This window comes from Kogia breviceps, chromosome 5 (genome assembly GCF_026419965.1).
Source record: "Kogia breviceps isolate mKogBre1 chromosome 5, mKogBre1 haplotype 1, whole genome shotgun sequence".
Classification (NCBI taxonomy): Eukaryota; Metazoa; Chordata; class Mammalia; order Artiodactyla; family Physeteridae; genus Kogia; species Kogia breviceps.
In genome coordinates, this window is record NC_081314.1 from 13,755,219 (window position 1) to 13,827,307 (window position 72,089).

At 42.5% G+C, this 72,089-nt stretch overlaps 1 protein-coding gene across 1 annotated transcript; it reads right to left on the minus strand.

The window, feature by feature from the left end:
- Positions 1-8,070: 8,070 nt before the first annotated feature.
- Positions 8,071-33,391, minus strand: TRIM42 (tripartite motif containing 42). The gene is made up of 5 exons (XM_059064243.1): positions 33,051-33,391; positions 27,579-28,276; positions 22,510-23,333; positions 19,227-19,451; positions 8,071-8,157 (listed from the first exon to the last, which is right to left on the minus strand). Exons 1-5 carry the CDS (start codon positions 33,389-33,391, stop codon positions 8,071-8,073), a joined length of 2,175 nt encoding a protein of 724 aa, XP_058920226.1.
- Between the last annotated feature and the right edge of the window lie 38,698 nt (positions 33,392-72,089).

Consider the following 72,089-nt stretch of genomic DNA (forward strand, 5'->3'; position numbering starts at 1 on the left):
GAGAGAGAGAGAGATTATGAGGAGAGAGAGAGAGATTATGAGGAGAGAGAGAGAGATTATGAGGAGAGAGAGAGATTATGAGGAGAGAGAGAGAGATTATGAGGAGAGAGAGAGAGATTATGAGGAGAGAGAGAGAGATTATGAGGAGAGAGAGAGAGATTATGAGGAGAGAGAGAGAGATTATGAGGAGAGAGAGAGATTATGAGGAGAGAGAGAGATTATGAGGAGAGAGAGAGAGATTATGAGGAGAGAGAGAGAGATTATGAGGAGAGAGAGAGATTATGAGGAGAGAGAGAGAGATTATGAGGAGAGAGAGATTATGAGGAGAGAGAGAGAGATTATGAGGAGAGAGAGAGAGATTATGAGGAGAGAGAGAGAGATTATGAGGAGAGAGATTATGAGGAGAGAGAGAGATTATGAGGAGAGAGAGATTATGAGGAGAGAGAGAGAGATTATGAGGAGAAAGAGAGAGATTATGAGGAGAGAGAGAGAGAGATTATGAGGAGAGAGAGATTATGAGGAGAGAGAGAGATTATGAGGAGAGAGAGAGATTATGAGGAGAGAGAGAGAGAGATTATGAGGAGAGAGAGAGAGATTATGAGGAGAGTGAGAGAGAGATTATGAGGAGAGAGATATTATGAGCAGAGAGAGATTATGAGGAGAGAGAGATTATGAGGAGATAGAGAGATTATGAGGAGGGAGATTATGAGGAGAGAGATTATGAGGAGAGAGAGAGAGATTATGAGGAGAGAGAGAGAGATTATGAGGAGAGAGAGAGAGATTATGAGGAGAGAGAGAGAGATTATGAGGAGAGAGAGAGAGATTATGAGGAGAGAGAGAGAGATTATGAGGAGAGAGAGAGATTATGAGGAGAGAGAGAGATTATGAGGAGAGAGAGAGAGATTATGAGGAGAGAGAGAGATTATGAGGAGAGAGAGAGAGATTATGAGGAGAGAGAGATTATGAGGAGAGAGAGAGAGATTATGAGGAGAGAGAGAGAGATTATGAGGAGAGAGAGAGAGATTATGAGGAGAGAGATTATGAGGAGAGAGAGAGATTATGAGGAGAGAGAGATTATGAGGAGAGAGAGAGAGATTATGAGGAGAAAGAGAGAGATTATGAGGAGAGAGAGAGAGAGATTATGAGGAGAGAGAGATTATGAGGAGAGAGAGAGATTATGAGGAGAGAGAGAGATTATGAGGAGAGAGAGAGAGATTATGAGGAGAGAGAGAGAGATTATGAGGAGAGTGAGAGAGAGATTATGAGGAGAGAGATATTATGAGCAGAGAGAGATTATGAGGAGAGAGAGATTATGAGGAGATAGAGAGATTATGAGGAGGGAGATTATGAGGACAGAGATTATGAGGAGAGAGAGATTATGAGGAGAGATTATGAGAAGAGAGATTATGAGGAGAGAGAGTTTATGTGGAGAGAGAGAGATTATGAGGAGTGATAGAGAGATTATGAAGAAGGAGAGAGAGATTATGAGGAGAGAGAGATTATGAGGAGAGAGAGAGATTATTAGGAGAGAGAGATATTAGGACAGAGAGAGATTATGAGGAGAGATTTTGAGGAGAGAGAGAGATTATGAGGAGAGAGAGACATTATGAGGAGGGAGAGATTATGAGGAGAGAGAGAGAGATTATGAGGAGAGAGATATTATGAGTTGAGGGAGAGATTATGAGGAGGGAGAGATTATGAGAATAGAGATAGAGAGAGGAGGGTTTGTTTTTGTAGGTACTTTTTTTCTCTTGTGTTTCCCACTTAGAGACGTTCCTTTACCATATGTTGTAGAGCTGGTTTGGTGGTGCTGAATTCTTTTAGCTTTTGCTTGTCTGTAAAGCTTTTGATTTCTCCATGGAATCTGAATGAGATCCTTGCTGGGTAGAGTAATCTTGGTTGTAGGTTCTTCCCTTTCATCACTTTATTTATATCATGCCACTCCCTTCTGGCTTGTAGAGCTTCTGCTGAGAAATCTGCTGTTAACCTTATGGGACTTCCCTTGTATGTTTTTTGTCATTTTTCCCTTTTTGATTTCAATAATTTTTCTTTGTCTTTAATTCTTGCCAGTTTGATTACCATGTGTCTCGGGGTGTTTCTCCTTGGGTTTTTCCTGTAGGGGACTCTCAGTGCTTCTTGGACTTGGGTGGCTACTTCCTTTCCCATGCTAGGGAAGTTTTTGACTATAATCTCTTCAAATATTTTCTCGGGTCCTTTCTCTCTCTCTTTTCTTTCATATTTTGCCACCAGGTGACTCCTAAACTGCTTGGTCCAAATGGAAGGTAGTGTGGGAATGTCAAATGGGGATCACGTGCATGATGCCCTGCTTTTCCAGCTTGTAGGGGATGCTCGTATCATGTGTTCTGTGGCCCCCTTCCAGGAAACGGTTGTATCACTCCAACCTCTATCTTCACATCCCCTGCCTCTCCATTTATATTATTTTTAAAGATTTCACATATAAGTGATATCATGATATTTGTGTTTCTCTGTCTGACTTACTTCACTTAGTACAGTATGATAATCTTTAGGTCCACCCATGATGATGCAAATGGAATTATTTCGTTCTTTTTTATGGCTGAATAATATTCCATTCCATTAATATTCGATTACATATGCACATATATAGTACATTGTGTGTGTGTGTGTGTGTGTGTGTGTGTGTATAAAATTTCACTCACCTTGGAATGGATGACATGGTTCAGATGCAGTGAATGTGGAGCACTTGTGTGCGTGTGTGCATGCATGTGTGTGCCCATATGTGTGTGCATGCGTGTGAGTGTGTGTATATTAGTGTATGTGTGTGTGTGTGCGTGTGACACAGCTGAGTGTGTGGGTCTGGGTGCTGCTGAGAGTTTGTACCAGGAAGACATGGCAGTGGGCAGAAACAGGGGTACTTGTGGGTAGCAGTACTCCTGCCATTTGGGGGTTCATATTATCTCTCTGTTCCCTGCATATACCCCTGTATTTATCTTGGAGCAGAGCAACTGTTGAAATGATATCGATAATTTCAACGATATCAACATTTCTCCACATACCCTGTTTTTCATTATCTCTCAAAGCAAAAAGAGAACTATATAGCACAGGGTAAACTCAAAGTTTAACAACTCAAATCAATGAGCATTTTCTGAGGACCGGTGGTGCCCAGCTCCCTGTTCATTCCTGTCTCCCTGCCCTTTTGCAAACCATCCTTGTGGTTCCCTTCCCTCTGGCCTGTGTCTTGTCCAATTCCTGCCCATTCCTCAAAGGCTAACTCTGGTCCTACTGCAGCCAGGAACCATCTTCCAACAACTCAGGCCACCATCTAGTGGGTCCCAAATGTTTGTTGGTCTGGGAGACCGCTGCTCCTCCCAGTCACCCAGAGGCTTTTAGAAAACACCAATGCCCAGGGCCCTGTGCTATATAATCTGATCAGTTTCTCTGGGCTGGGCCTGGGCATCTGTATTTTTAGAAAGCTCCATAGGTGATTCCAATGCTCACTTGGGGTGGGGGTAGCTCCAGAGGTCGAGCAATATGCCCAGTTGCTTTCCAGTTGGCCTTGTGGTTAGGAAGCAACCTGAAGATGAGAACTAGATTTATGTCTCTCTGGTCTCTCCTGAAGAGCCTAGCTGAGCTGGGGACAGTTGATGTCATGAGCATTCTAGCAAATCACAGAGTCACATTCACTGGTGACTCGAGTTTGTGTCCCTAGCTCAGGCCTATCCTTTGGGTCCTAGTCTTACAAAACTGTGCCACTTATTAAGTTGGTGTCTCCCAGTCCCTACCCCGCCTTTCTGGACTTGGTCTCTGATGCTGAGGCTGGGGCTCTGCAGATAGCATTTTTTTTTTTTTTTTTTGCCAGCTGACTCCATGTGGTTCTGCTACTAGGGGACACCAGAGGAAGACTGGATGCCTTGAAGGGGGTGAAGGAAAGAGCTCCTTTCTGTCTTGCACCCTCTTCTGGGTGGCATCACTGTCCTTCCCAGGCTGTGGCAGTTTAGCTGTTACTGTCAGTTTCCAGCTCTTTCCCCCACATGTCTAGAACTGACCTCCTGGAACTCCCTCAGAGACACCAGCACCAGTCTGTCACTGACCCTCACTCAGAGATCTGGGCCCCAGCTCAGCAGGGCTCCTCCTCTGAGCCTCTGGTTATGATAACCCCAGCCTCTTCCCTTCATTTCCCCAGTCCTAGGGGTGACAGTGGCCACCTCTGTGTTATCCCAGTGTCCCTTTTCTGTCCTGAGTCCTCCAACATCTGTTGAACCAATTCCCATATTCAGTTCTCTCTGTTAAAAGGACTGGTGTGGTTTCTGTTTTCCAGATTGAATCAGGCTGATACAATAACCAGCTGCTGCCATTTGATTCTGCTCACTAGTCCCTCAAGTATCACCATTCATCCAAGGCAGAACTCTAATGTTTCCAAAACTGAAACTTTTCCATTCTTTCCTGTTTGGATCCATCACCCACCCAGTGCTTAATCCAGAATCTTCAACACCATCCTTGATTACTCTCTCCTGCTCACTCATACACACCCCACTGGTCCAAAAGTGCTCTTGATTCCACCTCAAGTCTTCCCCCCAGCCCAAGTAACCACACTTGTGCTAACAGTCCTCCTGCCTTTTCTCTTGGCTCCCTGCAACTCACTGCCCATACACAACCGAAAGTAACACTACTGAAATATAAATAGGGTTGTGACATTGCCTGGCTTACAGCTTCCTGAGACGCATGACCTCTGTGATGGCCCACAAGTTCTGCCAAGGCCATTTACCCGTCCTTCTTTCCTCCTCTTTTCTTGCAATCCAGCCTCTGGGGCTGTGTTCCTGTTCTTTTTCCTGCCACAAGACCTTGGCACCTGCTGCAGCTCTATCAAGAATGCTCTTCTCCTCTGCTTATCACATGACTTGTTCCTCTCCATTCTTAAGGAGACAGGTTTAAACTCACCTCTTGGGAGCCCTTCACTGACAGCCTCTGTCTTAGTCCATTTGGGTGGCTGTAACAAAGTATCATAGACTGGGTGTCTTATAACAATAGAAATTTATTTCTCACAGTTTTAGGGGCTGGAAGTCCAAGATAGGGTAATAATCAGCATAATCAGGTTCTGGCGAGGACCCTCTTCTGGGGTGTGGATGGCTATCTTCTCGTTGTGGTGGAAAGAGAGTGAGCTAGCTCTCTGGCTTCATCTTATAAAGGCACTAATCGCATTCTTGAGGGCCCCACTCTCATTACCTAATTACCTCCCAAGATAATTAGGAAACACCATCACATTGGAGTTAGGGTTTCCACACATGAATTTTGGAGGACACAACATTCAGGCCATTGCACCCTCTTTAGAATTGATACCTCCCAGTTCCATGCTCCTTTCCTCCCTAGCACTTTTCATCATTTCTAGTCATCTATATACTTATATCTTTATCTGTCTTCCTCATCAGACTATAAAATACGTGGGGCAGGGACCATGCCTGTTAAATTTCCCACTGTGTTCCTTGCACCCAAGTCACATTACGGATGTGTTAAATGAATGAATGAATCTAAAGTGAATATAAAAAGAAAAAGAAAAAGAAAAAAAGTAAGAAGAGGAGAGGTGCCAGAAAACTACCATTTCTTAGCTATCAACTGTACTAATATACTATAAGCTCTTTTCAAGTAGACACTGCCACTAATTATCTGTTCCTATAGCCATACACTGTTCTCTAAAGAAAGACTGATAGGGATGCTGAAATACATAGATATACAGAGAGATTATGGCTGGACACAGTGGCATATATAGATGAATCTCTTTGTTACATTTGGCACATAAATATATATATATATACACACATACAAACATATATGTACTACTGTGCACATGCAGAATTACAAATCACTATATTGTATGCCTGTAACTTATATAATATTGTACATTAATTATACTTCAATTAAAAAACTTTCCTCTTTAGCAGTATTTTCCACTTTGTAACATGCTTTCGTGTATATTACTCATTTGAATTTGACAACAATCTAAGAAGCAGGGAAAGAAACATTATTCTTATTTAATTAAAGATCAGCTCTAAAATACCTAATCAAACCACATCATCATATAGATAAAGAAACTGACATCCAGGGTGAGAGAGGGACTCGCTCAAGGCCACGCTACCGGTTAGTAAAGTGCGGACATTACACCAGATTCTTCCCTCCCTTTTTACACCACAGGAAGGGTCCTGGGAGGGTGCACTCTATGTTAGTCATAACCTCAGGGAACAAATGATGTGCAAAGGTTTCTGCATCATTAAGAAATTTCATCTTGTGTTTGGAAGAACAGCTCAGCTACCGCTTAAATGGGCCTCTTAGAATCCCACTAACTTCTTGGTTGCTGAATGCAAGTTTACACGTTCTTGAAAGAGGCAAGATCAGGGTGCTGGTGCTTGTCTGATTCTGGCCATCCTACTTGGGTCTGTGAGTAGGTATGATCATTGTAGTGCAAAATTCGTATCATTCTTTTTTTTTTTTTTAGTTTAATTTCATTTTAGTTTATCAGTAGTAAAATCCCTGCTAGCATGTCATTTAATTTGCTTCCCGTGCTAATGATGATTTTGAAGGCTTTTACAGAAATGATTATATGGTAATACCAAACTGATGGTAGATTCAAGTCATCATTTATAGTAATAGGATCATAACGACGCTCCCTTGGGTATTCCTTCTTGTAATGCTGTTGTGGGGCGGGGCAGGAATCTGCTTGGCTTCATCTCACATTATTAGAAGATCATCACTAGGGATCTTTCACAGGGAAAGGGGCTTTTCTGGCTCTGACGCTGAGCCTCTGGGCAAAATAATGGGTTGCAAAGCCACGGTTCTCCGGGTGAAGCCAGATGGGATTAGAGGAGGCGGAGACCACTGACCACCGGTCCCTTTCCACGCCCACTTCCACCTCTGTGTGTAGACCCTCATGGTGCAAACTGACGTGTCGGGGGTGGGTTCACAGGAGGGTGACTCTGTGTGCCTGCCTTCCAGCAGTAGTTCCTCTGTCCCTGCTATTAATGTGCAATGTGAGTTTCACTGAGCCAGCCGCTGGGACAGAACGAATGAGATGCCACCTCTGTCCTAAAGACTGGGGACCAATGAGAGCCCCTGAGCATCACGGGCTGGAAGGGATGTCTCTGTGGGCGATGGGGTGGGGGCGGAGGGCTAGGGGTTTAGTGAGAACCCAGGAGAGGAAGGAGGGATCATCCCCACTTAGACCACCTGGAGAACCAGCAAAGGCTTCACAGAAGTGGTTGAGCTGGGTCTTGAAAGACTGGTGGTATTTTCTAGGCAGCAGTGGGGTGGGGTTCAGGAGTAGGTCGTTCCAGGCAGATGGGTCCTTGTCAAGCTTGGGTGCTTCACATTGTCTGAAGGGCCTGGCCAAGTTCAGTGAGGTTGGAGCTGACAGACGACTCTGCCATTCTTTCCTGCCTTGCTTCAAAGAACCATAGGGGGGGTGCCTCCCACCAGGCAATCTACAGCTCTTCCTTTGCTGGGGATCAGAAGGAGTGAGGAGAAGAGAGAGTACTTTCATTCTTATGGCTCTGGGGCAGACCTCAGACCATGGGGTTAAAGTTATGGGAAGGCAAGTTCAGGCTCAATAACTAGGAAGCACATTCTAACAATGTCGGCCGTTTCATATGAAAATAGACTGCATAGTGAGGGGATGAGCTCCCCATCAATCAGTGACTTGCCCAGACACTGAGAGCTAGTTAGACCAGGGTCAACATGCATACCCAGGGAGCCTGACTTCAAAGAGAGTGCCTTTTTAATTTTTTTAAACCAACGCTGCCTCATACAAAACATCGCAGAATTCTGAGCCCAGGATTAGGTCTGAGCACATGGAAACGCAGCCACTTGCTGACTTTTGTATCTTAGTTTCTATTTAATGAGCAAACAGCAAGCCATGACATCAGGCATTTCCTTTTATGGGCTCTTAGTAGACTTCTGCTGAAATGGCTCAGACGTCCCGGGAACATGGTCTACAACCTCATTGAAGAATGTGGTGAAGAAAAATACATATACATATGTATGTGTGTCTATATATGTCTATTTTGTGGTATGTCTCTGAGGTTGCTGTCTGCTCTGCGGGGCCACTCAGAAGCGTTTCTGGAGGGCAGTCTGGATATTCTTCAGCAGGCCCCACTTAGCTCGGTTCTTCCCACGCCCATCTGGTGTTACCACCTGCAATCAGAAGCAGAGAGCCATGGCAACAGCCACGAGGGAAACAGCAGCTCCCAGGAGCCCGGCCCCAGCTGCGGGCCAGGCGCTACACACATCACAGCATTAGCTCCTCATGTCGACAACCAGAGGCCGGTGCCATTGACCCCATTTTGCAAATGAAAAAACTAAGGCTTGGGCTTCCCTGGTGGCGCAGTGGTTGAGAGTCCACCTGCCGATGCAGGGGACGCGGGTTCGTGTCCCGGTCCGGGAAGATCCCACGTGCCGCGGAGCGGCTGGGCCCGTGAGCCATGGCCGCTGAGCCTGCACATCCGGAGCCTGTGCTCTGCAACGGGAGAGGCCACAGCGGTGAGAGGCCCGCGTACCGCAAAAAAAAAAAAAAAAAACAACACTAAGGCTCAGAAGAACTAGGTAGCTTTCCTGAAGTCCCGCAGCTAATATGTGCTGGGGTTAGGATTGCACAGACAAGGTCCCACTTCTTTAAGGCAGTTCAAGGACTGACTGCTGATTACTGTGTTGTGATTGTGACCTCAGGGGGGCTTCACCAGAGATTAGCCCCCCGGGATCCTCCCCCAGTCCCTGGAAATTGCTTCTGTCACAGCTCTTATCATTTGTAAATTTCAGTGAGGGTGTTTAATTAATTTTCTTACCAGACTGTGAGCACCTTAAACGGGGTGTGGAGGAAATGACAGTCTTTCATCTCCAATCCCAACAGTGGTTATGGTACAGAGAAGTTTCTTAGAAAAGTGAATGAAAGGTGAATAGAACCATAATTTGTACATCTGCCAACTGTTTCTCTTTGAAGCATCATACCATCTCTGATCACAGTGAATAGTGTGATCCCTAGAAAAGGCAGCTTACAATGGGTAGCAGAACCCTCCTAGAAGTCTCACCAACTCAGCTTAGATGTGGAGCTCCGCCGTGCCTTACCTTGAAGGTGGTGGACTTCTCCACAACCCTGGTCTGGCAGCACTCCTATTCCTTCCTAATACACATTTACTGAGAGGGCATTTAGGGAGTGAGGTCAAGATCCAGGTATGAGAGACAGCCCACAGGATCAATCAGGATTCATGGGGCAGATGGGGCTAGGGGTGCAGTTTGGATGAGGAAGAGCAATGTTTGTACAAAGTATATACAAAGGCTTTTATGTTTGTATTCAAAGGGAAAGGGCAAAAAATAGACACTATTATTATTATGCTCTCTAGTTTTACAAAATTTACTTTTAGTTTTAGAGAAAACAGGGCTTCATGCAAGATAAAGATTATGTTATACCTATGATGTTAGATTATTCATTGCTGGATAAAAACGGAGATAACACATAGAGATAATCCTGATAAGGGTGATATAAATGTGTAAGATACACACACAGAGCTATCAGGGGGCAATGAGGAAGGAATAACAGTGTCATGGTGGGTTGGGAATTGACTCATAAAATAGGGAATTTAAGTTCTGCCTTAAAGTACAGCCAGTATCTCCAGAGATAAAGACTTGAGTGTGACATGTGAATGGGGCAGTGGGGAATGAGGTGTGCCTGTGAATCAGAGGATCAGATGAAACAGGACAGAAGAAACAGAGAACAGAACTTGAGATACTAAAGAAATTAAAATGTAGTTGACATTCCCTCCCCTGCCTAAAAGGCTCAGATGGTTTTCCAAATGAATTCTACCAAACTTTTAAGAAAGAGTTGTTCTAGAAAATAGAAAAAGAGCAATAGTTTCCTATTCATTTTTCAAGCTAGTAAAATATTGACTCCAGAACCAGACAAAAGAAATATAAGCAAAATATTATAGGTCTGGTTCACGAATGATGAGAGATGCAGTACTCCAAAACAAAATGTGAGCTAACTAAAACCAAGTATATTAAAAAAATAATGCATCATGATCACATAGGGTTTATAGTCCATGAATGCAAGTAGAGTTTAACATCAGAAAAATCAATGTAATGCATTTCATTAATGCCTAAAGGAGAAAAATCATATGATAATCTCAGATAATACAAAAAATTCACAAAGTTGCATAAGCTCTCAGAAATTTAGAAGTAGAAAGAATTTTCCTTGACTTAATAAAGATTATATGTAAAAAATTACCACTGAATTGTACATTCAAAAGAGTGAATTTCTTAGTATGTGAATTCTATTTTAATAAAGCTTTTATAAAAAATAAAAAGTCAGAACACTGTTAAAAAAACTAAATCAAAAATCATCATAGCTCAATGGAGAAACATTAAGATCAGGAATAAGACAAGGATATTAATTCTCACAGCCACCATTTTCTGTAGGACCAATAGCCCTGGCCAAAGCTATAAGGAAAGAAAAAGAAATAGAGGTTCAAGAATTGTAAGGAAAGAGATAAAACTATCATTATTTATAGACGATAGGATCATATGCCTGGAAAAACAAGCAGAATCAACAGAGAGAATCTCAGAATAATGAGATATTATTGATATTGCTCAAATCAAGATTATCCTATAAACACAGTAGTTTTTATTCTAAATCAGCAGTACATTAGAAAGTATAATCAGATATAAAAATAACATTAATAATATCAAATAAATCTGTAAAATATCTGGTTTAACTAGGAATATATAGTACCTTTATGGGAAGAATTTTAAAGCCCTAGTAGAGCATATAGAAGATGATTTGAATAAAAATCAAACATATTACAAAAACATTGTCTCCATATTAGAGACCCAATGCCTTCTCAATCAAATTCTATCTGGATTTTTTAAAGGAATTCAATTTACTTGAAAAATTTTACAAAATTCATATGAAGGAATCCACTTCTATAATTAGCCATGTAAACCTTGAAAAAGAAGGAAGGGTAACAGGCAGGTTTACCTTAGCAGTTCATTTAGACGTAGCATAAAGCTGAGGTTAAACAACAATAAAACTAGTGTGGTATTAATATAAGAACAGTCAAATTGACCAATGGAATACAATAGAGAGCTCAGAGACACAACCCTAAATATATGGCAATTTAATACAAGATTAAAGTGGCACCTTTATTGTGTTCTAATGGAGATGACATGCTAGGTAGATGGTATTGGGAAAACTGGCCCACTAGATGGCCAAAAATGTACATCTCTACCTAGTACTACATGCAAAGGTGAACTATGGATGGATTAAAGTCCTAAATTTGAAAGGTGAAACTAGAATTAATAAAAGAATATGTGGAAGATTACTTTTGTGATCTAAGCCATTTTAAGGATTTATTTTTCTTATTTATTTTTTAACATCTTTATTGCAGTATAATTGCTTTACAATGGTGTGTTAGTTTCCGCTGCATAACAAAGTGAATCAGTTATACATATACATATATCCCCATATCTCTTCTCTCTTGTGTCTCCCTCCCTCCCACCCTCCCTATTCCACCCCTCTAGGTGGTCACAAAGCACCGAGCTGATCTCCCTGTGCTATGTGGCTGTTTCCCACTAGCTATCTATTTTACATTTGGTAGTGTATATATGTCCATGCCACTCTCTCACTTTGTCCCAGCTTACCCTTCCCCCTCCCTATATCCTCAAGTTCATTCTCTAGTAGGTCTACATCTTTATTCCTGTCTTGCCCCTAGGTTCTTCATGACGATTTAATTTTTTTTAAAATTTTTAGATTCCAAATATATGTGTTAGCATATGGTATTTGTTTTTCTCTTTCTGACTTACTTCACTCTGTATGACAGACTCTAGGTCCATCCACCTCACTACAAATAACTCAATTTCCTTTCTTTTTATGGCTGAGTAATATTGCATTGTATATATGTGCCACACCTTCTTTATCTAATCATCTGTCTATGGTCACTTAGGTTGCTTCCATGTCCTGGCTATTGTAAATAGAGCTGCAATGAACATTGTGGTACATGACTCTTTGAATTATGGTTTTCTCAGGGTATATGCCCAGTAGTGGGATTGCTGGGTCATATGGTAGTTCTATTTGTAGTTTTTTAAGGAACCTCCGTATTGTTCCCCATAGTGGCTGTACCAATTAACATTCCCACCAACAGTGCAAGAGGGTTCCCTTTTCTCCACACCCTCTCCAGCATTTACTGTTTGTAGATTTTTTGATGATGGCCATTCTGACTAACTACAACTACTCATTGTAGTTTTGATTTGCATTTCTCTAATAATTAGTGATGTTGAGCATCCTTTCATGTGCTTCTAGGCCATCTGTATGTCTTCATTGGAGAAATGTCTATTTAGGTCTTCTGCCATTTTTGGATTTGTTTTTTTTTGATATTGAGCTGCATGACTGCTTGTATATTTTGGAGATTATCCTTTGTCAGTTGCTTCATTTGCAAATATTCTCTCCCATTCTGAGGGCTGTCTTTCATCATGTTTATGGTTTCCTTTGCCATGCAAAAGCTGTTAAGGTTCATTAGGTCCCATTTGTTTATTTTTGTTTTTATTTCCATTTCTGTAGGAGGTGGGTCAAAAAGGATCTTGCTGTGATTTATGTCATGGAGTGTTCTGTCTATGTTTTCCTCTGTGAGTTTAATAGTGTCTGGCCTTACAGTTAGGTCTTTAATCCATTTTGAGTTTATTTTTGTGTATGGTGTTAGGGAGTGTTCTAATTTCATTCTTTTACATGTAGCTGTCCAGTTTTCCCAGCACCACTTATTGAAGAGGCTGTCTTTTCTCCACTGTATATTCTTGACTCATTTAACAAAGATAAGGTGACCATATGTGCGTGGGTTTATCTCTGGGCTTTCTACCCGATTCCATTGATCTATATTTCTGTTTTTGTGCCAGTACAATACTGTCTTGATTACTGTAGCTTTGTAGTATAGTCTGAAGTCAGGGAGCCTGATTCCTCTAGCTGCGTTTTTCTTCCTCAAGGTTGCTTTGGCTATTTGTGATCTTTTGTGTTTCCATACAAATTGTGAGATTTTTTGTTTTAGTTCTGTGAAAAATGCTGGTGTAGTTTGATAGGTATTGAACTGAATCTGTAGATTGCTTTGGGTAGTGGAGTCATTTTCACAATGTTGATTCTTCCAAGCCAAGAACATGGTTTATCTCTCAAACTATTTGTACCATCTTTAATTTCTTTCATCAGTGTCTTATAATTTTCTGCATACAGGTTTTTTGTCTCCTTAGGTAGGTTTATTCCTAGATATTTTATTCTTTTTGTTGCAATGGTAAATGGGAGTGTTTTCTTAATTTCATTTTCAGATTTTTCATCATTAGTGTATAGGAATGCTAGAGATTTCTGTGCATTAACTTTGTATCCTGAAACTTTACCAAATTCATTGATTAGCTCTAGTAGTTTTCTGGTAGCATATTTAGGATTCTCTATGTACAGTATCATGTCATCTGCAAACAGTGACAGCTTTACTTCTTTTCTGATTTGGATTCCTTGTATTTCTTTTTCTTCTCTGATTGTGGTGGCTAAAACTTCCAAAACTATGTTGAATAATAGTGGTGAGAGTGGACAACCTTGTCTTGTTCCTGATCTTAGAGGAAATAATTTCAGTTTTTCACCATTGAGAACGATGTTGGCTGTGGTTTTGTCATCTACGGTTTTTATTATGTAGAGGTAAGTTCCCTCTTTGCCTACTTTCTGGAGGGTTTTTATCATAAATGGGTTTTGAATTTTGTTGAAAGCTTTCTCTGTATCTATTGATATGATCATATGGTTTTTCTCCTTCAATTTGTTAATATGGTGTATCACATTGATTAATTTGCATATACTGAAGAATCCTTGCATTCCTGGGATAAACTCCACTTGATCAGGGTGTATGATCCTTTTAATGTGCTGTTGGATTCTGTTTGCTAGTATTTTGTTGAGGATTTTTGCATCTATGTTCATCAGTGATATTGGCCTGTAATTTCCTTTCTTTGTGACATCTTTGTCTGGTTTTGGTATCAGGGTGATGGTGGCTTCGTAGAATGAATTTGGGAGTGTTCCTTCCTCTGCTATGTTTTGGAAGAGTTTGAGAAGGATAGGTGTTAGTTCTTCTCTAAATGTTTGATAGAATTCGCTGTGAAGCCATCTGGTCCTGGGCTTTTGTTCGTTGGAAGATTTTTAATCACAGTTTCCATTTCAGTGCTTGTGGTTGGTGTGTTCATATTTTCTATTTCTTCCTGGTTCAGTCTCAGAAGGTTGTGCATTTCTAAGAATTTGTCCATTTCTTCCAGGTTGTCCATTTTATTGGCGTACAGTTGCTTATAGTAATCTCTCATGATCCTTTGTATTTCTGCAGTGTCTGTTGTTACTTCTCCTTTTTCATTTCTAATTCTATTGATTTGAGTCTTCTCCCTTTTTTTCTTGATGAGTCTTGCTAATGGTTTATCAATTTTGTTTATCTTCTCAAAGAACCAGCTTTTAGTTTTATTGATCTTTGCTATCATTTCCTTCTTTTCTTTTTTATTTATTTCTGATCTGATCTTTATGATTTCTTTCCTTCTGCTACCTTTGGGGTTTTTTTGTTCTTCTTTCTCTAATTGCTTTAGGTACAAGGTTAGGTTGTTTATTCGAGCTGTTTCTTATTTCTTTTGTTTGTTTGTTTGTTTGTTTTTTTGCGGTACGCGGACCTCTCACTGTTGTGGCCTCTCCCGTTGCAGAGCACAGGCTCCGGACGCGCAGGCTCAGTGGCCATGGCTCATGGGCCCAGCCGCTCGGCGGCATGTGGGATCTTCCCGGACCGCAGCACGAACCTGTGTCCCCTGCATCGGCAGGCGGACTCTCAACCACTGCACCACCAAGGAAGCCCCATCCCTATTCTTTTTTCTGTTTTTTCTTTTGCCCTTCCCAGGTACGTGGGGGAGTTTCTTGCCTTTTGTGAGGTCTGAGGTCTTCTGCCAGCATTCCGTTAGGTGTTCTGTAGGAGTTGTTCCACATGTAGATGTATTTCTGATGTATTTGTGGGAAGGTGATCTCCATGTCTTACTCTTCCACTATCTTCAGAAATTCTCCATTTTAAGGATTTTTAAAACAAAACTTCAGAAGGTCAAACCATGAAAAAAATAATCGATGACTTTGATCACATCAAAATTGAAGATTTTTGCTGTTTCATGACATACACAATGAACAAAGTTGTAGCCCTGGAGCTCCAGCCTGAGTGCGGCCTGAGCAGGTAGGAAGCAGTACTGCAGATGCTCAGTTCATCTGGCAGGACCACTTCTTGAGCAGACGTGAGGCACTGTTGGGGGGTGGGACCCAGTATAGACTGAGACGGAATTTGAGAGGATGGGTGGGGGAAGGGTGGGTGCCTTTCCTGAAGAGCTATAGGGAAAGACCCAGAACAGTACCAGTTTGTGACTATTCTGGGCCCTGAATATTTACTTCGAAGTCTGATGTAACCTGGGACATGTGGTTTACATCAGATTGTGGTAGGCATAATAATGGCCCCCAAGTCCATGTCCTAATCCCAGGAACCGGGGAACATTTTATGTTACATGGCAAAGGGGCATTAAGGTTGCTAGTCAGCTGGCTTGAAGATAGGGAGATTATCCTGAATCATTAGGTGGATCCAATATGATCCCAAGAGTCCTTCAAAGTCGAAGAGGAGGCAGAATCGGACCAGAGAGATGATGGTGTGAGAAGGACTCAGCCTAACATTATTGGCTTTGGATACGGAAGAAGAGGCCATGAGCCAAGGCATGTGGGTAGCTGCATGAAGCCGGAAAAGGCAAGGAAATGAACTTTCCTCTAGAGCCACCAGAAAGCACACAGCCCTGCTCACACCTTAGATTTCTGATCTCTGGAATTGTAAGTTAATAGGTAAAATTGTATTGTGTATGCTACTAATTTGCTACAGCAGCAACGGGAAACCAGTGCGCATGTGGAACGTTAGATATTTCATAGGAAGACTTCCTGGAAGTTAGCAGAGATTTGCAGTCAGAGGGAGAGATCAGGGTGAGGAGGCTGTTTTCAAAAATGGGGGCCGTGGTCATCAGGTACACTGAGGTTTAGATGAAAAGCAGGAGGAGGAACTGAGGTCACAGGGTATGTGATTTGCCTAAAAACACATCTCCATTCCTTCAAAAAATATCAACAAGGCGCTGGGGCGTTAGAAGCTCTCAGCTGGGGACTGGGAGCCCAGAGAGGTGAGTAAGGCCAGCACGATGCCTGTCCTCGCTGAGCCTGCCGCCTAGCAGACTGGAGGCTTGGACCCTTGTACACCTGCCCAAGTCCAAAGATCTTCCCAAGGAACGATCTTGCCTGGCAAGAAAAATAAAAGTGCCGCTCTCACGGCTGCGGCTCTGACAACATTCTCCCAGAGTGTGGTGCCAGGTCCCTAAGGCTGAGCCCACTCTGACTAGACTTTGCTGCATCTAATTATCTGATTCTGGTACAGGGGAGGAAGAGCTCCTGCCTTGGATGAGGCCTAGGTTCCCACTCAACTCCCTCGAGTTACACGAGGCCAGACTCTTCCTCTCTGAGCCTCAGTTTCCTCATCTGTAAAATGGAGGCAATAACTCCCTGCCTTCCGAGCGGTTGGGATAATCAGTGATAATGAATATACAGTGTCTGACACAGAGTCAGCCTTCAATAAATGAGACCTTTAAAAAGCATTAAAGTTAATTTTCATGCTTTGTCTATTAGACTACATATAAAATCCCCTAAAAAAAATCAAGCCACAGACTATGAAAATCAAATATAAAAGGTGTTATTTCACTTCCTTTACAGAAGGATGTATGGTGGAAATATTGCATTTTGGATAAGAAATGATTCTGCTGCCTTGTTACAGCATTTTAAGTGAAACCTTTCAGGAATACCTGCTTAGAAGTGAGGCTGAAGGAAAAATATTTCGATTTCATAGGAAGGAGCTAAAGTCATTACTTTTATGAAGCTTTATAAATGTCATTCAAACACACCATCTTCTTTTCATTTGCTATTGAAGCCTTTACTTATGCAAATCATGACAAATGTGAAGGAAAGCCAAGTTTCCCCTGGAATGCTAATATAATCACAAAGAGGAAGGAAGAATTACTTCTGAAGGAAAAATCTATATTGCAGCTCTGTGAGTCAGATAAAAATGAAGCTTCCAGAAAACCTCATTAGGTAGTGCTCTGCTCATTATGAAATTGTGTTAAAAAGCAAAGAAACTGGAATGAGTTTCCTTCCCTTATAGGGAGTGCAAATTCATCACATAAGCACAATTTCAGGGGGATTGTTATTTCTTGATTGATGGTAAAAAACACTTAACAGCTCTCAGGCATCTTATGGTACTTTGTAATTATAAATTTTATTTATTTAGATGTTCGTTCATAGATTCATTTGTTTGGTCACATTTTCACTCATGTATTCATTCAATAACCATTAAGAACCATTAAGCTGTGTGCACAGTGCTGGTAAAGCATTGTGGTAAAGGAAAGATGAATTAGACGTGAATTTTGTTTTCAAGGGGTTCAGAGTTTAAGAGTGATGACAAAATATCTACCTGAGAAAGGCTGACACACTTCCGTCTCTCCACCCCAGTCCTTGTCCCTAGCATCTAAAAATGACTTAAGATACATGTAAAAAAAAATTAGTAACAACACTGAGTGTGCCCTTCATGAGGAATTTTTAAAAATTGAGAAGGCAGATGGAATTAGATTGAATGAAAAATCCATAGTCAAAAGGACCTGCTGTCAAACACGGTAGCAACTGTGGGTGTTCTGTGCTCTGGAGAGAAGAGTATCAACAAGAATTGGTCCATGGGGCAACTGACAGACAGGGTACCTGGCTGGGGTCTAACAGGAGGAGCAGGCAGGCGACTTTCTCATCCCACATCCTTCCCGTGTGAGTGTCTGACCTCCGTGGAGGGGGAGGGGATGCACATGGGTGCCGGGCTCCGGAAGCAGAGCATGGGGATGGAGTAGAGAGCCCCCTCTGCCCGCTCCAGGAGACTTGCTTCTGGTATAATGACCAAGAGCATAATCCTGCCCCACCCTACCTCCTGCTTCCCTTTATCACCAGAGGTAGCAACCAATCAGATTCTCTTCTGCAAACATGTGACCAGAGCCCAAGGGCGTGAAGCTAGCCAGATCGTGTTGGTCGCACAGAGCATGGGCCAGGAACCTGCAAAACCACATGCAAGCTGAATTCAGGGGAGGAGAAACGATGGGTTAGCTGAAAATGGTGCAGATTTAGAGAGAAGCAGAGATGGAAGGAGGGAGTGTCGGAGAGACAGAGGGAGGGAGTGGAGAGAGAGAGATTGATTGAGAGATTGAGAGAAACTGATGACTTTCCAGTTTTGGGGGGTATCAGATGTATGTCCTGGCTGGAAGTGGTCTCATGAGACTCCCTTCTCTCTCGGCTTTTCAATAGCCAAAATGAATGGATTTATTCTCTTTACTTCTAAGGAATCTCTGATTAAGACTTAATCTACTCTGATTCCTAAGAACACCATCATGGCTGTACTGTAAGATAGCTCTAGGCAGTCTTGATATTTTTCTTCCCTTTCTCCTTTGAATATCAATAAAATTATACCCATGAATGTATTTCCCCTGGAGATATAAAGAAGAATCAACCTTGCATCACAAAAAAGATAGGAATAATCTTGTCCCTCCCTTTATTTGGAGTCCATCCTGGCTTACTCGCTGGCTATTCCTTAACTTTCAGATAAACAACAAGTAAAATTTTTTAGTATTATTAAGTATATCCTAAATACTGCATGAGACATACTAACACTAAAAATTTATTCACTGCATGTGTATAATTATAAATTTAAATTTATAATTAAATTTATATTAATTATAAGTTTAATTTATATTGCTTAAATCTGATACCCTATCCTTGCTTTGATTCACCACTGAGGCTAATACTTAACTTTTTTTGGTCCTTCTCACCCCACAATTATTTGTTTGCTAGACCCTGAGCTCCTTGAAGGCAAGAATTACGTCTTATTTTCCTCGGAACTCTACATACTAACACAATACCTGGCACAAATGTTTTCTGAATCAAAGCGAACTGACTATTCTCATTTGCAAAGTTGGTTGAGGCCAGGGGCCCTCTCTGTGCCCCTGAGTTAATGAGTTTTCTGGGAGTAGAGGGGGAGGTCATATGGTGGGTTCCCTGACCTCACAATCAATCCTAACAGAGCTGCATCCAGAATGGATGAAGAACATCGTCTGAGAAATAAAGTGCATGGTACCTTGCAGATGTCACTCCACTGCCCAGGACCGTTATCGTTGATGGCTCTCACTTTAAACAGATACTCGGTGTTGGGGGTCAGGTTGTGCAGCTCCAGGTTCTGCTGCATTATATCCCGAATTTGTCCACAGAGCTCTGTCCGCACATTGTTAGGAGGGGAATTAATGAGTTCATAGAATTCCATCTCAAAAGAGTCCACGTCTTCTGTTGGGCATGTCCAGTAAACCTAGGAAGAATTGAACATGTCAGTAGGGTACTAGCACACGCCATTCAGCTTTCTTTCCCATGAAGATCTGTGTCATGGACTCTCTGGGGTGAGTTTACGCTGACTCATCCCCTCTAGCTGCTGAAGACTTTGAATTAGACCTTGTGCAAAGTCCTGAAAGGCTTCGTGATGAATCCTGACGTGTGGCTTGCAATGCATTTCAAGAACAGAAGAATGCTCCTCTGGCTTCTGTTCCTGTCAATGTGGAGGTGAACTTGTTGTCCTGACACCACTAACCAAAGTGGCTACCATTTATTGAACACATATTATGCATCAGATTCTGTGTCAGACATTGCCTGCCTCGTTTAGTCCTCACAGTTCCCTAGGAGGGAGATTTCATTATCCCATTTTACAGTGGGGGCTCAGAAGGCTTACATTCAGCAATTCCAATGGAACCACAGACTACTAAAGTTGAACAGTGTATCTATTTCAACTCTATTTCATACACAAGGAAGTAGAGTCCCAAAGAGGTGAAGTGACTTATCCAGGTCATGGAGAATATATGTTCTCACTCAAAGCATAAAATGTCAACTCTTGGGAAGAGGTTTTTTAACAAGTGTCAATTAGCAGATTGTGCCTGGCATATAAATATTTTATAATAATTGCATTTTTAAACAGATATTGCATGCTTTATTTAAATTTTGATAAATTTAAATGTTATTGTGTGTAAAGTTAATTTATAATTACTCATAAGTATATAAATTTTAAAATTTGTATGAATTTGTATAATTAGTTTATAATTTTTTAATGAATTTACACTTTTCAAACTGCACATTTACATGACTTGTTAAGAAAAATTAACTCATCTTTTCTGATTATCAAAACATACTCATTTAAAATACATACCTGGAAAATACAGAAAAATTATAAGGAAAGAAAGAAAATAAACATCTCTTTTAATCCCACAATTCAGTTAATAATTCATTATATTTCCTTCCAATTTTGGAATATACACAAGCACACAAATATATATAATTTGGATTATATTGCTCTGATTCCTGCTTTCTTTCATTTATTACATTTTATATATGTTCCTATATCATTAAAAATTCAGCAAGGCACCATTTTAATAATTGCCCTATAAGTGATTTACTCCTTCTATAGCTGAACATTTAGGTTGTTTCTAATTTTACACTCTAATAAATAATGATGCATTGAACACTTTGGGGCATGAATCTTCATTGAATTTTTAATCACTTCCTTGGGAACGAGTTCTAGAAATAAAGTTGAGTTTTTATGAAAAAACTCTTTAGGATTTTTAGGGTACAGAGCGATAAGTATAAGGCTAACTTGAAGAATATTTCCCATTCCAAAAGAGCACTGTTAGTCAACCATCACTTGAGAGAGATGCCAACACAGATTTCATCTCCTGCATTACTGAGCAGTATGATTCCTGTGTGAATTACATCCCATGGTCCTGAAATAAGGATCAATGATATTTTCACATCAAATACCACTGTTTGGCAGTAGGTTTAGATGTCCCATCTTGACAGTCAATAACTTGACTGGATTTTTTCTGTGTAGGGTCCTTTCTTGAGCTCATCAAGGGACCATTTACAGGTGGCATAGGGTGACTGTTCTCCAAGCCCAAGTATAGAGCAGGTATCACCAGTCCTTCCCCTGCAGAGCAAGATCCTGCCCACCTCCCAAGTGATCTGAGTTGCATGAGATGAGACCTAATGCCATCCCTGATATAATATCACATACACTGCAGGTTTTGCTGATCTAAGATCATTTGGAAATGTAGGTTCAGCTGCTCCTTTGTGGGCATCTGCTATGTGAAGGGCAGAGATACTTTTGCTGTGTCTGACAGCCCATGGGAGGATATGTTCTATATGTTCTATCTTGCAACATAAGGTCATTCTTGGGGTCAATTATAAATGCCAAAACATAGATTATAATGTCTCAGGAAAATAGAAAAGTAAGACTTGGTCAGTGTCTGGCTTTCACTTTCTTGTTTTTAGACCCTTGATACTAAATTGTGGTCTGCAGACCAGCAGCAATGCCAACTTCTGGAAGTTTGTTAGAAGCGTAGAATCTCAGGCCCCACTGAGACCCAATGAAGCAGAATCTGTGTTTTAACAAGATCCTCAGGTGCATATTAATGTTTGAGAACCACTAGTTTAGGATTCAAGAATGCTAAAAGTCTTTGTGAGTGTTCTCAGATCATGGAGACAAAAGATGGGCTCTGCCACGTGGAAGCAGGCAGTGGGTTGGCTTGGGAGATATCCCTGTAGGACCCCAAGAGGAGGCAAGATATGCTCTGATAGAATATCTTTTTTCCTCCCTGGACTTTAATAAAACATTCTATAAACAATTCAGTTTAGGTTCAGCTGGATTTGAAAGGAATGTTAAGTGATGTACCATTTGTTCATGTTAGGCCTAGAAGGTCAAAGAAGAGTCATGTCCCCTGAAGCTGGGTGATGGCAGCTGTAGAGCTCTGTGAGACATCCACACACCTTCAATGCCACACCCCCCTTCCCCAAAAAGCTGAATCTTGGGAGATAAGAATTGGAATTCCATTGGGGATTATCCTTCTAATCTTTCCAAATCATGAAGAGTCTGAATATTTTTTTTAGAAGAAGTAGCAGTTTAGAGGAATCACAGCTGATAGACAATGGAGCCTGCTTTTCTAATTCCAATTTCTGTGCTCCCTCTACTGCTACAGGTTTTCCTCTGGGAAATATTACCCTCTCCAAGAAGTCTCTTCAAATTACTTTGTTTCCCAAATTGTGTTCTCTTTCAATAGAGAAGCTGCCTTTGAAGTGGAGTTGGGGCTTTCAGATGTACTTCTGGCAATGAGTTAAATACATTGTTTGGTTTCAAACAATCTTGGGCTACTTAAGATTTCGGGAACTTATCCCTTTTGAATGGACTGACCACAAAGAGTCTAGAGGAACAGATCTGAGTGACCGGACCCTAGAGGTCAAACAAGTAAGTGCAACCTTTCCTGACTATCCCCTCCATTCCATAGCCCACACCCTCCTATCTTCCCTACAGGGCCCAGAGCCTTTCTTACCTTGGCAGCTGTCGGATACACCAGAGTCTGGTAGATAACAATTGGGCCTGGAGTCTTCAGGGAGCTTTCATTGAACGAGTACCAGTTGTGGAAGCTGCTGCTGTTCTGCACAGGCTGGTTTTCTACCCCCGCACTCCAGTAAGTGTAGAAGCCGTCTGTGGGCTTGGCAGGTGCAGCTGACTGGGCTCGCCCATAGGCCTCCAGACCCTTCTTGGTCTTCTTACAGCCGGGGGCATTAAAGGACAATAAGGAGGAGCTTCGCTGGTATATCTGCTGGTTGCCTAAGCTGTGGGTGCTGAAAGTGACCTTCCTGGAAATCATCATTTCTGAGTACAGGGGATAGGGCGATGGCAGGGAGTCCCCTGAAGAACTCACCTTCTTGGGTCCTGTGGGGAAGAGTTTGTGGATGGCATTGGTGAGCTCAGTAAAGTCCAAAGGCATGCAGTTCAAGGAGTGTAGCCGGAGCTGTGGGTCTGGCCTGTAGGTGTTCTGGATGCCGTCCTCGATCTGGTCCACCAGAATCTTGGCCGACTGCAGGAACGCCACTTGGCCTGTCTCCTTCAGTGCTTCCTTGGAGTAGGCGATCAGGCCATCCATTTCGTTCACTTTCATGGTGGTGATGTACACATATTTTTCAATCTCCTGCTGCCTGGACACTTCCAGATTCTCTATCTGCTCCATGATGATTTTCTCTTTCTCCTGGAGAATGCTGCGCAGCTTGAGGAATCCATTTCTGATCTCTTTTCGCTTTACCACCTTGTCAGCTTTAAAGCTGTTTTTTAAAATGTTGAATTCCATGAGGTCATTATCAATTTCATATCGGACTGCAAAACAACCAAGTGAGTTACTTCAGTTACATTTTTCATTTCCCCAGTTGTCAAAGCCAGTGGCAAACTGGAGCAAACTAACTTGGGCTCCAAAGATGTGGGTGGAAAGGGAGGGAAACCACTTGTTGCTGGGCTTAAAGATGCTAGCATAGGTTTATAAAATGAATGTGGCCTCTCTCCATACACCCCTCTCCTTCTCCTTGTGTAATACTTCCCTTGGGTATGACAGCCATCCTTCCCTGGCATACTTCTATCTAGTAATCCCTGCAGCCTTGGGTCTAAAGTTGGGAGTCCAAGGCCACCTTTGATATTAGTTTTCACCAGACTTCACTTGGCAGCAAGTTGGACTTGAGAAGAGATGATGTCACAAAGTGATGGATTTTCCCTGTGTGAAAGCTTAAGCTTTTGCAGGGGTGGGAGAAAGAACTAAATTTCTGAAGACTACTTCTAAATACTCCCTTGCCTCATTCACCAAAACCCAGCCCTAGACAATGGTGGCAGATCAGCAAAGATCCCCTTCACTGTGGCTGCTCTTTGACGTGTTCTTTTTCTCTGCTGGGGACTTTGACTCCCTTGGGTTCAGCTGGGCTCCCTCTCTTGCTTACTCCCCACTTACTTTCCAGAAAGCATCTGCTGTTACACTTCAAGGAAAACCGAGTTTATCCTGCCGCCTCTCACATGGCATTTGGATTTTAAGTTCACTCAGTCATTCAACAAACATGTGATACCTGTTCCATGTCACGTGCTTTTCTAGGCTCTAGGGATACAGATATGAGTGTGAGAGGCCACTGATGATCCAGGCACGCATAAACCCAACGATACTGCAGTGTGGAGGATGCTGGGGCAGGATGAGCATGTGGCCCACCTCTGTCTGTGAAATGGCAACTTCACAGTTGCCATTTATAGGGTCTTCTGCATTAGGCAGTGATTTAGAGGGTCTTTATAGGGTCCTAGGCATTAGCTAGTGATTTCAAGACATGTTAACCTTCTGTGGCCTATTCTAGAGGTAAGATCCTCCCAATGAAAGGCTGACTCTGCAGTGATTTGATGGGCTATAATCCTCTCCAAATTTTACTCAGCAGTGGGGGTGACCAAGTCATGTTTCTTAACATAGCCCTGGGTCCACAGTAAGTTGGAACTCTGTGGGTCGTGGCACAGAGACATGCATCACAGTCAGAGAAACCCTCGGGTTCTGGCAGACCGTGAGAACAGGACCACAGCTGTCTCAGTTACCACCGTGACTAGGATGCGTAGAGGTGCTAGAATGGTGTTGGTAGAGTGAAAGCCATTCTGTCCTGGTTTCTAACATCTTTGGGGTGAACGTCAGCAGTGTTGCTCTCTGGCCTACTTTCTGAAGCCCCCATTTCCTCTGCTCACCTCCTCCCTCACACTGGCCCAGAAGGGATGGGGAGGCAATACAGATGGGGGCTGAACAGGAGACTGTCAGGATGCGATTTCAGTGGTGCTGAGAAATGTTCCCTGCCCTCTCCACGTGCAAGCCCTGCTGTGACTTAGGGCCCCTGAAATTCCACGTTATGCATTAATTCCTTTGACTCTTCAGCAGTTACTCAGTGTTAAAAGAAATCTGACTAGGAAATTCCTTGCTTTATTAGGGATTAGTTAGGCTGCTTAGAGCTGAGTCTGGAGAAGTAGGATAAAAATGTCTTAGATGAGGGGGAAGAGGTAGTACCAGAAGAAGAGAAAAGAGAGAGGAGACCAGAAGCACTATTCACCCCTAGATGTCCCTTACAAATAAGGCAGCTTTGCAAGAGCTGGTCTTAGAACAAAGTCAAAGCAAGGTCTCTTTCAGGCACTATATTTAAAACTAGCTACTATGTATTAAACGTTTATATAGATCCAATCCATACATTATCATGTATCACACATATGGATCATATCTATATATTATCATGCATTACCTATAACTTCAGAAGAGGAAGATATTGTTTCCATTTACAGATGAGGACACTAAGGCTCAGAGAGGTTAAATGACTGCCCAGTGTCACACAGCAAGTAACTAGAAGGACCCAGGGCCTGTCCCTAATTCTTTTTGTCTAACTCCAGAGCCTATGTTCTTAATTGCTCTGGTTGCCCTTCTCAGTCCTCTGTGACATCACAGTCACCTGGGGTACTTAATAAAGAATCCAGCCAAGCTCAGGCCATGGGTCTCGCCTTAAGAAAACCCTCTAGGAACCAATGGGGGCTTCCACTGGCCTGGCAACACGGCTCCTGTAGGCTTTCTTTAATATAGGGGCTTCCCTGGTGCTGTTCCCAAATTGAATAAGTGTCAGTTGACAAACAATGTTTCTAGGCATGGAGCAATTGAGAAATCGAGGTATTCCTGAAATATTCATGCTGGTGAGAGGTCCTGGAGGACATATTTAGCAAAGTCTGTCTCTGACCCACTTCTATGTCCAATGGGACCTTCCTGTGCAGCTCAGCGGAAAGCTGCCCCCTTGTCAATCTGTTCAGCCCTGTTTGTATGGACACTGACATTTCTGACAGGGGAGAGGCTGGGTTGATCTGGAGCACACTGGTCACTTGACTCTAGGCCACCACGTAGGGAAACAGACTACAGGTGTGGTGGTGGTTCCCATTGTTTTTCAATCTCTTTATCTTTAGATTCTGGTCACTCTTTAGCAGAATCGGTTGTCAAATGAATGTTGTGGAATTAACATGGGCTTTGGAGTCAGAGAGACGGGCTTTGGAGTCAGAGACACCGGCTCTGCCATTTACTAGGGGACTTGTGCCAATTCCTTCTTGGAATCCCAGTTGTCTGTCCTCGGGGGGAATATTAGTGCCTGTACTGTAGGATTATGGAGAGGATTAGACATAAGTCCTCTAAAAGGCCCCGGTAAAGTAGGCCTCTGTTCAAGGAAGCTATTCCCAGGGGCAAAGAGCCTAAAAGGATCCCTGAGATCCTCATGTCTAACCTGGTGGATATACACCCAGAAATTATTGGGCTCTTTGCTGAACCCTGTAAAATATCACTGCACTGGGTTCCATCACGAAAACCTGAGTCAGTTTCCCTTATAGAAACTATAACTATAGTATATGTAGTCAACATAAAATAAGCATGAGCAGGCGTGCAGAGGAAAAGCAAGCTGTTGTCTAGAACATTAATGGCTATTTCTGGGTTTTCCCATTACTATGTATTTGCTACCAGTTCATTTACTGTGCTGCTTGCAACTTCAGGGGAAATTTAAAACTGAGGTAACTCTCAGCATCGACTTAATTCTTTTCCCCTTTAAATTGGGAAGATACTGAAGAAATCCATCTTAAGGGTCAAAACACCTTAGAAAGGCTCACAGAACTTCAGGATACTACAGGATCAAGCTCTTTGTTCTCCAAAGGAGGAAATGAGGCCCAAGGTCATGAAAATTATAACCAAGATTATAGAATCTTTATGTACTTATTATGTGCTAGATCGTTTTTTGCATGCTTCAGTTGGAGTATCTCATTTAATCCTCACAACCTCCCAATGAGGGAAGAACAAATTGTTCAGGGAAGAACAAATCTGACATCCTTTTCGATCTGTTCCTTTTGCTTTAAACTTTGTGCTTTGTTAACACGTGCTTAGTCCTGCAGGCTCTGCACTTTTTGTAAAAGAATGTTGCCTATAGCCTGAAATATACAGGGTAGCCTATTCTCAAGGCTCTCATCTTTAAAAGTCCATTCACATAGAGATAAAAAGTTGCAGAACAGAGAATGTCATTTGTCTTGTTGGAGGTTTGCAGGAACATCCTGACCTGACCTATGTGGACAGCTGCAAGAACAAAGGATACAGACACCAAGAAGCTTGCCGCTACCAACCTGACCCCTCCCTCACCTTGCTTTTTAAAAGTGATTTGCTGAAACCCCTCCCAGGGCTTGGGGTTTTGGGAGACAGGAGCCACCTGTCTCCTTGCCTGACCCTGCAATGAATCTTTCTCTGCTCCAAACTCCAACCTATTGTCAGTTTGTTTGGCCTCGCCGTGTGCCAGGCACACGAACTTGCATTGGGTAACACCATTATCCCCATTTTATAGATGAGAAAACCAAGGCACAGGGAGGTTAAGTGGCTGGCGGTAGTTGCCAGATGTGGATTCCAGGCCACTGTACTTGCAGCCTGGCTCAGTGTCTCCCAGGGCTTGGACTGCCCCACCAGGTGGAGGTAAGGCTCTCTCTAAACAGATCCTCCCAAATCACCTTCCCCATCAGTCGGAGCTAGGAGTGGTGGGGGGAAAAAAAGGGGACCAGGACCTGCTTTGAACTTGGCGATGGCGCTGAAGAGCGCGGCAGCCCTCTCGGAGCAGGCATCGATGAGGCTGATGGTGTCGTGGCCATTGTGTAAGGCAGTCTTGCAGAAGCTGCAGAGCAGCGCGTCGTCGTTCCGGCAGTACTCAGTGATGCGGCTGGACGGATGGTGGATGCAGATCCTCTCGTCCTGGTCCTCGGTGCTGGTGTCCACGAACACGTGGTCCTGCATGGTCACGTCCGAGTGGAAGGTCTTGAGGCACTCGTTGCACAGGTTGAGGCGGCAGGTGACGCAGCGCTTGTAGGCGATGCGCTGGCTGCGGCAGACCTGGCAGATGATAGGCCCGCTGGAGCGGTCGAAGCGCCACTTGAGGTAGCTGTGCTGCCGCATGTAGCGCTTGGTGAGGCGTCCGCGCAGGTAGTTCTCGGGCAGCTGCATCTTGTGGCTGTAGGGCATGCAGTGCGAGCGGCTGCACACGGGGCAGATGAGGATGAAGAAGTTCTCGGTGACCTCGGAGTGCTTCTGCAGCTGCCGCAGGCACTTCTCGCACAGGCTGTGGTGGCAGGGGAGCATGAAGGAGTGCAGGCGCATCCGGCTGCAGACGGGGCACAACAGGTGGCTGACCAGGTTGCTGTTTGCGGGCAGCACCTTCGCCTCATCCAGCTGCGTGTTGCTGCTCCCGAAGCGCAGGGCCGTCTTGGAGCTGCGAGGGGAAGCAAACACGGGACCTCAGGAGGGGAGCTCCGTTTCTCCACCTCGGAAGGAAACGGGTTGTCACTGAGCCGCCTCGTGGTGTGATGCGGTGGGGCATGGCTGTGCCGGGGCATGGCTGTGCCGGGGTGGTGGGGGGGATCGGGGGGATGGTGCCTGGGTTCTAAACCCGCCTCCAGCGTCCTTTAGCTGGGCGACGCCAGGTAAGTTAATTAACCTCTCTCTGCCTCTCTCCTCGTTATAAAATTAGTACTCACCTGATAGAGTCTCTTGAGAAAATTAAAATTGAATTGAACACCTGCGTGGCCTCAGAGCGGTCCCTGGAACACAGTAAGTGCTCTACAGCTGCCTGTTATTTTTTGAGCAAGAGGAAAAACAGTCCAGAGGGGCGTGTTAGCTGGGTCTTGGGGTTCTGTTGGCCCTGGATAATATCACAGAACACCCACAGCAGACAAGGCCATTCTGGGACTGTGATGGAGCAAAACAGAAACAAGACCACTTCTTCATGTTTGAGCTCAGACAAAAGCAAGAACATTGTCCAAACCACAAAAATGATCAAACATCCCCTGTCCTGGTTAAGGACAGTGACTGCTGCTTTTTCACCAGTTGCAGCATCAGGCTCAACTCTGTTCTTCCCACCTTCTAGGCAAGATTTATTAAGATACCGAATAGGAGATTTACCCCTGTGTCCTCACCTAACATGAACCTAAATCCTGTAATACCTTAGTGCTGCCTTCTTATGGAGACACCTCACACTTGCTCCTGGTGTATCTCTCAGTTGTTGCACTGGGCCAGTAAATCCAGTCTCCTCTGGGCACTGACATCCTTATTATTATTGTGTGTGAGATGGAACACAGAAGAAGATGGGCAAAGTGTTCTTCCCAGGACACTGCGAGGTTAGTTTCCTAGCCAGGACCCGTGTGTTCTGACTACCAGACCTCAACTATGACTTAAGGGGCTAGGTGCTAGGGGCAGGAAGCACGTGGTGAAATGCGCTGCTTTAGAGTTGCACTTTTTTTTTTTTGTGTGTGGTACGTGGGCCTCTCACTGTTGTGGCCTCTCCCGTTGCGGAGCACAGGCTCCGGACGCGCAGGCGCAGCGGCCATGGCTCACGGGCCCAGCCGCTCCGCGGCATGTGGGATCTTCCCGGACCGGGGCACGAACCCGCGTCCCCTGCATCGGCAGGCGGACTCCCAACCACTGCGCCACCGGGGAAGCCCTAGAGTTGCACTTTTGAGATAAGTTTCTTCACCTCTCTCATCCTCAGTAAATCAAAGCTCACAATACTACTTCCTTCATGAGGATTTGAAAGTCTCCATGAGATAATCCACGATAAGTGCTTAACTGCCTGGACATCGTAAGCATTCAATAAATGGCCACTATAATGACTCCCCTCTGTTCCTAGCCAGCTCGTGTCCACAGCAGGGGAAAACAGTGGTCAAGTCTATGAAAAGTATGTGCTTGTACGGTGTGTGTGTGTGTGTGTGTGTGTGTTGAATCTTTGTCTAATATCTGAGGCTGATTTCATATATTGTAAGAACTATGGATGAAGTAAGTGCATACTTGTAAGAATTCAAGTGCATGTTCTAAGAAGCTACAATCAGGGCAAAAGCAGTTTATGAAAATAAATGAATTAGCCATGGGGGTGGAAGTATAAAACATACTTATGTAGACCTAGAGTCTGTCATACAGAGTGAAGTTAGTCAGAAAGAGGAAAACAAATACCATATGCTAAAATATATGTATGGAATCTAAAAAAAAAAAAAGGTTCTGAAGAACCTAGGGGCAGGACAGGAATAAAGATGCAGATGTAGAGAATGGACTTGAGGACACGGGGAGGGGGAAGGGTAAGCTGTGATGAAGTGAGAGAGTGGCAGGGACATATATACACTACCAAATGTAAATTAGATAGCTAGTGGGAAGCAGCCGCATAGCACAGGGAGATCAGCTCCGTGCTTTGTGACCACCTAGAGGGATGGGATAGGGAGGGTGGGAGGGAGGGGTGAAGGCGAAAACGGAAGTGAGAAAAAGAGATGAGTAAGGCAAAGACGGATGAATGAGATCAGAGTACGGCAGGATGAGGAAGATGCTGAGCAGGAAGCAGTGATGAGAAACAGGGGAGGCAGGGGTCCAGACACCAGGAGAGAGGCCAGGTGGAAGATAAGCCTCAGTGTACCCAGCGCCAACCCCCTGACACTTGCAATAGCGTCTCTGACCATCATCAGAAAGCCTCAGGCTTGGACTTGGGCATTCAGTGGTCATGATTCCATGCCAAAACCATCACCAAGCCCAGAAGCCTTGTCTTTTTGTTGAGATAACTGGCCTCTGTTCCTCTGGACAGTGGTGGCCTCCTCCCAAACTTAGGCCTGTTCCCCTTGTACTTGGGTTCCCATATTATCACCTGGCAAGTCTCCTGGCTTCCCTTCTCATTCCCTCCAGGCCATTCTGCACTTTAGCGTCACCTGGGGGCAGGAGAGTTTTTTAAAATTCTGCCGCCCAGGACATACCTGAAGCCAATGAAATCAGAATGTCTCGGGGGGGGGGCCAGGCATCAGTCGTTTTTAAAGATCCCTAGGTGATTCTAATGCAAAACAAGGTTTGGGAGCTGCTGGTCTAAGCATCTCCAAAGCACCAGTGTCATCCTTCTCCTGTTGAAATGGGCTTGGTGCCTCTTCGTTGCTGATGTGCAGAAAATGGGGCAGCTGAGAGGAGAGAGGGGTGTGAGAGTTACTTTCTGCACTTGCATCCAGAACCCCTGGGTTCTCTGTTCATGCAAATACCACGCGAGGTCCATGAGCTGAGAGTAATTTTTATTAAAGCTACAAAGTGCTGAACTGTGAGAGAGATCATATTCTTTCCCTGAATTCACTGAACCTTTGCTCGCAGAATTGTTTTTCCAGCCTTGAAAGGCTTTCAACCTGCCTCCCATCTTTCCGCCTCTCCAAGTGCTGTCACCTTAGAGTGCTGAGTTTTGGTCTTTCCCCTCTAAGAAGTCTGCCTCTGCTACTCCAGACGCCCCTCGTGTGTGATATAAAGAGACTGCCTTGGTCAGGGCGGGAAGAGGCTATGCAGTGCCTGACACAGAGGGTTAATGCCCTAAGTGAGAAATTGAGACCCTCAGTGCCATGACTTCTGGGTAGGAACAAAGAGAGGCTGGCAGGGGTTCATGGCCACCTGGGGTACTTACACAGGCCATAGGGGTCGAAAGCGGCCTGTGGAAGTTACTACTTTTCCAATGAGTGTTGCAGATATCAAGGGTTCAGAGGAGGAAGAGCAATTTATATTTTTATACCACATAACAGATTTCAAAGCAATATTAACCCCCTGAATCATTGCAGGTACCATACTCTCCATTTTGCAGGACAGCATTTTAATTTAAGCACACAGACTCTGGGTTCAAATTCTGACTGCATCTTACTAGTTGTGTGATCTGGGGCCACTCAACCTCTCAAATGCTCAGTTTCTTCACTGGTGTGATGGGCATGATGTAGGGGTTACCTGGGGTCATGCACGTGGTTCCCTGCAAGTTGCTTACGCACTAAGTATTAGCTATTAGTATTTTGTAGAGGTGGGAGTGGTGGGGTTCAGGAGAGCTCAGCACTCACTCACACAGCTGGGGGAGCTTGGATTTGGAACTCAGGTCTATACTGATTAGTGACTGTTTAGGACACTGTACATACACTTAATTGCTACAAAGTGTTTTTGCTGTGTTTTTTTGCAGTTGAGGTAAATTTTATTGCTACATTTTGAAACACAAAAAATATTTAAAATAAGAGCACCATTGAATATATATTTTTACTGTTACGTTAAGTGCAAAACAGACTTTATAGTATTTTTTAGCTCTTTTTTCTTCTAGTTTTATTGAGATATAATTGACATATAGCACTGTATAAGTTTAAGGTGTACAACATAATGATTTGATTTACAAATACCATGCAGTGATTATCACAGTAAGTTTAGTGAACATCCATCATCTCATACAGATACAAAATTAAAGAAATAGAACAAAATTAAAAATTAAAAAAATTTTTCTTGTGCTAAGAACTCAGGATTTATTCTCTTAACTTTCATATGTAACTGACAGCAGCGTTCACTATATATATCCTGTTGTACATTACATCCCTAGTAACCTATCTATCATGACTGGAAGTCTGTACCTTTGGGCTGCCCTCATCCAATGCCCCACCCCTACCCCCTGCCCCTGGTAATCACACATCTGATTTTTTCCTATGAGTCTTGTTTTTTTTTTGGTGGTACGCAGGCCTCTCACTGTTGTGGCCTCTCCCGTTGCAGAGCACAGGCTCCGGACGCGCAGGCGCAGCGGCCACGGCTCACGGGCCCAGCCGCTCCGCGGCACGTGGGATCTTCCCGGACCGGGGCACGAACCCGAGTCCCCTGCATCGGCAGGCGGATTCTCAACCACTGCGCCACCAGGGAAGCCCGAGTCTGTTTTTGAAGAGTAATTGACCTACGACACTATGTTAGTTCCTGTTACACAACATAGTGAGTTGCTATTTCTATACATTTCAAAGTGATCATCATGATGTCTAGTTACCAACTCTCACCATACAATGACTATGTAATATATTTGTACCAAGACACATTGTAACTAGAGTTAGTTGCTCCCAAGTTCTTGGCCTCCCTTTCTCAGATAAAGAGGTGGAATTGGGGCGGGGCTGCTGACCTGCCCTGTCCCCACAGCTGGCAGCCCCCCCCCCCCAGTTTTCCTGAGCCCCGGTGGCCTGCGTCGGATGCGTGGCACTTACGCGGTACGGATGCTGTGGAGGCGGCCCCTGCGGAACGTGATGGTGGCATTGCGGCAGCAGCGGCTCTCGTAGTAGTGGCACTCGAGGTTGCTGCTGGCAGTGCAGCAGCACTTACAGTCGGGGTCATTGGCCCAGGAGCAGCAGCACCAGTGACAGTTGGGGCTCTCGGAGCAGGTGCAGTGACAGCACTGGCAGTCGCGCCCGTCCTTGTAAGGGCAGGGGAAGCAGGTGCAGTTCCGCTCCGAGGTGAAGAGGAACTTGCAGCACAGACAGGAGCATAAGCGGGGACAGCACCTCTGCCATGTACAACATGGAGAGCAGACACACATGGCAGTCTCCATGGCGCCTACATGATTGCCACCCGCTCCCTGGAGCTCCTGGCGCCTCCTCTACCAGCGGCCTGCCTTCAGTTCTCCCGTGGAGGGGGCCCTCCTTCCCCGCCTGAGGCAGTCAGCTTGGAGGTTGCGAGAGGTTGGCTGTTGGGAGGCCTTCACAGGCGGTGTCCCTGCTAGGAAGCTCGTGGGCTGGAATTTACATAGATCAGCTCCAGGCCATTTGCTTATGTCACAATCCCTGTCTCCCCACCACATCTCACCATACAGGATAGGAGGGAGGGTGGGATCTGGGGGGTAGTGGCAGGTGGGCTGACAGATACTCCCTGCTTCCAGAGGACCAGCTCCAGAGGAGTATCAATGAAAAGGAGCATCCTGTCCTGTATCACACTGGGGTTATTGGGTGGATTTCAGAAGCTATTTCTCTTTGCTTGGTCCTTTTCCTGCAACTTGGGCAAGCTGACTTCAGGGTATGTCTTCATGGGCTGAAAGGCCTGGGTATGGTGCATTGGAAAATACAGACTGACATGATATTCCTCTCCTTGGGCCTTTTTTTTTTTTTTTTTTGCGGTATGCGGGCCTCTCACTGTTGTGGCCTCTCCGGTTGCGGAGCACAGGCTCCGGACGCGCAGGCGCAGCGGCCATGGCTCACGGGCTTAGTCGCTCCGCGGCACGTGGGATCTTCCCGGACCGGGGCACGAACCCGTGTCTCCTGCATCGGCAGGCGGATTCTCAACCACTGCGCCACGAGGGAAGCCTCTCCTTGGGCTTTTTTTGTATTGATACAACTCTTTATTTGACGAACAAAGTGCAGTGTTTACAAACAATAATGCCATATATAAAGGGAATCACCATTTGGAGAAAGAATTAAAGGAAAAACAGATATAGGTTCTTCAAGGCACTTCTGCCAGTAGTGACTGAGTTTGTCAGTGGCTGCATAGTCGCTGCTGATTTTTATGAGGCTTCAGGCGTTAGTCACTGTGAATATTTTTTGGCATTTTTTGCAGCCTCATGGGGTTAGGCTGAAACTCAAGCTCTGTTTCCTACACCCCTGCCCTCTTCCCCAGTCCTATCTCACTGTATCCCTTTTTATCAAGAGGCTGGAACTCTACATGACACTCTTTATCTCTTCTTTTAGTATATGCTCAGCATCTCTAGAAATGACCTTCTATTTTAGGAGAGAATTTTGCTTTCCACTTTATGCAGCTTGCAAAGATTGAAAGAGCAGAAATTTCATTATCATACCATATATATGATATGAACACTGTCTTATTTTTTTCCAAAAAGAAGCAGAGGTGGGAGCTGAATTTGGCTGTAGGAATTTATTGCATAATATATTATCTCTCCCTATGATTATCACCTTTATAATAAGAAAGAACATTCACTGAGTGCTAACTGTTCCAGCCACACTTTGATTTTAGATTCCTACAGATGAAAATTTTGGATCATAGGCTATGTGCTTTATTTATATATTTATTTATAATTACTAAATTGCTTACTTAAACGAATATGACAGTTCATACTGACAGCAGTGGTGTATGAGAGACACTTTTTCCCCATGTGCTTTCTCAAACAGGATTTTATCAATATTCCTATCTGTTCGCTAGGCACAGAGGTTTGAGTTTCACTTCTGAATTTATTTTCATCATTGGTCTGTGCAAGACTTCCTCTTTTTATTTATTTATTTATTTATTTAAACATCTTTATTGGAGTATAACTGTTTTACAATGGTGTGTTAGTTTCTGCTTTACAACAAAGTGAATCAGTTATACATATACATATGTTCCCATATCTCTTCCCTCTTGCGTCTCCCTCCCTCCCACCCTCCCTATCCCACCCCTCTAGGTGGTCACAGAGCACCGAGCTGATCTCCCTGGGCTATGCGACTGCTTCCTTGTGCTATACTAGCTATCTATTTCACATTTGGTAGTATATATAAGTCCATGCCACTCTCTCACTTCATCCCAGCTTGTCTTTCCCCCTCCTCGTGTCCTCAAGTCCATTCTCTAAGTTCGTTTAAAACACAGTAATTTGATTGTACATTCCCAGCGGGGTTTAATCCCTAAGCAGAAGCAAAATGAAACAAAACAAAGAGAAATCTTATGTTCTTTCAGTAACCATATTGTTAATGGTAGTGTTGGTATTGTTATTCTGAAAAGGTTGTGTGTGTATTTTTCAATAAAATAAATGAGAAATTTTGCTGCTGTCAATGAGAATCACAATTTTTGGCATGGGAGAAAACATACAGTTGGATGACTGCTGAAGTTAAGAAAATCAGTAGTCCTGATTTCAATTTAAAATACCAATATCGGGCTTCCCTGGTGGCGCAGTGGTTGGGAGTCTGCCTGCCGATGCAGGGTTCGTGCCCCGGTCCGGGAGGATCCCACATGCCGCAGAGCGGCTGGGCCCGTGAGCCATGGCCGCTGAGCCTGTGCGTCCGGAGCCTGTGCTCTGCAACGGAAGAGGCCACAACAGTGAGAGGCCCACGTACAGAAAAAACAAAAACAAAAAAACGATATCAACTCACGATGTATTTTACATGAAAAAAAAATTTCTTAACTCAGGCCACTGAAAAGGTCCAGAAACTACGACTTACCCACTAATAATGAACCCCCTTGTGGTCTCTGAATTTCAGCAAAACGAACCAGGGCTCTTTGGAGAAATGGGTGATCCCAGGTCTGGGGCAGGAAATGTACAAGACAAATGTGGGTTTAGATCTACATTTTACAAAATTCCACAGGTCCCTTTTGGCACTAGTTCTTTTAGCTTTGCTTGAGTTGGTGGCATAGAAGAAGAACAAGCACAAGAAGAACAGCATGCCAGCAGGGCAGGGGAAGGTGTGACAGCTCAGGTATAAAGGCATGGGACCAAATGAGTGGGTCTATACCCACTCATGCTGTAGTGCACCATCCAGGTATCCTTGTCAAATCTGAGATACTCATTCCTCTTGCTGTCTGGACTGTTGGCTGCTCGCACCTGAATCTCTCTCCGGAAATTGCTTTCAGTGGAGGGGAGCTGCCTTGCCAAAGATTACACCCCTATTCAGGGAGCAGTCTTGCCTAAATTGGGACCACTTTAAAGGGCCATCCCAGCTACTGAGGAAGTCCTATTGGAATGGCTGAGGATTCCAGTTGTAACTATATTATAGTTTAGGTCTTCCTGCTGCACAATCCTGTTTTCTTCACTCCCTAAGAACCCTCCCCAATATACCTCTTGTGCATAAATCTCCAACTAGTAGTTTGTTTCTTGGGGAACCTGGCCCAAGAGATGTGTATGGGAGCCATTCTGGCTTATAAGTCCCACCCCAATATGTTTTATTTCCTCCCAGGGGAATAACTTCCAGGGGGTCCTAGCAAGGGGCATGCACAGTTACAAGAATGCACTGCATTCAGAGAAGCTCAAACTATGGATTTCCCCTAGGTATTTATTTATAGTTAATTCATAGTCCTCCAGGCAAGGTGTAGTTTACTAACTAGAAGTCATTTTGTAAGCAAGGTTGCCTGGTAAGATAGATGACTTCCACCTTTATTATGTTTCCAGGGGAACAGAGCTAACTCAAGGTCATTTTTTCACAGAGAAAGAGAAAGAGTTTGTTAACCCTTCATTCACATTTTAAAACCTATGAATCGGGGTTTCCCTGGTGGTGCAGTGGTTGAGAGTCTGCCTGCTGATGCAGGGGAAACGGGTTCGTGACCTGGTCCTTCACTTGAAAGCATTCACTTCATGCTTACTACCTTATACAGCAGTGAACAAAATAGACCAAAATCTGTGCCCCTTCAGAGGTAATAATCCAAAAAGGGGAGACAGACAATAGACATTAAAAGGAATAAATGAGTAAATTCTGTGATACATTAAAGTTCTGTGGGAAAGAGGAAAAGCAGAGCAGGGGAAGTGTATTAGTTAGCTAGGGCTGCTGTAACAAAATATCACAGCCTGGGTGGCACAAACAGCAGAAATGTATTGTGTCACAGGTCTGGGGGCTGGAGGTCTGGGATCAAGACCATGCTCCCCTGCAGGCTCTAGGGGAGGATTTGTACCAGGCACCTGTCCTAGCTTCTGGTAGTTCCCTGGTAGTTCCTGTGGCATCTTAACTTCAGTCTTCACATGACATTCTCCCTCTCTGCATGTGTGTCTCAATGGCCAAATTTTACCTTTTTATAAGGAGACCGGTCATATTAGGCTGGGGGCTACCCTACTCCAGTATGACCTCATCTTAACTAATTACACTGACAATGACCCTATTTCTAAATAAGGTCAGGTTTGGAGTTATTGGGGGTTGGGACTTTAACATGGATTTACAGAACAGGAAGGGAGATTGAAGTGTCCAAGGGGTTGAGCAGCCTGCAGTGTTAAATAGGGAAACTTGTTGAGAAGGGGACACTGGAGAGAAGGTTTGAAGGAGGTAAGGAGTGAGCCATGTGGATATCTGGAGAAAAGAAGAGTGTCCCAAGTAGAGGGGACAACCAGTGCAAAGGCACCTTGGCAGGAATGTGCTTGAGATTTTCCAGGAGCAGCGGGAAGGCAGCGTGGCTGCAGCAGAGAGTATGTGGAGTGAACCAGGAGGTGAAGTCAGATGGGATCAGGCCCAGATCAGGCAGCCCTTGGAGGCCCGTGAAGGACTTTGGCTTTTATCAGAGCATATCTATCGGTGGTACTGGGCAGAGTGGCTATGTTGATAGAACACTGTGGATGGGTGGGGAAGTGGTTAGGAAGTCGTGGCTGTGACCCAGGTGGGAGATGATAAGATAAGACTGGCATCCTCTACACCCACCCATCACTCATCTTCATCTCTATCGGTTCTTTAATCCTTAAAGAATGTGAGCTGGTAGTGGCTTAAAGAAATGTTTTGAATGGTCAACCGATGAATCCTAGGTTTTGGAGGCAGTGCCTTGGGGCCATGTGAGGGTGCAGGAAATCCTAAATGGAGGAACTCCTAGGTATTCCCACCCATTCCCCCTGCCTCTGCTTCATTGCCCACTTTATCCAGAAAATTCAATATCTATGGTTTGTACAGAGGGGCTCATTAAAGAGTTTTATTTAAAAGCAAGAAGATTCCTGCTTCTTAAAAATAACCCATTGTCTTACAACATTTCTCCTGTCTGAGATATTTTAAAACCCTCTCACTCCAAAGAAATGAATCTCTAATGGTGGAATTTTAGATCATGGTTCTGCTTGTTTTGCTACAAATAGATTTTTTTACTTCATCAAATAATAATGATGATGACAATGATAACTAATATTAATTGAGGGCTAAACTTGCCCATGTTTAGGATCCTGCCTAGGATTATAAAAAATGAAGCATTCATAGTCATAGATTCATGAAGTCATTCATGTTGGAGCCTGGAGAGCTCATAACAAGATTCTAGTTTCAACCCTCTCATTTTATTTACAAATAACTGAGAGAAATGTTGACTTGGTCGAGGTCATCCAAGAACAGCTGGGTCTAGAATCCAATTTTCCCATTACATCCTGCTGGAAGGCAGGTGTCTTCAGACTAGGATAAGGAGTGCCATATCACAGCTGTTGAAACAAAGGGTAGACAGGAAATGAGTGCTGAAGACATTTGATGTGACATTTACCATCCCTGGGAGTTCAGGTTTATAAGCTCCACCACATTAAGAGCCTTTTAAAGTCTCTAATTGCTCATTTATCTGATGTTACAAAAACAGTCTCCACAGATACAAACTGGCAGGTAAATAGTTTGTTGAGAATTTATTTAAAGTGATAAACTAACATAATGCATCTTCTCTTGAGAGAATTGTCAAAAGCACAGGATTGTACCACAGTTTGTAGTAATATTTCTTCTGGAATCATTATTGGCTGTGGCCTCCTAATTTTCTGGGGGAATATTTCATTTCTTGATCCACAAACTACTGCACTGTAAATAAACCTGCCAGTTCCCATGGAGACAAGTGGGTCAGAGTAACCTCGTGAAGGGTAAAGAGGATAATTTGGGGGTTGGCCAGGTCTGGGTGTGAGTTCTGTCTGCCTCTTAGATCTGTCTTACTTGGGGTAAGCACCTTAGTTCTCGATGCCTCAATTTTCTCTTTGGTTAAATGCGAATTATAATATCTACCTCATAGGCCGGTTGTGGGAATTAAGGGAGTACAGACTATAGGGCATCCTCTGCCATGCCTGGCTCTAGTAGGTGCTAAATAGTGATCCACTCTGTTGGGAGGCAGAATAGAGATGTGACCTGAAGGCCAAGTGTAGTCCTTGGACCAGCAGCCTCAGCACACTCCAGTTTGGGGGCTTTGGAGTCAGCCTGGTTGGGTTCAAGTTTCCGTGTGGTTACTAATTAGCTATGTGGCTTTGGATAAAATCGCTTTCTCAAAGTTGCTGTTTGTTCATCTGTGAAATGGGAAGGATACCATAGGAGGACCCAATTTATGGGCCATTTTTATATCAGGGAGATGCTGCAGAGTCTCTGGCCATGCCTGGCATGTGAGAAATCACTCTTATGATTTTCTAGAGCCTGCCGTCCATAAGCAGCAAGCCTGTGGTAAATAAAACTAACATGACAGTTTGGGATAAGGAAAGCTATTTCCATGCACCTGCTTCAAACCAAGGTATTAGATGGATCTTTGGTTTCCAGACCACAACCTACCACCTGTTTGTCTCAGAGGGCTGGAACAGACCTGATGGTCATCTGCTGCAGCCACTGTTGATACAGCAACACTCCACCAACAACCTCGACTCATGCGCCCTCCGCCTCTCCTTGTGCTTCTCTGGTGTTGTGTTGGGAAGCTCTTTCCTTCTGCCTGAGGAAGCCCATTTCAGTTCAGTTTGGGAGATCTCTAGTTCTTGGGAAGCTCTTGAGTCAATATGCAGTAAGACTCACGGAAACAGAGTCAGTTTGGAACTGCTACAGACTGAATATTTGTGTGCCTGCCAAAGTTCATGTGTTGAAACCTAATCTCCAGTGGGATAGTATTTGGAAATGGGGTCTTTGGGAGGTGATTAGATCATGAGAGTAGAGCTCTCATGAGTGGGGTTAGTGGCCTTAAAAAAGAGACCCAGGGCTTCCCTGGTGGCGCAGTGTTTGAGAGTCTGCCTGCCGATGCAGGGGACGCGGGTTCGTGCCCCGGTCCGGGAGGATCCCACACGCTGCGGAGCGGCTGGGCCCGTGAGCCGTGGCCGCTGAGCCTGCGCGTCCGGAGCCTGTGCTCCGCAACGGGAGAGGCCACGGCGGTGAGAGGCCTGCGTACCGCAAAAAAAAAAAAAAAAAAGACCCAAAGAATTCTTTGCCACGTGGGGACCCAGCAAGAAGACTTCCATCCATAAACCAGGAATGGGTCCTCACCAGCTCCCAAATCTGTGCCTTGATCTTGAACTTCCCAGCCCCCAGAACTGTGACAAGATAAATTTTTGTTGTTTAAGCCACTCTGCCCACGGCAGTGTGAATGGATTAAGACAGGAACTATATCTCAGGGTTGGGAACAAGGTTCTTCAATATATTACTTTCTTCTTAAATCATTTTGGTTGATTTTTATTCATTAACCAATTTGGGGGACATTTATACTCCCAAATGGTAGACACTTTTTTTTTTTTTCTATGACATATTCACATGTTTAATTCACAGTAAAAGATTTTTGAATTCCACAGGAAAATAAGTAGTTTCTTGATTGGATTAAGTAAACAACCTATTTAATTTGTATTAGCTCCAAGCTACATTCAAAACCTCATATTTCTATTGTGCTAATTATATGACAGGGAACATTAGCCTTATTATTCAGAACTCTCATTTTATGACAGCCCTGAGTTAGCTTAACGGTAACTGGTCAATGTCATTTACTTGAACGATCTGAATCCTTGCCAGACTGGCGAATCCTGTCTTCACTGGGTAGAAAGGGTTCGGTAGTTGGGTTCCAGGCATCAACACTCCCTGTAGCAACCAAATTTCCCCCCAAAAGTTAGGATTAATCATCTCAGGCAGAAGAGTAATCCACTTCTTCACTTGTTGGATCACTAGCACGCAGAGTCCAACCTGACCAGCTCTCAATCTTGACTTTCAATTCAAAGGACTCCCGGTGGCAAGTCATCCAGCGGCAAGACTTCCCTCTTGGATCTAAGACTTGTAAAACCAGTAGAGCCCGAGGGTATAGAGACAGCAAGTAAAAATTCTGCAGGTGGAGTGTCAGGTGTAATCATGAGAAGGGCTACTCCTATTCTCACCTTGTGATTCTCAGACACATGTACACTAGCTGTAAGGAAAACTACCATATATTGGATATAGGTTCAAAAACATCCTTTAGGAGGGCACCCCAATCTTGCAAGGAATCGTTTCCCAACTGGCTCTGTGCTGAGTCTTCAGAAGGCTGTTCTCTGATTCTATGAGTCCAGTTGCTTCTAGGTGATGGGGTAGGTGGTAGGACGGGTTGGAATTCCATGAGTGTGAGCCAGTGCTGTACCTCTTTTGCCGTGAAAATGAGTTATTTGGTCAGAAACAGTGTTGTGAGGGGTAATGAGACAGTGAATAAACATTTAAGTTCACGGATGGCTGTGCGCTCAGTAGCACTGATCCATATTCAGTAGAAGGACCTACTTCAGTGAAGTCACACAGTCGCCCCTCTAGGATGGAAGGGCGGCACGGTAATCACCGTACCACCAGGTGGCTGGATGGCTCCCCGGGGACTGGTGCCAGGTTGGGCTTCCAGCACTGATCTCTGCTATTGGCAGGTCACCACTCAGCAGTGGTTAGGCAGGTTAGAATTGGTGGGGGAGGTCCATTTTGAGCTCACGTATAGTCTCCACCCCTGTCACTACATTCAGGGGCTCGTTGAGCAAGCACTGCGGTGACTGGGGCAAGAGGTTGACTGACATCAACAGATTCTATTTTGTCCCCCTGATAATAACAACCTCCTTTGAATGAGTGATCATATAGATACACATATCCAGATGTTATGTCCATTTTTAGAGGTCCATCCACGTACTTTCCCTGCAGACTTCCTGGTCACCAATTCTTTTTCTTTCCAGACACTGACCTTGTAGCCAAACCTTTAGCCACTGCCTCTGAATCAAGGGAGGCTCTAACTTTCTGTGAGTTGATTCATCAGGCTTCTTCCTGCCCAACCTAGAGTACTTGCAGCTACCTAGATACATTAATTCTTCAGTAGGGTGTCAACCTTTGTCATTCTGAGCGATGCTGTGATCAATTATCCATTGCCCAAAGTCCCATGGAGTCAAAACTTTGATAGCCACTGTATCTAAGTTTCCCACCATGCTGGTTACACCAACCTTGTTCCTGGTGATTAATTTCTACCACCTGGTCTCTCTATTTCCAGATCCCATTATTGCCATTAAAACAATGGAGCCATTAAAATGGCGACAGTATTGCACATCTTATGTTAAATTTATTCCTGAAAGAATACGTTTGTTGACTGCACTGTAACTGAACATTTAAATTTCATTTTCCATTTGTTTTCTGCTGAACTTGATTTTAGTGTATTGAATTCGTATGCTATGAACTTGCTAAATTCACTTATTAATCCTAATAATTTCCTTGTAGATTTCTTAAGATTTTCTACACCATCATGTCATCTGTGCGTACATACTTTACTTTTTCCTTTTCATATTTTTTCTTACTTATTGCAATGGCTGGGAATTCCAGTACAATGCTGAACAGAGGTGGTGATGGTGGACATGCTTGCTTTGTTCCCAATCATAGGGGAAAAGTATTCTATCTTTTACCCTTGAGAGTGATGTTGACTGTAGTTTTATTGATATTGATTGTAGTTTTAAAATTATATTCCTTTTATACATTCCTTCGGTTCATAGTTTTAAAATTATTAATTGGATGTTACTTTATCAAATAATTTTCTGCTTTTATTGAGACAATCAAATGGTATTTTAAAAAATGTTCTTAATTCACAAATGAGACCATCTGTCCTTTGAGTTTTCATTGCAGGAAATTTTTTTTTTTTTTTTTTTTACTACAGATTCAATGTCTCTAATAGTTACAGGGCTATTCATATTATATATTAAGTCTTGTCAGTTTTGGTAGGTTGTGTTTCTAAAAGAACTTATCTATTTTTCTTAACTTGTTGAATATATTGGCATAGTATTCATAATCTCTTATTATTTAGTATTTACAAGATTTGTAGTGATGTTTGTGTTTCAATTTCTGAAATTGGTATTTTGTATTTGTTTCTATTTTTTCTTGTCATTCTTACTAGGGATTTTTAAATTTGTTAATAAATAACCTTTGGTTTTATGGATGTTACTTATTTGTTTTCAATTTTATTCATTTCTATTCTTATTTTTTATTATATGGTGGTCAAAAATGTACTCTGTAAGATTTCAATTTTTTGAAATGTCTTAAGCCTTATATGATCCAACATATGGTCTAGATTGGAGAACACTCCATGTTCATTCTTCAGTTGTCTATAAATATTAATTAGTCCAAGGCACTTGATAATGTTCTTATCATCTGTATTTTTAGTGATTTTTTGACTAGTTCTTCCATAAATTACTCAGAGGGGTGTGTTGAAAATTTCCAACTATGATTGTGGTTTTATCTATTTACTTCTTTAGTTCTGTCAGATTTCGCTTTATTTTGGAAGCTCAGATATTAGGCACATATACATATATTAGTGCCTAATGAATTGGTTCTTTTAGCTGTCTTTTGTCTGCAATAGGTATATTTATTTATTTATTTTTATTTTTGGCTGTTTTGGGTCTTCGTTGCTGCGTGCGGGCTTTCTCTAGCTGCGCGGTGAGCAGGGGCTACTCTTTGTTGCTGTGCGCGGCCTTCTCATTGCGGTGGCTTCTCTCGCTGCTGAGCACTGGCTCTAGGCATGCGGGCTTCAGTAGTTGCAACCCACGGGCTCATTGGTTGTGGCTCACAGGCTTAGTTGTTCTGTGGCATGTGGGATCTTCCTGGACCAGGGCTCAAATGTGTGTCCCCTGCATAGGCAGGAGAATTCTTAACCACTGCACCACCAGGGAAGTCCCTGTAATAGGTATTTTTAAAAATATGATTCCATCATATTAATTAACCACCAATTTTTAAATGTTCAGTATTTGATGGAGTATCTTTTTGCTTTTAACTTATTTTTCCTTTATATTTAAAGTTCATCTCATGTTGACAGCATATAGTTGGTTCTTGCTTTTTTATTCAGTCTGACAACCTCTGACTTTTTAAAAATTGAGGTATAGTTGATGTTTAATGTTGTATAAGTTAATGGCCTACAATATAGTGATTCACAATTTTAAAGGTTATACTCCATTTATAGTTATTATAAAATATTTGCTATATTCCCTGTGCTGTACAATATATCCTTATAGCTTATTTTATACCTAATAGTTTATACCTCTTAATCCTCTACCCCTATATAGCCCCTCCCCCTTCCCTTTCCCACTGGTAACCACTAGTTTGTTCTATATATTTTTAAGTCTGCTTCTTTTTTGTTATATTTACTAGTTTGTTGTATTTTCTTAGTCCATTTATAATTAATGCAATTATTGAAGTTGGATTTATTTATAGTACCTTATTGTTTTCTATTTGCCCCATCTGTTTTTATCCTTTGTTCTCTCTCTCTTATCTTTTTTTGGGTTAATCAAACAGTTTTTAGTATTATAGCTCATTTCTTTTGTAAGATTATTATAACAGTTTGGTTCTATTTTACCCCCAGTCCTTTGTGCTATTCTTATATATTATATTTACATATGTTAAAAGCCTGTAAAACAGTGTTATATTTTTTGTTTTAGTCATGTGTCTTTCAAAGGAATTAAGATTTGTATAATATCTTGTATTTACACACATCTTTACTTCAGTTCTCTTCAGTCTTTCTGTGTAGATTTGAATTTCTATCTGATATCAGTGCCTTTTAGTCTGAAGAACTTCATTTAGCATTTCTTGAAGTGTTATTCTCATGACAGCAAATGTTCTCAATCTTAGTTTATCTAAAAATGTCTTTATTCACTTTTATTTGGGGGGGGGGAACATTTTCCACAGGCTATAGAATTCTGAATTTTTCCTTTCAGCGCTTTAAAGATACTACTTTTTTGTACTTTGATCTTGTTTGTTTTTAAAGAGAACTGCCATTATTCATATATTTTCCCCCTTAATCTAGTGTGTTGTTTTCTGTGACTGCTTTTGAGATTTTCACCTATCTTTGGAATTCAGCAGTTTGACCATGGCATGCCTAGCTCTGATTTTCTTAGTATCTGTTTTGTTTTGGTTTCTCTGAGCCTCAGGATCTATAAATTGATGTTAACCAAATTTTTAAAAAAGTTCTACCATCATTTTTTCAAATGTCCTTTTCTTCCCCATTGTCCATCTCCTCTCCCTCTGGGACTGCAGTTGCTTCTTATTGTCCCATAGGACACTGTGACCCATATCTGACATGAAACTTTTTTGGATAGGCTTAACAGCAAATTGGGAATAGCAGAAGAAAGAGTCATTGAACTTGAAAGAGGTCAGTATCAGTTTTCCAATGTGAAGAGCACGGAGAACAAGGAATTTTTTTTTTTTCACCGCTGTGGCCTCTCCCGTTGCGGAGCACAGGCTCCGGAGGCGCAGGCTCAGCGGCCATGGCTCACGGGCCCAGCCGCTCCGCGGCATGTGGGATCTTCCCGGACCGGGGCACGAACCCGTGTGCCCTGCATCGGCAGCCGGACTCTCAACCACTGCGCCACCAGGGAAGTCCAAGGAATATTTTTTAATGAAATATACTTTTTAGTTTTTAAGTTTCTATTTGGTTCTTTTACATAGTTTCCATTTCTCTGCAGAGGATCCTCCTCTGTCCATCTATTTTTATATTTGCCTTTAAGTGTTTGAAAATAGTGGCTTTAAAGTCTTTAACTGGTAATTCCAGTGTCATCTCAGAGTTATCTCAGAGTCAGTTGATATTGACTGATAGTTTTTTTCTTAGCTATGGTTCACATTTTCCTGTTTACTCATATTGTCTAGTAAGATATAATTGTATACTGAACATTATGGATGACACATGATTGAAACTCTAGATTTTCTTATTTTCCTCCAAAGGTTGGTGATTTTCATTTTAGGAAGGAGTTTTCTTGGTTGCACTCAAACTCTAAACTCTGTCTCTTCTATAATGGGCAACAGCTGAAATATGCATTCAGTTCTTTCTGCCTTTTAACTGTTGCTTTCTGCCAAGGCTCCAGGTATTTTCTTCTGTGTGTGTAATTCATGGGTCAACTGAGGATTTGGGTAGGCTTTACATGCAGATTGTAGGCTTTACCTCTGTAGCCCCCTGACTCTCCAGCCACCCTGGCAGCCATGTATTCCATCCTCTGAGTACTTAAGGCTGCAGAACTGTGGATGTTTGCTTGACTTCCAGCCCCACTTTGTATGGATTGGGGAAAGCCTGCAGATGAAAATCTGCACGAACTTATATCCAGTGCTGTCCCCTTTTATCAAGCTCCTCCAGTATCTACCTGTTTTTGATTGTTCTTTAATGCTTCCAGGTAGATTAGATTTTTCCCAAGTTTGTCCAGAGTTTATAACTGATACCTGTGGGAAAGTTTATCTGATATAAGCTACTCTTGTTACAGAAGCAGAATTCCTGTACCTTAAACTTTTAATTTTACCATAAAATATATACTTGCACACAGATTCACCAGGTTTTTCAGTACAGCCATGCCATTTTTCTTCGAGTATGCATCTTTTTTTGAGTACGTATGTCCACAGTTTCTAATTTGGATTTCTTCAAGAGTAGAACAAGAACTTAAAGACACTTGTGAAGGACAAAGCCTGTCTTGGTGGTCTTAGGCTCAAACTGACAATTATACTCACCCGACTTCAACAGGCACAGTTGGCTTCAGCTTCAACCAGAAGGATATAGGACAGTAAATACAGCAAGACAGCATCAGGTATACTTTTTCTGTGGTGTTCTCATAACAGTCAAAAGTCTATTTTTTAGAGCTTTGAAGGACAGCTCAGGTACTATGAAGGAGACCAGAATTGTGGGTATGAAAGTGAGACTGTATTTTCCAATTATGGACATGACAATATCTCCCATCCTATATGCTCTTCTTAAAATGTGAAACTGTGAGTTCTTTCACCTGGTGGTAGAGAGTTTATCCCCTTCCTTTGGACCTACTTTAGAACAATTTTGAAAAAAAAAATGAGGATTATCTGCCCCTCAAATATTTGCTATAATTCATTAGTAAAGTCATCTGGGTGTCGTATTTTGGACAAATGTGAGATCTTGATGGGGTAGCTCTTTGACATATTTTTTAGTTTCTACCATGGTTTTCTCCTTAATTTGGCAGTTTTGGTAATTTATATTTTCTTTTAAAACTCATATATTCCGTTCGTATTTTCAAAGTTACTAATACGGTGTTGGGCAAAATGTTTCTTATGTATCTTTGAATTTTTCTTGCATATTTGTTTTCTTTATTCATTTCTAATTTTATAACTTTGCACTTTCTTTCATTCTTGATTAGGCTACCTAATAACGTATTAGTTGTATTGATTTTTTTCTCTAAAGAACCTGATCTTAAAATCTTTAATTCTAATATTTTTTTATCACAAATTCATTGTTTTTCCTTGAACTTCTTTTTTTTCTTTCCCTTTTAACTTTCTATGTTGAATGCTTATGTAATTTATATTCATTCTTGTTTATTTTTGTGTTTAAGTGTTTAAAGTTATGAATCTCCCTGTGGGTACAATTAGAATGTATCCCAATTCTAATTTGTGATGTTATTATTTTATTTTTTTAGATATTGGACAATTGCAATTTATCTATTATCTTTGACCCAATAGTTAATTGAGTGATGTTTTCCCCCTAATTTCCAAGTGGTTGGCATTTCTATGTTTCTGCTTGCTATTTATTTATTGTTTTATTGTATTGCAATCTTAGAATATAGTTTGCATTATAACAGCTTCTTGGAATTTATGCCCAAAAGATGATAATTTTTATAAATGCACCATAGCAACCTGGAAAAACTTAAATTTAATTATGTAGTTCATATATTTTATATCCTTATTTATCTTCATATACTCGATCTGTTGGAGATCTAAAGAGGTATATTAAAACCTTCTATTAGTCTTATATTTTTGTCAGTTTCTCTCTGTATTTCCTGTGGTTTTACTTTACAAATGTTGATGCTTTGTTATTTGATTCCCAGTGGTTCATGACAGTATTATCTGCACTGTGGATTGTAGCCTTCCTTCATCATTATGAAGTGACTGCTTCTGCCCTCACACAATGCTTTTGACCTTGAATTCAACTTTGTCTAATAGCAGAGTCACAATTTCTGCCTTTTCTCCATTCCGGCTTCTGCCCCAGGTTAGGAAGCTGGTTTGGAGACAGGAGAAGTGGTGTGGCTGCCCATCTCTCTCTGTCTGCCCTGCCTGTATTGTTTCTCTCTATGGTGGAAGAACAGCCTCCCACAGAGGGCCCTGTTTCTCCTCTGGCCCACCCAAGCGCAATGTCTCCATCTCTCCTAGGTGAGAGCTCTTCAGGTCCCTTTCCCTGATCTTTTCAAGTTTCCTAAGCACTGGAGATTCACTGGTGAATAAGACACAGACCCTGGGTCTTAAGGCCTTTCACTCTAGTGGAGACATTCAGAGGGAAAAGTCACACTAGACAATAGCAAGAGTTACAATTGATGCAGCCTCTCCTCTATGTGGGTGGATGCTGTAGGACTCAGACACCCCAATCCAGTCTTCCTGAGGAGGTCACACAGGTGACATAGAGCCTACATAGAAGATAGCCAGGCAAATGGCAAAGAATATGTGGGCATTCAAGACAGAGAGGATACAATGATCAAAGGCATGGAGGTGGGTATTTATATACCTACATCACAAAGAAGGTGGTTGAGTTTCAAAGGAGTGAAATAATTAGCCCAAGGTGACAGTTAGTAGGTAATAGAAGCAAGGTTTCGAAACCAGGTCTTTCTGACTCCAAAGTCTGTGCTCTGCCCACTCCCTTGTGCCACTTTCCCAAATGCCATTTTGCCCTCAGTGATGTCCCATTTCTTCATCCTCTTCATGTATTTATGTTATTAATTATCACACTTTTGGGGAATTCCCTGGCAGTCCAGTGGTTAGGACTCTGTGCTCTCACTGCCAGTTGGGAAACTAAGATCCTGCAAGAATCATGGCATGGCCAAAAAAAAAAAAGAAGAAAAAAGACTAATTACTAATTATCACACTTTCTAGTGACAAAGTGACAAAGCTTTCACAAAGAAGAGCAAATGACTGACAACAGTTTAAAGTCTGAGCTATTTTCTCTCCAAAGAGATCTGTATTTTAATGAGATTAAAGTCAGAAGCTAAAAGAATGCAACTCCAGCAGTGGAATTCCATTCCTTGTTTAGAGAAGGGAGTCTTTCAGAGCCTGAGAAGTTTCACCTCTGGAGCTGAACCGAAGGCTGACCTCACTCTCAGCATCCCTCTTTTCTTTGGTTTTCTATTCTTGTTTTCCTTTGTTCACATGAATTCCCAATTCCTTTGTACAGGGGAGTCCTAACCCATCTCTTCTGTGATTGAATCCACACAAGAGCCCTGGACCTCTGGGAGGAAAGTGCTAAGAGGAGACACAGGCTACAATGGGTTAGAGCCAAACTTTGCTCAGTTTACAGTTTTCTAAAGCTGTTCCTTCTCATGTATAGGTTCTTCCTTCATTTCCAGGTCTTGTGAGTACTCCTCTTTCTTGGAGTCCAGGGCCTTCCTAGTCTGAAAGGTGTTTTGAGTTGTCAAGGATGCTTAACTCACCACTGACAGGAGGAAGCCAGCTTCTTCCTGCACCGACCTCAGGCTCTGCATGAGTTTCTTCCATAAATTCACGCTTCCCCTTTTATCCCACACCCTCACACCCCTTTGAGGTGGGAGGCACTCTGAGGCCCTGAATCTGATGGTTCCCTGCTGCAGGGGTGCATCTGCAATGGGGAGGTGGGAGTGATACCTACCAGGGTTCTTGGCCTTCAATAGAGATTGATAAGAAACCAGATAAGAAATTCAGGCAAAGCTCTTTTGGGGCTTCTGTGGCTGCAGAAGGGAGTAAAAACAAGAAACAGGTTCCCTTGATAGATCCCCAAGCGGGGCGAGCAGGTTCCTCATATGGGTGGGGGTGGGGGTGTGTCCATGGGTTGGGCTGGAGGCGTGGCTTAGGTGTTTTGCCCACCCCTTTGGTGGTGTTGAGTGCAAGGGACGTGGGCAGTACTCTGCTTTTGCTCCTGACACCCTGGTTTTGCTTCCAGCTCTTCAGAAGTGACATTGGGATTTTTTGGTCTTTTTGTATCTTCTTGTCCATAATTTGTCCCAACTGTGCATGCATGTAGGTTTTTTTTTTTTTTTTTTTTTGCGGTACGCGGGCCTCTCACTGTTGTGGCCTCTCCCATTGCGGAGCACAGGCTCCGGACGCACAGGCTCAGCGGCCGTGGCTCACGGGCCCAGCCGCTCCGCGGCACGTGGGATCCTCCCGGACCGGGGCACGAACCCGCGTCCCCTGCATCGGCAGGCGGATTCTCAACCACTGCGCCACCAGGGAAGCCCGCATGTACTTATTTTTAGTGCCTTATAGTTTCTTTGTATTTTGTTCCTCGAGGAGACATTTGTCCAGCTGCAAGCACTGCAGTAAAGGGCCCCAGGTCCCAGGTCCCAGCCTGTCTCAGGACGCGGTGGGGGGGGACCTTCCCTTAGGCTTTGTCTCTTCTGTCTTTCAGGGAGACAGCTGGCCTCGTCAAGAGTCTGGCCAGTGAGAGCCTTCTTGCTCACAGGCATGTCATTCTGTGGCTCAGCCTTTCCTGAGCTCTGCTCTTTCAACATTGATAGGCAGTCGCATATTTACACTGGAGATTCCAAATTCCAGTGGTTGTTGTTTTGAAACCCAAGGACTTCCTAACACTTGACATCAATTATTCTTGACCTTCCTTCAGTGTCCGTTCATTCAATCAGTCCAACAGACACCACACATACCATCTTGGGAAGTCAGGATATGGCCAGGATGTGCTAGCTACTCTAGGAAATGTAGAAATGCAGGCTTTGTCACTCACTCAGTTTACACTTTTACCTTCACTGAATGTATTTTTCAAACTTAAAATCAGGGTACATGGTGGGGCACTCAGGATGTTTTGTTTGGTTTGGGTTTGAAGTAACAGAATACCCAATCAAAACCTGCTGAAGCAGAAAAGAGGAAATTTTGGTTCATTTAACTGAACCATCAAGAGTTATAGATGTTTTCAGATGTTTTCAGGCACAGCTGGATTTAAAGATTCAAACAGTCTTATATCAGGACTCAATTTCTCTCCACATCTCATCTCTGCCTTTCTGTCTTGGCTACATTCTCAGGTGCCATATGGTAACATGATGGTGGCAACAGATCTTAAACTGTTTCCTCCTTACAGTTTAAATCCAGAAATGAATACACTTGTCTCTCTCCCAGAAGCCACAGCAACATCTTATTGGCTCTGGTTGGGTCATGTGACCATTCCTAAGCCAATTGCTGTGGCCAGGGAAATGCAGTGTGCTTAGATCTAAGTTATCTGTTCACCCCTGGAGTTGGGCATGGGCTGAACCCATTAGGAGCACATGGACAGAGTGTGGGAGGGGGAGGTTCCCCAGAAAAAGACAAGGAATAGTTACCAGCATGGCACATGGATGGTAGTGGGCAAAAACTACAGATATTCACCACACCTGCTCTGGCCAAGAATTTTTGAACTTCCAGACATAAAATCAGATTGAGAGAAGTAATATGATGCCAGTGTATTGTGATTTCTGGAACACATTTTTTGTGCAAAGACAAGTTCGTCACAGAATATCAGTGATTTATGGTCACTGAACTGTTACCTCAATCCCTATGGTCTTTATAATGATTGGGTAATATGTCCCAGGGGAAACCAACAGAGGAAAAACAGCATGTCTCACACAGTCTAGATATTGTTGGCAGTTTTAATAGATATTGTTTTGAAAATCTATTTATTATATGTGCTGAGAACCTATAAATTGCTCTCAACGTTTTCCAGAGAAGTGTGAAGTGCTCTGAAGGCTGCCAACAAAATGTCAAGTCGGCCGGAGAAAGGAAGAGAAACCTTTGGAAAAGATGTTATTGTTTCCCATTAGCTTTCATTCCATCTGAATCCGAGCAGTTGACCTGAGGAAGGAAATAGGAGAGAATCAAGGTAGGAAATGCTGAGTAAGCCCTTTACTAATGATTTCAGTGGGAGAGATGCCACCTTTATCATTGTAATCATAAGGGAAACACCCATAGTTGCAAAGACATTGGAGTGTCTCTGCTTGCAGAGCAGAACATTATAGTGTGAAAAAGAGACCTCAGTACAGATTCTGGCGGGGGGCATCTTTTATAAGTAAACTCAAGCTAACCAAGTGATTCCCCCAGAGTTCATCAGATTTTCAAGAAGGTAACCAAAATTATTAATCATTGCACATATTTTAGAATGAGCACAGAATAGCGAATTTCTTCCAGGACGGTGACCTAATAGTGGCGGGGAGACAGAGCCATGCTGCATAGGCCAGAAAGCAGGGCAGTGGAGGACTGGATACAGGTGAGTAGAAGCCATTCAATTCAGGAGTCTCCCTGAGAAACTTCCATTCCGCTAGAGGAATGGTCTCCCTGCCGGCGAGGGGAAGTATTTGGGCCAACTCATTAAGGACAAAACCGTGGTAAGTTCCTAGAGAATAGTAGGCCCATAAACTTTGAGGGGCTTGTCTCTTGGGGCCTTGGGTGGTAAAATCACTAGGCTGGAAGGTTTTTATTTTTCATTTTGTTTTTATAAATTAAATTAACATGATGTATTACTTTTTGGAAGGATTTTGTGCCAAAAAGCCAATGGTCATTCCTATGGTCTTGAGGTCTTCTAAAGAATGATCTTAGGGACTTAGATGGCCAAGAAAAAAAGTTAAAAGCAGAAGATGCTAGTGGCCTTATGTAATCTAGAGCTGTAAGGCCCAATGTACTAGTTAAGTTTTATCTCTCCTTTCCCCCTTCTCTCATGTCTCATGTGCTTATATGTAGAGGTCAGCGCACCTTCTGCCTGGAAAGGGCCTCTTCTAGAAAAGGCCTGGATGGTAATCTGAGAAGGTCAGCTCTACTCTTGGTGTTAGAAATTCCTTTCCAGATAGTTTTGGGGTGCCTTCCTTTGAGAATACCTTTCCTCCTCTTTGGAGAGGTGAGATCGTAAAGGGAAGTATCTCAGCTGGCTTGGGTTATAGCTGTCTGTCACTCATGTAACAGAAGTCCTCTGCATGGTTCAGTCTAGCTTACAGAATGGAATTGGGGGCCATAGGCTCATGGTAACACATAAGGTGTCTCTGCAGGAGGTTGTTCCTGGGATATATGACTCCCGGGATATACAAGGCAAGGAGGGGAAGCTGAGACAGATGGCCATGCAGAAATGGATCCTGAATATTTGGTACCCTAGTTCCAGACATGTTGAGCCTCTTTGCATCATTCTTAACCACCCAAGGTGGAATTTAAACCCAAGTCAGTCCAAAGCCAAACTCATGCCCTTTTCCCTAAACTTTTGCTACTGAGGAGTAGGGCCATGAAGTACAGGTAAAATTTAGACAGACAGAGGGATGGGGAAGGAGGATCTGACAGAGGACAGAGGAGCAAGAAAAGGCACAAGAATGAGAAGGCACTAGGTGTACTAGGGGTGGAAGGTGGCAGGGTGATTGATTTGAGGCCCATGGGACTTGAGGCCCATGGAGTAGTGGGAATGAAAAGTCATGGTGGAGAAATGGTGACCAGGAAGGGGCTGTATCTTTGGGAAGCAGATGGATAGTCTGGGAGGTTTGAGCAGTCATGGGACATGATGGCAGCCAAGTATCAAGGGTAGGAGCCTGCCGGTCTCTGTGGTTTATCAGTGGCTGAGCTCCACGGACTCTTTTATAGACAGGAAGCCCATCCACCGGGCTCCGTTTCCATCACTGCCACAGAGAAGGCTGTGCCGTTGGCTCTTCTTGGTGCCTTGGGCACTTGTGGGCTCGTGACTGAGGAGGTGTGGCTCCCAGCCTGCCCTCGGCACTGTCAGTCAGAGGAGGCTGAGTCCCAAGGCTCTTGGTGGATGTTCCAGAGTCCCCACAAGCAACTTATGGCTAGATTTAGACAAGTCACAAGTGTGGAAGAGATCCTGGAAGTAGAAGAAGATGTGTTTAGAAAGAAAAAAATGGCTCCGTATTAGCTGGTCTATGTCACAGATGCACAAAGACAGCTCTTGGAGGGAGGGCAGCATGCTGGATAAAAAAATGGGGAAGAGAGTTTCCAAGAAATAAACTGCCTCCACCTCACTTCTTACTTATCTTTAGCACTTTGGAACCGGTGTGGCGAAGATGCATTTAGTTTCCAAGAAATAGGGAGGGGGGGGTACTGGCTTAAACAAATAATGACTTGCATGACTAAAATGCCCATAGGTAGAAATTGGCTCCTTCAGGCTCAGTCTGACCAGGAATCAGCTCCATTGCTCCAGCATTCTCTCTGCTCTGCTGTGGGTCAGCTGCATTCCCAGACTGGCTTGCCTTAGAATTCAGGGTGGCTGCAGCAATTCTAGGCTTCACATCCACACACCACTCCATCCAGAGCCAGAGAGCTGCTCTATTCTTTCTTTCTTTCTTTCTTTTTTAACATCTTTATTGGAGTATAATTGCTTTACAATGGTGTGTTAGTTTCTGCTTTATAACAAAGTGAATCAGCTGTATATATGCATATATCCCCATATCTCCTCCCTCTTGCGTCTCCCTCCCACCCCCTCCCTATCCCACCGAGCTGATCTCCCTGTGCTATGTGGCTGCTTCCCACTAGCTATCGATTTTACATTTGGTGTATACATTAGTCCGTGCCACTGAGAGCTGCTCTCATTCCTGATATTGGCTCTTTTCTAAACCATCCAAAGTCCTGAGTTTTATTTTAATTGGATCAGTTACTCTGGTGAAGAAGAGGGAGTTATGCTGATTGATGTAGGACATTTTGGGCCGATATCAGGAATGAGAGTGGTAGGTCAACCTCACTCAGACCATATGCCTGCTATACAGTGGGGTGGTGAGTGAGTGATCGACATTGTCGGGGGGAGGAGGCAACCAACAACGTCCTCTCCAGGGCTGATCATTTTCTCATCAAGGCAGAGGACAAGTGCATCCATTTTGTGGTAAGTGTGTGGAAGAGAAAAAAAACAAACAAACATTTATACCAATACAGATCTAGGACCACAGATGGAATGGGTATGCATTGCAATGGAAATGCAGTACAATTCACAGCCCATCATTCTGTTTTTGAAATTAACGAACTGCCTTATAAACATAGTAGTACTGGGAATTCATATTAAATAGTTGGTCTAAATGTGGCATTTATAAATGAGCTGCTTACTCGAGGTAAGTTATTACTTGAGTACGTAATGGCGTTTGCCAGGTAACTGAATACTTAAAATGAGTAACAAAAATTTACTATGAAAATGAAGTATTTAAATAAGTAACATTTTCTGTATTCCCACAAAAATATATCATTTGCAGCAAAGGCAATGACTGTAGAATCATTTGCTCTATGACATTTCCATAACGTTGTCACAGAGATAGATAGATAGATAGATAGATAGATAAAATGGCAGAAAAGGTGAGTTATCTCCCTTTACCATGTTTTTCCCAAAGATCTTGACAGACATAGGCTTCTGGTTCCTTCCCTCTTGATGGGACACAAAAAAATTGATGACAGCTGTTCACCCACCCAAACTAGAGCACAGCATCTCTCCACATAAAATTAATTTGAAAACCAACGTGTTTTCCTCAATCTCTATCTTTACGGTGATTTGACTCAGGTAAGGAAAGTCATTGCAACAGCCCCAGCAGAGGCAACAGAGGACACACAGGTCCCTCACTCCTTCAGGGGATGCAGAAACTCAGGATAGGTGTAGGTGTTGTAGGTGTGGAGAGGCTTGCCTTACCTGTTCAGGGGAATCAAAATGAGAGGAGTTTGCGATGGTGTTGGATTTTTAAGCCCTTTTGGAATGTGCAAAAGTTCGTTGTTCATGATGCTGGGGTATAATTATCAACATCAGCAAAACAACACCTCTGAAGAGATAGGTCTGAGCCATGTGCTGAGGCCAGAACAGTGCTAACAAATTACCTAGAATATAGAGCTTGACAGTTTGTAGATTTGGGTCTAGTCAATGACACGGCTACATTTTTTCTCATCTGTGGAAGGGCTCCATGGAAGCACCTGGGATCCTAAATCTGTCCCCTACTATTCTGTCTCAGGAGCTGAAATTTTGTTTAAAACTGAACTTTTTTTTCTGTCCTTAAGATGCATGTCCCCAGACTTTGCTGCTCACATGCTTCAGCTCAAGGCACATTATCACCCCCTGTTTGGTGCACATACCCTCTTTCGTTTATTTTATTTCCATTTTTCCCCTTTATCCCCCAAACCCACTTAATTTCCCTTATCCTGTAGGAGCCCATTCTAGAATATTTTATGTCCATCCATTCAATCCACCTTCCATGTGTTTATTCAGATAAGTCTGTTCTTCAAGATATATCATGCACAGTTTGTTTTAATTTATGTCAATGGCTCTGTGCTATAGATCTCATTGTGTTTTTTACTTTTTCTACTCAATAGTTTTTTAGATCTGTCCATGTTGCTGTGTTAAAAATCAAATCTATTACTCCTCCTGCATAGCATTCTATCATAGGCAAATTCCACAATTATTTATCCAGAGGGACAACTAGGTTGCTTTCTTCTCTTTGCTATCACAAACAACACAGTGATAAATATATTTGCATGTTTCTTCTTGTACTTGGATTCGTGTAAGTGTTTCTTCCAGATAAGCATCAAGATATGGGGCTGCTTCTTGTCACTCAGACTTTTTTTTTTAAACATCTTTATTGGAGTATAATTGCTTTACAACGGTGCGTTAGTTTCTGCTTTATAACAAAGTGAATCAGTTTTACATATACATATGTTCCCATATCTCTTCCCTCTTGCGTCTCCCTCCCTTCCACCCTCCCTATCCCACCCCTCTAGGTGGTCACAAAGCACCGATCTGATCTCCCTGTGCTATGCAGCTGCTTCCCACTAGCTATCTATTGAGATTGCCCTCAAACACAGCAACACCAGTTACTCCTCCCAGCTAAGTACTAGATAGTAATGGTTTAATATATGTCAATAATTGGGTGTTTTATCATAGCATCAACCCTTGTGTCCCACTGAGAGGGAAGCAACCAGAAGCCTGTGGCTATTGGGCTCAGTGGGTAAAACATGGTGTTTTCTTATTTTAATGTGCCATCCTCCGATTACCAGTGAGACTGAGAATTTCCTCATATACTCATCACCAATCAGGGGTTTCCTTCTTGTGATTTTCCCACATCATTTGTCTATAGCTTTTTAGGTTTCCTATCTTTTTATCGCTGATATGATAGAGAAAATAAAGGAGGAGGGTATGGGTAAACTACCATTTGTTTAATCATTGTCCTATTGACATATGGATCATTTCCAGTTTGGGATAAAGCAACAAGTTGGTTTATTATTTGAAATGTCTCAATATAATTCACCACCATAACAGACTAACACAGAAAAAACTTTATGCTTCTTAATAGATACAGGAAAAAACATTTGACAAAATGACAACAGCACGTGGAAAATTAGGAATAAATGGAATTACCTAAACCTGATAGAGCATTTATGAAAAACCTATAGTTCATATCATACTCACTGGTGAAAGATTGAATGATTTCCCCCTAAGTTTGGGAAACAAGGGAAGCATGACCACTCTTACCACATCGATTTAACATTGTACTGGAAGTTGTAGCCAGTGCAATAAGGCAGGAAAGAGAATTAAGAAGTACATAGATTGCGAAAGAAGAAGTAAAACTGTTTTTATTCACAGATAACATAGTTATCTCCATAGAAAATCTTAATAAATCTATAAAAAGCTATTAAACTACTAAATGATTTTATAGGCTTGCAGGACAGAAAGTCAATGTACAAAAATAAATTATATTTCTATATACTAGCAACAAACACTTCAGAATTGAAATTAAAAATGCTATTTAAGGGGCTTCCCTGGTGGCGCAGTAGTTGAGTCCACCTGCCGATGCAGGGTACATGGGTTCGTGCCCCGGTCCAGGAAGATCCCACATGCCACAGAGCAGCTGGGCCCATGAGCCATGGTCGCTGAGCCTGCGCGTCTGGAGCCTGTGCTCCGCAACAGGAGAGGCTACAACAGTGAGAGGCCTGCGTACCGCAAAAAAAAAAAAAAAAAAAAAAAAGAAAGAAAGAAAGAAAGAAATGCTATTTAAAATAACTGAAAACAAAATTATTTAGGGAAAATATAAAATATCTAGGGGAAAAATTTTAAAATACATACAAAATCTGTATATACTGAATATATTTTTAGTATACTGAAAAATAATTGCTGGGAAAATATTTAGAAGACTTAAGAGTCTTCTAGTTTCTGGTTCTGCATGTTAGGAGCTTAGAAGTCATCATTCCACCCTAACAACAAATAAAAAGCTGAGCAGACTGAAAAATCAACAGGTCGAATCTGTAAGAGAGAGGAGGAGACAAGGCAAACTGCTGCCCCCAAGATTGAAGAGGCAGGAGAATGCATGGAGTCATGGCCTACTGGAGCAGAGATTCATGAGTGGAAACTGCCAAGGAAACCAGCACTTGGGGTATGAAAACCTGAACTGTAAATGACTAACTGCTGGAGGCTTACTGTGGACAAGTCTGAGAGTTAAAATCTCTGGAAGAATGTAGTCATAGGGGAAACCCCAAAATATTGTGAGATTTACCTCCAGGAGCTTGATCAGCTTCCCACAGTAAATATTGATATCAGAGAAAATTCCCTTGTGCTTCCCAGAGGAGCAGGGGAAAAGAAACCATTCTGAAATCTACAGAGCACGCTGTTCTTTCTGACAAGGCTTGCACTCAGGGAAACTAGTTAACTGGAGCTTAACCTGCTGGGGTGTTTTCAGAGCCTAACTGACTTGGAGAAAGAAAAATAAACAAATCAGGCTAGTTCTAGCCCATCCTATCCTACCAAAGGGGAGAGAAAAAAACTGAAAAACTTTTATGAAGTTCACAGTCCAGAGACATAAGCTCACTAAAAGACCAAGCCCTAGTTATAGGACTTATTGAACACTTCCCCTCCCCCACACCTTCCCACTACTTCACTAAAGGCCTATTTACTAGAGTTCCTTTTACCCTGTAAACCATATCCAGCCATCAAGAAAAAAAATCACAAGGCATACAAAAAGGCAAAAAACACAATTTGAAGAGACAGAGAAAGCATCAGAACCAGGCATGGCAGGGATGTTATCAGACAGGAATTATCAGACCAAGAATTTAAAACAAATATGATCAATAACTAAGGGCCCTATGGATAAAGTAGATAGCATTAAAGAACATTGGGCAATGTATGCAGAGAGATGGAAATCTAAAGCAAGAACCAAAAATAAACCCTAGGGATAAAAACCACTGTAACAGAAATGAAGAATGCCTTTGTTGGGCTTATTAGTAGACTGGACACAACTGAGGAAAGAATCTCTGAGCTAGAGGATGTAACAATAGAATCCTTGAAAACTGAGAAGCAGAGAGAACAAAGACTGGAAAAAACAGAACAGAATATCCAAGGACTGTGGGACAACTACGGAAGGATTAACATATATATAATGGGAATACATGAAGGAGAGGAAAGGAGGAAACAAAAGAGTTATTTGAAACAATAATGACTAAAATTGACCCCAATTAATGTCAGACACCAAACCACAGATCCAGGAAGCTCAGAGAACAAAATTACACATAGGCATATCATGTTCAAACTACAGAAAGTTAAGAGATAATTTTTAAAAATCCTGAAAGAAGCCAGAGGGGGGAAAAATGTTTTCTATAGAGGAACAAAGACAAGCAATTACTTCTGACTTCTCAGAAACCATGAAAGAAATAAGAGATTGGAGAAAAACATTTAAAGTATTGAGAGAAAAACACCACCAAACTAGAATTTTGTACCCTGTGAAGTTAGCCTTCAAAAGTGAAGGAAAAATTAAGACAAATAAAAATTTGTTTCTCGGACAAATAAAAGTTAAGAGAATTTGTGGCCAGTAGTAGACCTACCTTGCAAGACATTCTTTAAAGAAACAATACAGCTCAGTTAACTTGGGTCTATAAAAAGTAAGGAAGAGCACTAAAGAAGAAATGTATGAAGGTAAAATAAAATCTTTTATTTTTCTTATTCTTAATTGATTGAATAGATAACAGTTTATTTGAAATAATACCAACAATGTATTTGATTGTGTATGCTTATGTATATAACTTATGTGTATATATATATATGTTTATGTATACTTTAAAAAGACATAAATGGAGTAATATACTATGTTTATCAACCTGAAGACTCAATATTAAGAGGTCAGTTCTCCTAAATTAATCTATAGATCCAAAACAATCCCAATTGAGATCCTAGAAAGCTCTTTATAGCTTCTTTATGAAGATGCTACAATTTTTATAGAAATGCAAGGAACCTAGAATAGCCAAAGCCACTTTTATAGAGTCAATTAACAAGGGAGGACACATAGTACCTAATTTCCAGACTTACTACATAAAGCTACAGTAATCAAGTTAGTTTGGATTTGGCATAAGGATAGACATATAACTCAATGAAATAGAATGAAAACTCCAGAAATGGACCAATGTGTAAATGGTCAATTGATTTTCAACAAAGGTGCAATGATAATTCAATGAAGAAAAGCTAGTATTTTCAACAGATGGAGTGCAACCAATTAGACAGTCATATGGACAAACAAATGAACCTTGATCCTAATCTCATACTATATATAATAATTAACCCCTAATGCAACTTACTATAATATAAAAACTAAAACTATAAATTTTCTAGAAGTAAATATAGGAGAAAATGTTTATGACTTTGGCTGAAGTAAAGATTTCCCAGATAAAACACAAAAAGCAGAAACTATAAAAGACAAAATTTGATAAATTGGACTTCATGAAAATTAAAACCCTTTGCCCTTTGAAAGCCCTGTTAAGAAAATTAAAATGCAAGTCTCAGACTAGGAGAAAATGTGTGTCAACCATATATTGGATAAAAGACTTGTATCCAGAATATACAAAGAACTTTTAAAACTTAGTATTGAGAATCCAAAGAACCCAACTTTTAAAAAATGGACAAAGATTTGATGACTCTTTACCAAAGAAGTTAGGAATGGCAAGTAAGCATATGAAAAGATGGAAAAAGGAAATTCAAATTAAAACCTCAACAAGATATCACTACACACAAATTAGCATAGCTGAATTTAAAAAACTGATAATACCAAGTGTCAGAGAGGATATAGAACGATTGGAACACTTATAAATTATGGGAGAGGAAATGGCATAGCCACTTTGGAAAATAGTTTGGTGCTTCCTTATAAAGTTAAACATATATCTACCATATGACCCAGCCATTCCAAGTCTAGATTTTTATCCTACAGGAATGAAAACATATTCCACATAAAGATTTGTACATAAAGTTCTTAACAGCTTTATTCAAAATTGACAAAAACTGAGAACAACACAAATGTCCCTTAACAGGTGAATGGATAAATAGTGTTATATGCATGCAATGGAATTCTACTCAGAAATAAAAAGGAACAGTCTGATGATAGATGCAACAACACAGTTGAATCTTAAGAGCATTGTGTTAAATGCAAGAAGGCAGACACCAGAGAACATATACTCTATTCTTCCATTTTATGACATTCTAGAAAGAGCCAAACTATAGTGACAGGATGCAGATCGTCACGGCCTGAAGCCAGGAACCTTGGAGGATGCCAAAGGGAACTTCTCGGGATAATGAAAATAGTCTGTATCTTGACTGTGGTGGTCATTACAAGATGGTATACTTTGGTCGAAACTCGTCTCACTGCGCACTTAAAACAGGTGACTTTTTCAAAGTTAGACTTTAATAAATCTGATTTTCCAAATTGTTGTAGTGTTGGCTGTGTTGGTTGCAACGTTTCCATGTTGTTGGACAGTGGATCTGGCATCAGAGTGCTGGAGGGCCAAGGTTAGGGTGCGGGTGGAGTACCTTGAAGAAAGGGGAACAGCCTGAGCTGCAGAGGAGTCCGCGGCTTTAGGGAAGTCACCTACTCCCCCCGGCACCCATGGGTCAGTGTCACATTTCTTTCTGCTGGAGCCCCCACCGGCACCCTGGGATCTACCTATGACTGCACAGCTGAAACTCCCCACTTCCATCTGGTGAAGGAGTAGTGGCCCAAGAGAAATTTAAGGAAGTGAAAGGAAAAATAACAATGTAGCCACACAGGGGAGAGAACAGTGCTCTGGGGTCAGGCCAGGGCATCACCTGCTTCTCTGATGTGGGCTTTTCCTCTGCTGATGGAAGGACTGATTCGGCGGGGGCTGGCTGAGCACTTTCCTGGGCCCAGCCCTCTGTGATCCAGCAGGGATCCAGCTGGGACTGCCATCGGTCCCTCATTTCAAGGTTCTCACAGTCCGGGAGGAGAGGCAGACATGAGCATAGATAACCATAATGCATTTGGCAAGTGCAATGAGAGAAAAAGGTATTTACGGGAGTCCGGGGACTGGGACTCTTGTACCTCAATACTTTCACCTATTAAATATGGGTAATAATAGCAACCTCCCAAGGTCCTTGTGGGAAATTAGCTAAATATCTAAAAACATCTTCAGATCATCCATTGCACAAGTTGTATAATGAGGCTGCAGTCACAGCAAGTTTCTGATCTCTAGGCCCCGCTGGTGTCAGGCCCATCGTTTCTAAGTGGAGTCTGGCTTCTGTCTGAATAAATTAATCATAATAATAGCTACCAGGTGCTGTGCAAACATTATACAATTTAATCCCCATAAACATCACGCGAGATCTGTACCATTAGCCCCATTTTACCCAGGAGAAAAGCAAGGTTCCTGAAAGTTATAGACCTGTCAAGTCACTCGGCCAGTGAACTTTGACTGGAGTAAAGGGCAGTTAGGTAGGTAGGACACCATGTGTTTCTTTTTTCCTCTTAGTTTTATCCTGGCTTGGTTATCCTCGTGTTGTTATCAAGAATCACAAACCAAAATGCCATTAGGAGCCAGGTAGGTAGGTGACGTAGAAGAGAGAGAGGGCTGGGTGTCCGACTGATTCCAGGGTGAACTGGGGGGAACTCCGCCCATCTAAAGAGCCAGTATCTTCTCAGCTCCAGCCAAGTTCTTCCAAGCAGGAGTACCAGCTCCATGTGGCCAGCTCCCCTGGTTTTCCAAGAGAAGCAGAAATCTGAATTGCTTTAAAGTAATCTTTACAGTGAAATATCCTGATTTTTAGTTTGAAGATTAAGAACAATTTTGTGTGGACCTAACTAAACGTGTTGTGGGTTAGATTGAGCCCCTAAGTTTGCAACATTTGGTCTATAGAATTTTCTTTTAGCCTAAGATTACAAACCCCAAAGGAATTTTGCCATATGCTATATTCAAAGATCTGGAATCGTGTATTGAATTTTTGGATGACATGCTGCTTGGAACCATCTTGGCAGGTGTATTAGTCGTAATTTGCCAGAGAAACAGAATCAATAGTGTGTATATATATATATATATATATGAGAGAGATTGAGAGAGAGAGAGAGATATTTATTTTAAGGAATTAGTTCATGTGATTATGGAGACCCAGGAAAGAGACAAAGTTGCAGTTCAAGTTTGAAGGCCATCTGCTGCAGAATTCCTTCTTGCTCAGGGGAGGCCAGTCTTTTATTCCATGCAGGCCTTCAACTGATTGAATGAGGCCCACGCCACCATGGAGGACATTGTGCTGTACTCAAAGTCTACCGATTTAAATGTTAATCTCCTCCAAAAAACTCTCACAGAAATATACAGAATAACGTTTGGCCAAATAGCTGGGTGCTGTGGCCCAGCCAAGCTGACACATAAAATTAACCATCATAGTTGGTAATGTGGATAATAAGAGGCAATTTTGACAGGTAGGGCCGGGCTTCCTTTGGGGTCTGGAGCAGGGATTGGTCTGGGCTGCGATCAGTGGTCTTACATTTGGGCCTATGTTCCATACAAGTCGTCTCTAGAACACAACCCAGAAAAACACCCAGGAAACTAGGAAACGGGGACGGCAGCCTGTCATCCAGACTTGGCAGCCTTAATACTATAACTTTCAAGGGAAAGGCTAAAGTTGGGTGTTTGCTGCTGCCTGGAACAGCTTTGTTAATCATTACAGACCTCAGGGTTAAAAGCCAGGATGCTGAAGAAATTGAAGGCTAACACCCTGGGTCAGTGAGTGAAGGTTTTAGCTGCCTGAGGGTCTGTGGGTCATGCTTTGGCGGATGGACAGAATGCCTTGATTTGCATGCATTATTATAAGCCAAAGAATCATTTATTTATTAATTCAGGCTTCAAACGGAAAAAGCAGCTGCCTGGAGAGGCTGAGTGGTGGGGAAAAGCGAGTCACAGGGCCAGGTTTGGACCCAAACATTAGTGCTCAGAGTCTGAGCTGTGTCCCTGTGTACAGTGTGTAGGTGGCTCTGCAAGGTTAGGAACAGGGCCCTGGTGCTGAGGGGTTGGACATCTAGCTTCCGGCTCTGATCAGTTTCTTAGGTGTGAGGGACACACAGCAACTGCTCTGGCCCTCGGCATCCTCATCTCATCAATAGGAGCATTTCCTGAGTTTGCCTTGGCACATTTTTGGCTACATACTCTCTGATGGTCTTTTCACATGTAAATAATTTTGTGATATTGTTTACAGAGTAAATAAAAGATAGTTCAGTCTTTCCTCCATCATGGTTGATCCAAATTTGCTTCTTAATGTTGATTGTTTTAAAAATATTTCTTTCAGTTAAAGAATTTAGTTTTGGAAACATCGTGTAAATTTTTAGCATTGTTGTCACATCTGGGAAACCTTCAAGTTTTTTTTTTTTTTCAGGTATGTCTCATGTAATGATATATTTGCTTAAATACTTGTGCGTAATATCACAAAATTGGACAGTTTGGTCCTTTATGTAATTTCTATATTCTTTGAGGCATCTTTTTCTACCATGTCTTCTTTAATATTTCAAAGAATTGTACCAAAATAAATTGAATGCACTTAGAGAAATTGACTAAAGCGTTCTTAAAATGCTTAAAAATAAGCAAAAGAGAAAAAATAATGAAAATGAAAAAAATGCTTTAAAGGAGCTGCACAGACTACATTAAATATGAAAAACTAGCTACGAAAGATGCATGTTTATGGGAATTGCCTGTCTTGGTCAGCTGTGGCTTGCTTGATGGAGAAGCCACATAGCTGAATAGTGCTCTGTGTTCCAGCATGAATGCTTCAAAGCCTTCAGTAGGTCAATGTGGAATTGGGTTTCTGTGACTTAGCACCCACCCACCCTTTGGCTTTGACACCACAGAAATGGTATTAGGGGTGGGAGCAAGAAAGAATAGGGGGTAAGATACAGGACCCTTGCAACAGGGTCCTGTATCCCTGACTTCTGTATGGAAATGCTTCTCCTTACCAACTGGTACACTTCTGTGTTATGGAAACTACGCATGTTGCACTGAAGGTATTTCTCTTTTTGTTTTGGGCACTTGGAAGCTCCTATCAAACCATATGACCTTAGTAGATAAGAAGGACTGTGTGATGTACATTTTTAGGAATTTTGGCTTCAATGCCTTATTCTAATGGTAGCTAATGAATTTCTCTTTTTTTTTTTTTTTGCCTGTTGTATACATATTTGAAAAGCACCACAAATCCTATTTAGAAAAGTAAAAGAGGTATGAATAAAAGAAGGGTGATGTTTTGGAGACAGAATGGCTGACATGGAGTTGAGCAAGAGGGGCTGTGAATAAAAAAGCTGAGACGGGAGGAAAATGGGTTTTGAATGTTGAAGAAATGTGGGAAATGGAACAGGGGAAGAATAGGAAGTTACAGACAGGATCGAGATTTGAGAGGGTATTAACAAAGATCATGTGAAATCAGAGCAGTGAGGACAGCTCAGGAAGAGGGAGAGTCGCTCCCAGCAACACCCCAGTGCAGTTTAATCAGTTTAATTACCACATCTTATTTAGTTAGTAATCTTCTTTTTTTTTTTTTTTTCCGGTCTGGGTATATTAAGGATTTTTCTCTTTCTCTGTTTCGCTGTGATATGCCTGCTTTTGGATTAGTTTGTGTTTATCCTGCTTTGCTTATAGAGCAAATTTTAATTTGAGAACTTATGTGTCTCTTAAATCCTGGGAATGTTTTACTTTTATCTCTCAAATATTACTTCTTCATTATCTTCCAAGTCTCTTAACTGGTCTTTTTGATAATTGTCTCTATTAGGTTATCCTCTGGGTCATTTCCTCTCAGAACTCTTTTTTTTTTCCTTTTTTAAATTGCAGTGGGCCTACAATATTATATTAGTTTCAGGTGTGCAATATAGTGATCCAACATTTATATACATTATGAATTGATCACCACAATAAGTCTAGTAACCATCTGTCACCATACAAAATTATTACAATATTATTGACTATATTCTCTATGCTGTACATGACATCCCCATGACTTATATATTTTACCTCTGAGTCAATTCTTGTATTGTGCCCAGTGTAGCATGTACTTCCTCTATTGAGTTTATTTCAATAACTATATATTTAATTTTAAAGATTTCTAATAGAATTTCAATGATTTACTAGCATTTTAATTTCTGCCTATCTCATAATTTCTGTTTTTTTATTGATGATATTTCTTGTCACTGAGGATCCTAGACATATTTATTTAAAGTCATTGTCAGACTGTCTAGAATTTTACTTTCATCTGGGGTGAATTCATGTTTGATTATTTATTAGTTTATTTTGTTTTCTGTCTTTTATTGCATTTGGTTTCCTCACGTGTTTTGGAAGACTCGTCATCATCAAGAGGGAGGTCTTGTTCCATCCACCCATACATTTCAGTTAGGATGCATTTGACTTCTTGTAAGAGGAAATCCAACCAACACTGGTTAAACCATATGACATTTATTACTTACTTTAGAACTACAGAGACTGGGTAGTCCAGAGTTCATTGAGTGGTCCAGCAATATCAGGATTCCAGGTTGTCTCTTTTACCTCTATAGTTACAAGATGCTCTCTCAGCTTCAGGCATCCTGTCTTTGCCCAGGAACATACCAGGTAAAATGGGAGATGTAGGCAGAAAATGGAACCTTTTTCCCACGAGTCTTTTATTTGGAAGAAAATCTTTCCTAAAAGCCCTGGGCAGTGAGCTGGTTTGGGTCCCTCACCTGGTGTTCAACACATATACTTCCTACTCAACCTGCAAGAATGAAATTTTCAGACATCCCAGACTAATCCAGAGCTTAGCGAGGTAGAAGTTCTAGCTTCTACTCACCGCTTTGGATTTCTCTTCCATTTCACATTGATAGACACAGTCATCCTGATTTTGAATTTGGCTATGATTTTAGCAGTTTCCTTTTATATTTCATCTGTCATTACCATGTGCTCACATTGGAGGAAAGAAAGGGGATTTCAAATTTTGTACTTATAATGTTACATTGATCCAAGTCCCACTCTCCTTTCTGTTTTAAATTATGGGACGTGAGCACACGTTGGATAAATGATCAAACTCACACAACTAATGGAGATAAAGTTTACTTGTTTTGAAGGATGTGGGCTGGACTGGTAAGGAGAGGTCTAGCTTGTACTACACTTCTGGATGTGTGAGGCACAGGTGAAGCTCAGAACAAGACATAAACAAACACCCTCCACATGATACATACTTACCCGGAAAGGACACACCGGCTTATTCAGCTTATTAACACTTGAGGGCGGAGTTTGAGCCCAGATATACTTTCCATGTAAACCTGAACTAAAAAATCAACCACTGTAGACAGAAGTTTAGTTACTTAAACCTTGAATTAGCTATGCTACAGCAGTTGTGGAGAGTATTTCACATTAATTAATTTTCATATTAATTAACTGGAATGTCAGTTACTATTTGGAAATGATAGGGGTAGGATATCAACCTTTGACCCATAAATCCTTTTTCCCTGCCCAAAAGGTCTTTATGTCTATGCCACAAGGCCTGGGGTGGGGAGGGGGTTGGCAGGTGGAGGGAATTGGAGGGTCTTTTCTGTAACTTTCTCATGGGAAGACATCTTTTAAAAAAATTTATTGAAGTATAGTTGATTTACAAAATTGTGTTAATTTCTGCTATACAGCAAAGTGATTCAGTTATACATATATATACACATTCTTTTTCATATTCTTTGCCATTATGGCTTATCACAGGATGTTGAATATAGTTCCCTATACTATATAGTAGGACTTTATCCATTCTTTTTTTTTTTTGGCCACGTGGCAATGCAGGATCTTAGCTCCCAGACCAGGGATCAAATCTGTGCCCTCTGCAGTGGAAGCACAGAATCCTAACCACTGGTCTACCAGGGAATTCCTTATCCATCCCTCTATAATAGTCTGCATCTGCTGCTCCCAAACTCCCAATCCATCCCTCCCCGACCTCCCCTCATGGGAGGACATCTTTTACAGATCGAGTTATAACACAGCAAGCAAATAACACTTCGTTTCCCCTGCACCTATTTGTTTATTGCTGGCTTTTCTAGACTGGCTGGACCATTTTGGAGCAGAGATGGGCTGTCTCAAAGACTTTATTTCAAAGGTTTTGTTTTCGGAACTCACTTTCCTCTCTTTCTCTCAGAGGAGAAAAATGGTAGCTCTGTATAGTTTATTTACCAGCAGCTTTTCCCAGGGAATTGAAGTTCAGCATTTCAAAGCCTTTGTTTTCAGATTTGTTTTTCTTTCCACTTTGTTTTTTTTTCAAAGATAAAAAGTTAGATGTATACAGTTTATGAAAGTAGTTTTTCTAAGGGGATTTGAGGGCAGCTTCTTAGAGGGCTGAAGTATACATTGCCAAATTCTCCCCAGCTTCTAGTCTGCTGTGTTCAAGCAGAAAGGGGCTTCAACCTGTGGCTTTGGCAGGGGGGCTGTAGCTACCATCTTATTACCCCTCCTCACCATCTGGGCTCCAGCTTTATAGCTGCTCAGCTTCTGGCTTCTTCCCAGGCCCCAACTCAACCTCTGGCCACATCCACCTTCATGTTCATGTCCCTACTAGCTGCTGGCCTGGTTTGGGACTGGCCAAGGACTGCCTCAACCCCACAGCTCCTCGGTGGGCTCCGCCCTCGGCATCCGTGCCCCACCTCCTCACCCCATCAGCTGAGACTGCGCCTTTGAAGCCACCTCTGAGGGATCTGACTCTTTCTGATGAGTTGACCTATAACCAGAAGCTCTAAGGCTCTATCTCCGCAGCAACACACTGTCTCCCAGCCTTCACGTTTCCCTTGCCCACTTTTAAGGAGCTCTTGCGTGCAGCCCTTTAGCTGCTGCCCAGGGGAGGGGGTTGCTAGTGCTCACTGCATGTAAATGATGGAGCTCACACAGATGGTGGGAAAGCAAACCAACAGTTTACTTGGCTTTAAGGATGTAGGTACAACGTGTAGGAAGCAGCATGTCAAGGCCATGCAAACGTGGGAGGGTTTTTCATAGCAGGAAGCCTGCTATGGCCTAGAGCAGGGGTTGGTGAAATATAGATCATGGACCAAAATCAGCTGGCCGCCTGTTCTCATAATTGACTGGACCAGAGCCACAGTTGTTTGTTTACATACGTCTGTCGCTACTTTCATGCCAAAGCCAGGTAGTTGCAACAGAGATCACGTGCCCCCCCCAGACCCCAAAGTGTTTACTATCTGACCTTTTGCATCAAAAGTGTGCCAGCCCCTGGTCCTCATCTGTTGAGGAGAAGAAACTTGAGGCTTCCAGCAAAGCCCTGAGAGATTCAGGAAGGCTTTCTGAAGGCTATCCGACACCCCTTAAAGTACCTGTTCTGGCTGTGTGAGACGTACCAAGATAAATCTAAGGGAGTGTGACTTTGCCTGTGTACGACTGCCTGAGTGAGGTTCCTAGTTGACCTGTGCCCATTGACCCCCTCTAAGGGATGCTATGCTCATAGGAAAGGACAGAACCAAAGATGATATTGTAATATTAGAAATGAAAAAAGTATTTATGATTATTTGCATCTTTGTGAAGGTTTTGGGGTGTTATATTATTTGCTTGGTGACACCTCACTAGACATAGTGAGGCCATAAACTCTTTGACCACTCATCCTAACCCATTTGTAGGAGTTCAAACCCACTTGCTGGCCCCGAGGTCAAGGAGCACAGCAGAGCTGTGGACTGCCACAGTCTGAGACAATCCACAAAAGCCACCACCTTGTGAGAATGAGTGATGCCTTCCTCCCTGTCGAGTTTCGGCCCATTCATCCCCTGCCCCGGTAGAACAGCTGAGGCAACACGGTGCACGAAACGTGTGGTTTGTTTACCCTGGGGGACAACACCTATGGCAGCATCACCAGGTGTGCTGTACCTAAGCAGTTCCGGAGCATGCAGATTCAGGACACGGTTTTTCCTTTACAACACAAGACTATTCTCCATAATTGTGGTGTATCCCTCAAACGACTGTAAGGAAAATTTACCTGAAGCTTGAAAATCAGGCAAAGATGTAAGATGTCCTTTTAATGGCTAACAAGCTCAAGCAAGGATTATTTAATTTTTATGACAATGTTCCTGTGTTTGACCTTGCTATTTGCTATTCGTTAGAGTCAGGCATTGTAAAATTTCATCTCGACTTGTAATTCTGTTTGATAGAGAGTTTCCCCTCTCCCTCCCAGTTATGGTTTCACTGCTCCGTAAAACAGTAACTAGTTTTACATGTGACCCAGCAATTATCTTAAAAAATTCTTTTGTCCTTTTTTTCCCTAGCAATTTCATTTCAGCATTCTTTTTCCAAAAGCCTTTGGCTGATGAACTCTACAAACCTTATTCCTCACATACTCTTGGAAGCAGCTGTACCATTTTACTGGCATGTAGTTAAGGTGAAAGGCGTGCTCCAAGCCTGTAATTTCAAGCCCCTCCTCCCTTAATGAACTCTCACATCCCACTGGCCAAAGCAAATCTCCTCAGACACAAGGGCAAAGGAGGTGGGAATGAATTGTAGCTCAACAAGTATCAAATCTGTTGTGATGGTCAGTTTCAGGTGTCAACTTAACTGGCTCCTTGGGATGCCCAGACAGCTGGTTAAACATTATTTCTGGATGTGTCTGTGAGGGTGTTTCTAGACGAGATTAGCATTTGAATTGGAGGCCTGGGTAAAGCAGATGTCCCTCTCCAGTGTGTGTGGGCACCACCCAAGCTGCTGAGGGCCGGAATGGAACAAAAAGGCAAAGGAAGGGAGGACGCTCTCTGCCTGACCGCGTAGCTGAGCAGCAGTCTTTGCGCTCGGCACCCCTGGTTCTCGGGACTTCACACTCAAACTGTAATTCTGCACCATCCGCTCTTATGCTCATGGGCCTTTGAACTACACCGTCGGTCTTCCTGGCTTCTCAAGATTGCAGATGGCAGATTGTGGGACTTCTCAGCCTCCATTATCCCATGAGCCAATATCATTTATCTATCCATCTGTCTACCTCTATATCCATCTATCTATCTATCTATATCAATATTTATATCTATATCTCTATCTATCTCTGTATCTCTATATATCTTCCATTGGTTCTGTTTCTCAGGAGAACTCTAACTTGATACACCTACCACAGTGGATAACCATTAGCAGGACTCACTGCAGTGCACGCATTGTCAGATTCTTAGAACAAATAAAAATGATCATGTACTATATAAAATGTAAAAGCATGCAAACTGACTACTCAGCAAAAGTGCTGATTGCAAATTGCACCCCCATGAATGTGTATCA

Bases quoted from the DNA above. Each gene is read 5' to 3' on its own strand.
- TRIM42 (XM_059064243.1), bottom strand. From the start codon at position 33,391: ATGGAGACTGCCATGTGTGTCTGCTCTCCATGTTGTACATGGCAGAGG. The intron at 19,452-22,509 runs GTAAGAAAGGCT...AATTCTTCCTAG, and splicing joins TGTATCCGACAGCTGCCAAG to GTTTACTGGACATGCCCAAC. The intron at 8,158-19,226 runs GTACCATGCACT...TTCTGATTGCAG, and splicing joins AGTGGAGTGACATCTGCAAG to GTGGTAACACCAGATGGGCG.